At 38.3% G+C, this 56,515-nt stretch overlaps 2 protein-coding genes across 2 annotated transcripts; both read left to right on the top strand.

Annotated features, from left to right (window-relative positions):
* The first annotated feature begins 1,043 nt into the window (after window positions 1–1,043).
* On the top strand, window positions 1,044–17,903 carry LOC125010609. Its single transcript, XM_047589361.1, has 5 exons — window positions 1,044–1,167; window positions 1,228–1,300; window positions 16,310–16,647; window positions 16,780–16,971; window positions 17,878–17,903. Exons 1-5 carry the CDS (start codon window positions 1,044–1,046, stop codon window positions 17,901–17,903), a joined length of 753 nt encoding a protein of 250 aa, XP_047445317.1.
* Window positions 17,904–40,191: 22,288 nt separating this feature from the next.
* LOC125011026 (immunoglobulin lambda-1 light chain-like) lies at window positions 40,192–55,863 on the top strand. Its single transcript, XM_047590017.1, has 6 exons — window positions 40,192–40,234; window positions 40,312–40,624; window positions 52,949–52,992; window positions 55,041–55,385; window positions 55,518–55,592; window positions 55,715–55,863. Exons 1-6 carry the CDS (start codon window positions 40,192–40,194, stop codon window positions 55,861–55,863), a joined length of 969 nt encoding a protein of 322 aa, XP_047445973.1.
* The last annotated feature ends 652 nt before the right edge of the window (window positions 55,864–56,515 follow it).

The raw sequence follows: 56,515 nt of genomic DNA on the forward strand, positions 1-56,515 counted from the left end.
AGGGAAAAAAAAAGAAGTAAAAAAAATATTAAAAAAATACAAAAAAAAAACAAACTTAAAAACCAATAGAATTCTATTTTATTTAGCTGCATGTTTATTGTATTATGAAAGAATAAAGGATATCCAAAAAACAAGGCATCCTAAATATATTGGGTTTTTCCAGTTTTTTGTTGTGTTTTTCCAGTGTGGGGTTTGTTCTATGGGAGCAGGTTTGGGGTTTTTTTTACAACTGATTTATTGATCAACTACTGTTTTCTGTTCGGATTTTTTTTATTTATGTTTTTTGTAGCATCGTTATTTTAGACACAGAAATTTAATGAAGAAGTTTAAAAAATTTTTACTGAAAAAGTACACTGTTCCCGCCATAAAATTAAAGACCGTTGAAGTTTGGTTTTTTGACGACGGGTTTTGAGATCTCCAGAAAATGCAGTCTTGTGGGGTTTTCCCGGTCTAAAGTGGGTAGTATCTACAAAAATGGTCTAAGGAAGGCCCAAAAACAGAGGGCAGGGTGGTCCCCTGGGGGAGAGAGGTCATTGACCCTTTTGGGCCGTCCAAAAAGCGAGTACTGTTTGGGTCAGACTGCTGGAAAATTAATGTGGTTGATGTTTGTTTTTGTATTGTGAGTGTTTAGTTTATCAGAGTCCATGAGTTTCCAAAGGAACAGGCTTTAATCCAGACCGGGGCTGTTTAACTGCTGTTGGGCGTGTCAATTTTGTTGGGGTTTCTGTCAAAAATTCTTATGAGAAGGGAGTGAAGCCCCTGGTGAGCGTGTTTCCCCCGCCGCATCCGGCCCCCAACCCGGGGGGGAAAAGCTCCCCGCTGTGTTTTGGCCCCATCCTTTTTTCCCCCTTTTGGTCCAGTTCTCCTTTGGGAAAAAACGGAAAAAAGGGCGGCTTCGGAGGATCTGATCTGCTCAGGGGATCAGCTGGAGCTCAGAGGTCCCGGAAAAAGAGCCTCCCTCAGATGGTGGATAGAGATGATCTGTACACATATAAATAAATTGCCCCCGTCCGCACGAGGGAGGCCCTGTGGGGCGACCCCAAATGGAAGAAAAAAGTGGAGGGGGAAAAGTGGAGGCCCCAAACCCCTACAAGGTAATGAAGGTTTTTGGGGACTTTTTTGTCCCGCAGTGGTTCGCTTCATGGGAGACGCTGTTTAAAGGGATCAGTGAGCAGAGGACTGGGCATTTGTCACTGAGCTCCAAATTTTACTCCTTTTTTGTTTCAGGGGGGCCAAACTCCGCCGCCTCCTGTCCTCCAGAGAGGAGCCCGCAGACCCGGCATCCCGCAGGGAAAACCCTGTAAGATTTACCTGCTGCCTTTGCATTTTGGGCAGCTCCAATGTCCCAAAGAGGACACTAGAAACCTTTTTCCGGATCAATTGAAAATTGCCTTAATTAATTGTGTGGTGTGTGGTCTGTCAGGTCCTTCCAGTCTCATTTAGGGTGAAGCTGCTCTGTTGTTGTACACAAATGTGATAGGAAGAGTCTGGTGTACTGCTTTTGGACTTCTCTGCTGACGAGCCCCACAAACAAAGGGGGTCCACCCGGGTCCACACTGCTGACGACTGTTTTTTTGGGTCCTCTTTTCCCCTTCCATCAGATTCATACTTATCTCATTCATCCCTTTCATTTAGTTTTCCGTAAAAGTTGTTGAAATGTTTTCTTTGTAAAACTGTATCTGTTCATTCACTTTTGATTGTGTTTCCCGTAAATAGAAAAAACATTTATTTTACCTAGAAATTGCTCTTTTGAATGTTCATTCTCTGTCGTCCCAGTTTTTTTCCACTTTTAAAATGTGACTTGTATAATAATGAAAATGAAACTGAATCATCATCAGTTTCCCGTGTTTTTTTGCTCTTGTGTTTCTTTTTCTAATAAATCAAAAATCCCCCGGTGCTCTTTTGTTTTTACCCGGTTTACACTCAAATTTTTAAAATTTTTATTCTTTTCATGTTCTTAAAAAAGGGAAGTAAAAAATTTTTGTGGTTTATTTGTGTGTTGGAGTGTTTTCTATGAAAACCCCGTGAATGAACCCCCGACTGCATGATAAAAAAAGAAGCTTTAAATTTAAAATTTTTTTTAGGAAAAAGTGGGGTCCGTGTGGTTAATAAAAGGGGAACTCAGCTGAATTTTCAACTGATTGGGACATTTGGGGTCTTTTGGGAACTATAAAATCATGGAATTTAAAGGACTTGGGGGTGAACCAACATGGAAAGCCCGCTTCACAAAAACAGCATGACTTTTTTTTATCGGGGGGTTTGTGTCTTTTGTCTCGTGACGTTTGTGTTCCCGGGTTTGTTTTAATTTATAAAGAACCGGAAGCTCATTGTTTCATATAGAAGTTGAAAATCTTTTTAATTTTGGGTAAATTTTAAAAACTTTGCAGGGAGAGTTCAACTTCTTTAAAGTTTTTATTCCCTCAGAGATAGAAAGAGGATGAAAAGATTTTAAACCAACAATAAAAAAAAATTAGTTTATTTTTTAAATTTAAAAAAAATTTAAAATGAAAAAAAGTGGTTCCAATTTTTAAAAGTGGGAAAATTTAAAAATGTTTTTTGGGCTTCGTTTGGGAAAAACACAGGTGCTTTCCCGGAAAAATTTTTCACCGGCTGGTGGTTTAAAAAATGTCATTTTAAAATGAAAAGCCACCCGCCCAAAAGGTGTGGAGGCTGCAGAGCACAAAACCCCCCAAAAGCCCGTTTTGTGAGGAAGGGGAAATCTTATTGGCTTTTAAAAGCAGTTTGTTTTTGTCCTAATAACCACTGGGGAACGGATTCATATCTGGGTTCTGTACCATCATGCCCCCCTCCTTTCTCTTTTTTACGTAAACCTTTTTTCCCCTGACCTCCCCCCACCCAGAGTTGAAAAAGAGTCCCAAACTATGTTTCCCGGGGAACATGTTCGGGAGGTTCTGATATTTAAAAATGCTTTTTTTCGTTTTAAATAAAAAAAAAAATTTAAAAACCTTTAAAAAAAATGGTTTTTTTTGATTTAGACACCTCTGTGATTAATGGTGATTAGGATTTAAACCACTAACAGGTCCCGTTAGAGGACCCGGGAAATTTTATGTTTTTTCTCTCAAAAAATTTTAATTTCCCTTGAGCTTGACCTGCTGCTAATGCGAATTTCTAAAATTAAAATTTTGGGGTGGTTTATTTTAATTGACAAAAAAGGCCAAAAAAAAACAGCCAGTGGCTTCGTTTCCTTTTCACCCGATAACAACAAAAAACATAACCCCTTTCAGGCCCAGCAACATGTCCATTCTTCCTTTTATAAAATAACGTCCCCAAAAAAACAGGGAATTTAAAATTTGGGATTATCTTCTTATTAAAAAAAAAAGTTTTGGGGGGAGTTTAAGTAGCATTTTAAACCCTTTCTTCCGTTAACTTTTCCAAGGGAGGAACTGAACATCATAAAGTAGATAAAACAGTCAATAGTTAGGGGATAGTTTTAAAAAATTTACTCCTCTATGGACTTAAATAAAGAATTTAAATGCCAGACAAGTTTAAAATAAATACAATAAAAACGTGGAAATGTGAAGTGGTTTTTTTCCCCGAAAACAAGCTTTACGTTTTTGTTTATAATGTCGTTTAAAATTTTTTCATCCAAATATTTATACTTTTAAATTTTCACATAACATTCTATTTTTTTTTTCAGCAAAAGTTTTTCTTGGGGGAATTTTGAAAAAAAAGCATCATCTATAAAAAAAAATAATAATTTTTAAATTTTATGTTTTTAACTTTCAAACTTATGGAAAGTGGTGACAAGTATTTTAAAAATATTTCCCCGAATGCTTTACTTTATTGAAGTATTCCCAAAAAGGTTTCCCAAACTGTTTCCAAGCCCCCTCCACTGACCCAAAATTTTATGGTCAGAGCCAGTTTTTAATGTGGGGTCATTTGTTCATTTTATTTTTAAAAGTGGCAAATTATTCCTGTTACTTGGTATAGGAAGTTTGGTTTGACATGAATTTAATTCCCTTCCTGTAATTCCAAAATTTAACGTCCTGTTGGGGGTGAAGCCCGTTTTAATTCACATACAAATTCTTCAAATGAATTATTTATTTATTTAATTATTTTTAATTCTGAATTCGGAATTTTGCTCAGGCCCGAAGTGAGTTATTTCGTCATTGTCCATTGAAGGCCTTTCATTATGGACGGGGTTTTACTATTTGATAACAGATCAATCTCTGTTTTGGCATTACAGATGTTGGTGTATTGTTGCAGTAAGTCTTTGCGGAATTAGACTTGGTTTCAAGTGAAGTGGCTGTGGGAGTTCGTCCCTATTTTTCCATTTAGGGGATTGACTTTCACTTTGATTGATTTACCCAGTGGAAAGGTTTTGGCTGCACCTGAAGTGACACTGATTCACATAAGACAGCCTGCAAATGAGCTTGCATGGAAGTTTCCAACAGTTCCTTTTATTTCCTGATTCTAGTGTCACTCTATTCTTCAGAAGTTGCAGAGACAAGTTCAAAGACAGTTTCTTGCTTTGAGCAACTGCCTTTATCTTGTGAACTGAGCAAATAGGTGATGGTAGTTTAGCTTGTTTACTTGAAGCAGATGGTTTCAATCTTTGACAAAAGATTATTCTGGGAGGGGCTGCTTGCTTGTGTGTGTATATCTGTCATACGGAGGGGTTCAGAGGAGCTGTCCAGTGCTGAAGTTACCTCTCCCTGTGAGAGCTTGGCAGTAGAGAGGGTTCAGAGGAACTGAGTCAGCTCAAGGACTGCACAAGGACACCTGTCCCTCTGCCTCTACTTTAGTACAAGCTTGGTCTGGACATTGATGGCGATTTGCTTCGTGAGCATGATGTTTAACTGAGAGGACCATATCATTAACAGATAATGGCCTCCTAAGCTACACCTAGGAAGCCTTGTAAAGTCTGTACATGTCAAGAAAGGAACACACACACACAAAAAAAAAAACAACCATTTACACTCACACTCACACAGCTTGTCAATTTTAGAGTCACCAATTAGCCTAAAGTTTACGTTTAAATGCGCGTGAAAAAAACTAAACAAATTATTGCCTTAATCCGACTTTAACTACAAAACTTAAGTGCATGTAAACACGTTACTCTGATTAAAATTCTCCCTATCAATATTCTCCGGCTTGTATACGCCTTAATCAGACTTTTGGATAACGGGTGTGCACATGGGGCCACAACCGACAGCGCTGGTATATGACCCTGGAACAAAAACATCCAAGAAAGACGGACGCAGAAGAAGAATGTAAACAGAGGTGGTAGAAGAACTACCTGAGGGATAGCGCCATCTTATATGTACCATAAGAAACACACACATTATGTACGACATTAAAAAAGCTGAACTATTATCCATCTGTTGTTGTTTGAAATCCCGGCCTGACACATGAACGACTCTGGTATATTATATGATGTAAATGGGTGGTATTAACCCACAGAAAATACACATACCGCCACTAGTGGTAATGGAGGACATGTTCTCGTCAGTTATCCGATTTTCTCTGTTACTTGTAAACTGTGTTTACCACCAATCCACTGCACCGCCAACAACACTACTAACTGGTTTTAAAAACAAACCACGTCCATCTGGTGTCCCACAATAAAGTTCCAACAGAGGGGGAGAGTTAACATTTAGTTCCACTGTCTGTAAAGTCTCTCAATCTTTATTAGGATCATATGATGTTTAACTGAAGACTAAATGTATTCACTCTGACACAATATTTAAATCACTGATGTTATAGAAAGATATTTTTTTCTATAATTAGTGTCGTTGTCTTCTCTATACAGTCAACAATTTAAAGTCTGCACCACAATAACTAACATATCGAGTAGGAACGAAACAGTGAGGCAGTGTTTAAAAATAAAAGATCTACAGTATGTGAATTTTGAAATGCTTGATTTATGTTCTTTCAATACAGACAGTATGGTGTAACGGATCGGTGATGTGTCTGCGTGGGTTTTCTCCGGGTACTCTGATTTCCTCCCACCTCCCAAACACTTGCTCGTTAGGCTGATTGGTGACTCTAAATTGTCCATAGGTGTGGTGTGTATATGTATGATGTGTGAATGCCTATGTGCCAATGTGGTTGGACTGGGGGTTGAAAATAATTAAGATGAACTCAACACATCTGGCACTTTAGATTTTTAGAATCAGGCAGGAAGACAAATATGACTTTTAAACAAATTAATACATTTCAATGCTTTAAATATCATCAACGATGAAATTGTTGGAATTGAAAACAATGCAACTGATATATTTTGAGTATTTTATTCACAAAAGCATGCAAATAATTCTATCTCATAGTAAAATATATAACAGAGAAGAGCTGAAACACCAGAAAACAAGAATGGGTCAGTTTTCACATTATAACGTGTTACATGATGTTAAAAAATAAAATTCACATTAAACATGACTCATTTTCAATGACACCTTTTCTGTTTCTTGTTGTGGCAGTGATGCTCTGAAATGTCCTTGTTATATTGTTTTTATAATATACTTCTCTGTGTGGTTACTTTTTATCTTTAAAGTACATACTGACAGTACATTTCATGCTATCACCTCTAACCACTGATTGTATATTTACAGTCTATGGTATAAGTCAAACACCTGTGTGTCTACTGTATGTAATTCCAAATTTGAGCCTGAAACCAGTTTTAAACCACTTTTTTTCTGCTGATTCAGTCATTAACTGCTGCCCTGAAAAACCTTCACATGGAACATAACCTTCTTCTCTCCATAGAACATGTATTACAGCAGACATATCTGCTGAATATCATGAAAGTACAGATCCAGTATGAAAAGAAGGAGGAATGAATGATTTGTGGAGGATGAGATTTTCATCTTCTTTCTTCCTTTCATTGATCAAACTCATCATTGGAGTTTTTCTTTGAATGGTGAAGCTGCAGATGTGAACAGCTACAGTGGTAATGAACAAGCAGCTGGCTCCATAATGACTCTGTTTGTTCAGAACATGGTGGATGTTCTGCATCCAGAGCTCAGAGCTGGTTTACTGAACCACTGTGAGTCATTTGTGTCTGGATGCCTTTGTACTTCCAGTGACTCACCACAGGGTGCGCTGCTTCTCTTTGCTTCTTCATTTCAGCCTCAGGCAGCAACAAAATGATCAGAGCTGATCAGGTCCTGTATTTATCAAACATGTCAGAGCAGGAAATCTCTTCTAACTGACCAGAATCTCTCAGAGTCACTGAGCTTTGATTCTACTTTTAGGAGTTGAAGTCAAACATTTGATCTTCTGCTTTCACTTGCCAAATTCCTCCTGTATGTCCTGAGAGATATTAAAGCTGCACATTGATGTTACATATTACACAGTAAACCTGCTCTGTGGAGGATTTTTAATGGTTTCATCTCTTAAAATGTTCTTCAACAACAGAGAACAGTCTGTGTTACTAAATTCACCACCAACCTGAATGTGTTTGTGGGAACATGAATGTTTTTAGTCTTTCTGCATCATGTGACCCAGATTTTTTTTCATCTGCTGTCAGATTCAAATCAAGACCATGAAAGGACACAGCAGCTTGATCTGAGCTGTCAATCATCAGCAGCCGTCTCATCTGTGGGCTGCAGGGCTGATGGGAGCTTTGAGGACCTGCTAGAAACCATGTGGCCTCGTCTCATGTTACAGCTCGTCCTTGTTGGGCCTCAGCTGCATCAGAGCTCCACTTCTCCCCAGGTTCACCAGAGGATACACCACCACACAAAATGCTTTTTCCTCCCAGCTGCTGCTCTGTGCTGTCTGTGTTCAGGTGAGTGTTTCCAACAAACTCCACCTTTAACAAACACTGTCTCACTAACCTTCATCTATCTGTCTGTGTCTCTACAGCCCTGGTTGCCATGGCAGCAGATCTGACCCAGGACCAGTTAACATTGACCAGGAGAGCTGGTCAAACAGTCTCCTTTAGATGTGGAACTGACAAGTGTACTGTTAACTATGTAATATGGCACCAGAAGAAAGAAACAGAAACATTCAAACAGATTCTTCATATTACTAATTGGGGCCAGATAGAATCAGGTTTCAATCATCCTCAGAAAGATGATTTCTCAGCTTCGTACAATCAGAACGTTTTGTGAGCTCAAGATTAAGAAAGTTAAAGTTGATCATTCAGACCTCCTACTACTGCTCCTGTGGGTTCCACAGTGAGAAAAGATGTGAGCAGCCTGACAAAAACCAACAGAGGAACAGATGTCAAACAGTGTTTGTGACAGGAAGAGAGCAGTAAACCAGAGCCCAGGTTCACATATTCCACCTCCATCTCAGACAGAGTCACAAACTACTGAGCTGAGGGAGATTCTTCTTTCCTGCTCTCACTATTTATTTGACATCAGATTTATTGATGTTGTTAGCAGATATTTCAACAGAAAAAAAAAACATGAAAAAACAGAACAAACACCAAAATGCATCATATTTATTTTGTAGCCATCAGCATCACATAATCTTCATCAAATACAATCATCACATACTCAGCAAATCACTTTCACTCTCATCTTCTATCATCTTTCTCAAACTCTCTGTATGTCCTGAGGATGTCTATCTTACTGTCCACAGAGTCTCTCTGATCCAGATCTGTCCTCAGCCTCGTTCACCATCAGTCCTCTGCTGTCTTCTGTCCACCCTGGTTATTCTAGACTCTTGGACAGTCTCTAACTCAATGCTGATTACTGACACAAAACTAAACAACCAGCTCTTCCTCCTCTTTCTCATCCTCTCCTTCCACACCCAGTCCAGAGGTCCCTGCTGTGTTTGTCCTTCATAGACTGCAGATGGTTGAACCTGCAATTGTAGAAATACTCTCACACCTCCCAAAAACCAAAGACCCAGAAATAAAGCTTCATTCAATAGTTCATGTTCCTCTTTGTAGCATCCATGCTAACTAAATCACAACATGTCATCACACAGTCAAGAGGACTGGTGGAAGATAAATCATAAATCATTTGATTTGGAATAAAGTCTAAATAATGTTCCTGAACATGAATTAAATCTCCTCCAGAACACTCAGAGTCTAGAGTCACTTCAATCCCATTTGATAGTTTTTAGTTTTCTAAAGCCATATATTTAAAGTGAGCAGCTTACATGTAATCTATTTATGTCTCATATTTCCCATATACAAAGTGTAGTAAAACAAACTTCCTCATGTTTATCTTGGGTTCTTTCTGGTCTCTAGTTTAAAGGAGTCATGTTATTGAAACCAAATTAATAAACTTAATAAGTTTAGTATTCTGGCCTTTTTGCAGAAAAACACCTATTTAGGACAAACCCAAAGTAAATTGAATGCTGTTCATGAATAGTTTGGAGCTCATTCATGGTCTTAGTCTCTTCTGAAAGCTAAACTATGATAATTTATATCACAAAAAGTCAAAATCACTTTAAATGGTTTTGTTGTTGAAGAATCAAAGTTGACACACAATCAAAAATAAGAAGCTGCTGGGTTTGCCTGATTTTTAATTTATTTATTTATTTATTTATTTATTTATTTATTTATTTTTGCTCTCTGATGCCTTCAGAGGAAACCGGAGGACAGATCTTATCTGGGTAATACTAAATTATCAGAGAATAAAGTCTTTCCTATGAAGTATAAAAATTACCAAAACTGAGTTTCTTTTGCCTTTTTTTCTAAGTTTATAACCAGGTGTTTCCAAACTGTACCATTCAGACACATTTTGAATAAAAAAGCCATAACTTGAGCTCCACTGAAAGGTGACACTCAGAGGAATTATATTTTATAACCAGATTCTCTATTAGAGAGCAAGTAGCATATCGTTGTTTAGAGCAGCTCATTGGCTTCATGAAACATCAATCATCCACTAAACTGACTGCAAACTGGTTCAGTCTGTGGATGAAAGAAGGGGGAGGGGCTTATTTCCAGCGCTGACTCTCATTGGCTTCTGAGGCTGTTGACTGGACATAGTAGCTCTGAATTGGTTCATTGAGGATCTCAATCAAAATGTCAGAGTTCAGTGGCCATTTTACCAACAAACACATTTTAGTTTCATTCAATCTCTTTCTTCATCACAGTGAACCCAATCCTCAAACCCTTGAAGGTCATGATGTCATGATCAATAGACTCACAATTTACTGAGGTAGTTGATCTTTTTGTGAATGATCAGTTTTAACAATTGTTAATAAACAGGAACTCAGTAAAACCAAGAAGAACCCTGACATTATCAGAAAAATAAAATGAATGAAATATGTTGTGTTCATCATATCAACAAGAATGTTTTTCTAGCTTTTAGTTTTACTGAAATAAATCGTAAATGCATCTGTTAAAAAACACTCTCCTCTTATCAAACCCTGAACTCAAGTCACTCACACACTTAACTTTAAATGTAATATAAAAAAATACTGCAACAGTTAAAATAAAATATAAACACCTTATATCATACTTTTGCAACACGAAAGTAAAACATGTTTACTTAAACACACAATTAGTCTGCACTAAATAATAATAATAATAATAATAATAATAGTAACTAACCACTTCACTGATGATTGTACAAAATAAAATAATTCAGTTGTTTTGTACTCACTCTCTCCCTGTCCATTCAGTTTAACATGCTGAACGTGGGAACTGAGAGGAAATGATGAGGGAACAGGTGACAGAAAGATGAGGAGAAACCCAACGGATGTCAGCTCCAGGATAAATTGATGCTAGTTAGTGGGAATGAATCATTTGCTTTAGCACAACTTCACAGCATCAACACACTTTAGCAACGTTCAGTAACATTAAGCTACAACATTACAACAGATGATCAGTTTCTCATTGAGGTCAGACATGTTCCTGACTAGTTCCCTCTCCATACACTGAGAAAATAAATAAATAAAAAATCTTCTGGCAACAACAACATACTGTGAAATAACAGAAAATTACTTTATTATAAAAACATGGTTATTTTCCATAATTAAAATACAGTTTATAGTTGCAAATTTCACAAGATTTTGTCTATTTTTACATTCTTTTTGAATTTTAAATAGAAACATTTGTACATTTTATAACAATGAAATTACCTATAAATATGGTGAATAAATGTTGTGATAGGTTGCTGCAGTCTATCCCAGCTGTCATCGGGCGAGGGGCGGGGTCCACCCTGGACAGGTCACCAGCCTATCACAGGGCTAACACAGAGACAATCATTCGCTGAGAGCGTTGCATGTCTTTCTGTCTCCACCGCACTGTGCCGTCCTATTTTTATGTTTTACATTCTAAAGATATTATTCACAAAAGTGTTAATGGGCCTGTGTTTGCATGTGATCCCACACTGATTTATACTCACCAGTTTGTCTGGTTCATCTGAAGCAGCAGTGGCAATAAAGTAGTGGCATCTCCAAGCATTTAATTGCAGGTGTTCTGTAGCTCTCTTGGTAGTGCTGATGCCACATGAGCAGATGCTATATTTCTGGCTGCAGCGCCCTAAGTTCAAATCCTCAAATCCTTAGTTCTGCATGCTAAGCTTTCCCCTTTTCCTGTTTTCCTTTCAAAATAAATTACAGTAATTACAGGAAATTACAGTAATTCAATCAACAAACAAATGTAGTAAAATTACAAATTAAATCATTCTTTTATTATTAATCTCTCAGCCATTTCATTTGATTTCTTCTTATTTTATTTTATTTTTTTATTCATTATTTTTTTTTATTTCTATTTTTTACATTTTTTTTTTGCAGGTTGCTGTACAGCAGCCCTGTCGTTAGCACTGAAGCCTCCCGAAAGAGTGGGAGAGACCCATGTTTGCTATAAAGGAAAATGATGTGGAACATGTTCTATAAAAGTGATGTGGTGAAGAAGCTGCCTCGACCTAAAAGGCCTGGAGGAACCACACAGAGAGAGCAACTCCTCATCTTTCCCTGTAACCTTCAGGGCTGGAATGTAGAGTAGGCCTAGTTGTAGAGAATGAGAGCGGATGTTCTTCCTGTTTTGTGGGCCCAGGCTTTTCAAGCTGGTTCTAAGGGTCTGTGTTCTGACTGGGTTCTAATCTAACTTGTATCTGTCATTTGAATGTTAATTAAAACATTTTGAATTATATTATTATGTATTTGATTTTGTTTAGAGTTACTTTCAAGTGTTTAGGAAAAAATGTGCTTAATTGACCAATCCCCACTTCTAAATGTTACAACATGTGTTGTTATGCTGGTTTCAGAGTGGAAAAAGTAAGTGGATCACTTTAACCCGAGCTGGTTCACTTTACCCCCTTGATTTCTCTGGTCTGTCTCACTTTACCCCGAAGCTGGGGTAAACTGAGACACAAGACCACTTTTTAAAAAACAATTACATTTTCACTGCCCTTCATCCTGAATACGTTCTGACCATTTCCATTGATCGGAAACATCCTGAATTAATGGAAAATGTGTACATTTTACTGATATCATATATCATGACATATCATTTTAGCTCGCTGAGAGGGCAGCAAATGTAAAAAATGTCTCACTTTACCCCACTCTCCCCTACAATTGTTTTATCTGTCAGCTGACAGAGTGTGTGTGTCTGAATTACCTGAATTTACCAGTATTCATGAGCACCTTTTTTAACCTTGTTAATTCTTTCAGAACCGAGGGGTTTTTCAGCGATCTGGTAAAGTACACAGTTGTTGAATTACCGTAACTTACAATGGTTTGCATTATTGATCAAATTGCATATGATGTAACAAAAATATAAATATAACAATGTCAACAACACAACAACAATGGGAAATTAAGTCAGTAATAGTAGTTAGTTAAGCCAATAAATAAATACCTTTTTTTTTGTTTGCACCACGTTCCCCTTTTTGTACCTCGTTTGAGTTTGTGTGTTTGAGTTTGTGATTTTGCATCATTTCTGTACTTGAAGCTATTTTTCTCGAACTGAGACATATTAGGTCATTGCCATCCGTTTGGCCCTTGTCGCCACCGTAGTATAGAAATGTTTCCCTTTAAAACAAAATTCTTCTTTTGTCGTCCACCCAGCTACCTTATGATATAAAAATCTTACTAACAGAATATAAAGAGATTGAAGAAAAAGACTAGTGCAAATATCTAAATGGACATGAGTTTACACAATTAATTAATTGAAATGTGAACAGAAACAGAAACATCATATGAGATGATCTCGTCCATGATTTTAGTCCATGATTATACACTCCTGTCTATAAATTATACTTACAGTTTAATGTCAGGAAGGAAAAAGGACTTCTTCATCAGGTCACTAGATTTCATACTCCAGCACATCAGGCCTGAGGGCAGGAGTGTGAACAGTCTGTTTGGGGGGGGGGTGGGGTCCTTGGTGGTCCTGTGGAGTCTCCTGTGGAGTCTTGGTGATCTTCTCAGCAGTCTTCATCACTCTCTGCAGGCGTTTGCAGTCCTTAGTGCTGCTGTAAAACACGGTGATGCAGCTTGTTAAGATGCTCTGAACGATGCAGCTGTAGAAGTTGCTGAGGATCTAAGGCGTCATGCTGAACTTCCTCAGTGTCCTCAAGAATTAGAGTCACTGTTGAGCCTTCTTGACCAGCTGTGTGGTATTCAGTGTCCAGGTGAGGTCTTCAATGATGTGGACCCCTAGGTACGCAAAGTTCCTGTGTGAACAGCAGCTGATCAGGGCTCCTCTCCTTCCTCATGGAAATTATCATCACCTCAGTCTTGTCCGTGTTGTGGGTTGGTCGTGGGTGTACAATATTGGACAAACACAAGTGCTGATGTACCAAGTCACATACTCAGCGTAGTCCTGTGTGATGACAGAAGAGTCTTCCACTGTGGCTGCAGCTTTAAACACATCCCAGTCTGTCCTAGAGAAACAGTCCTGCAGGGTGCTCCAGAGATTAAACTTATTGGTCTGTAGGCTGTACAGTAACAAAGAGATGTGGTCCAAGTGTCTGAAGTGGGGGGAGTGTGCAGCCTGTATGCAGCCGTATGTTACTGTGGACATGATCTAAGGTGTTATTCTTGCAACATGTCCACATGTTGGTAGTATTTGGGGAATAGAGTCTGTAGCCTGCCCTGACTGAAGTCCCCCTTAGTGATAATAACGTCATCAGGATGAGCTGTCTCTAAGGCGCTGATGACACGTCACTAAAGTAGTGGACTGACCAACCACTGACATTAACATCAGAGTCATGCTGCTAGTGTGGAGAAAAGAAAAGAGAAGAAGAGACAGTCATGTAGATCTGAACAATAGAGAAACAGATCAAGGAGCTGAAATATGATCCCACTTCCTCTTTTGACTCCTTCACCTCAGCTGACTCTCTCAACGGCACACAGGTTTTTGTATTAGTCTTTTTCACTGTGTGGCAGCTACTTCATCTTTGGCTCTGGAACTAAACTGTATGTAACAGGTAAGAACAAACATTTCTTTTCCTTCACTTGTTTTATTGTAGAAGCTGAAACGTGTTTAAAGTCAGTTTGTGCTGTTTCAGGCTTTACATGTTAGTTTTTTCCTCATTATTAGAGAATTCATCCTGCAGCCATTGTTACATAAGAAAAGCTCAATCACTTCTGAAAACATGTTGAAATCTCACTCAACAACTAAAGTTATTCTTTATTTCTGTAAATATTAGTGACGTTACGAACATTTAGGATTTGATCGTCTCAGTAATTCTTTGTAAACAAGATGATATTTGATGTTCAACTATTTCAGATTGTTTTGAAGTGTCTATCGATTGAAATGGATCATTTCTGAAAGTTAGAACCTTGTCAGATCTAATCTCTGTCAGTTAATATTTATATGATGTAAATGTGTCTTTAATTGATGATGTTTTAATAGAAAAAGAATAAAAACATTAAGTGAATGTGATGTTAGAATAAATAGAATTAACTCACACTATGTTTTATTACTATCATCAGCATAAAGTATTTAAACATTTGAACATGACTGACACAAACTTGTATATTGATGAGTTTTATTAGTGATTAAAGTCTGTGCTCTTAAATGTGTAATATTCAATACATGTTGTAATCACTGAAATGACAAACGTACAACTGGAAACAGAATTCAGGGATTTGAAAATTATTTATTTATTTATTTTATTGAAAATGTTACAAAGACATGAAACAAATTAAGAAAAGTTGCTTTAATTTCATGTCACAGCTAATTAGGTTAATTAGAAATAAATGGTGGTGGAGGAGAGAGGCTTCATGACTCTGTGAACGACTTTTGGACCAAATAATATTTCTCAATGTGAAGCTGAAAATAATTTGTGTATTTCATGGTCTACAGTTCATAATATCATAAAATAAAAAGCAGTGTTGAATGTTGGTGATCTTCATTAACTTACACATTTGTGAACGAACCATTAACACTGAACCTTATGTAGAGGTTTTGGAGAAACAAATATGGCTATACAGATGACGTCTTATTCTGAAAGGCCTTTCTAATTAATAAAATAAAATGAAATAAAATAAAATAAAATAGGACAATATTTCACGTTGTAAACTACAATAACTCTAATTGATAAAAGACGACGTATTGAAAGACAGTCGACATGTTTCCTAACTTCTTTGAAACAAATGGAAAATGAGCAAATAATGTCATTTGATAAAATAATATAATCCTTTATTTATTCCACCGTGGGGAAATTTGCAACGTTGCAGCAGTAGATAGTTTGAGGACAGAGCACAGAGAAAATATAAAGAAGTAATAAAATATTAAATGAATACACATAATTATTAACTTAAATGCAATAGAAAAACCTATTTACGTATGTATGTATGTATGTATATTATATATGAAAGAATAAATGATATACAAACACAAGTTGTTCCAAATGTATTAAGGATATTCCAGTTTGTGTTGTGATTGTCCAGTGTGTGTTTGTTCTACTGGGAGCAGGTTTGATTATACAACTGATGATTGATCAACTACTGTATTCTGTTCTGATTTATTTATTTATTTCATGTAGCATCAGTTATTTTAGAAACAGAAATTTACATGAAGACAAATTATAATATATACTGAATATGTACACTGATCAGCCATAACATTATGACCATTGAAGTGGTTAGACGACTGGGTTCAGAGCATCTCCAGAACTGCAGCTCTTGTGGGGTTTTCCTGGTCTAAAGTGATCAGTATCTATCAAAAGTGGTCTAAGGAAGGACAAGAACCAGAGACAGGGTGGTCATGGGCAGCAGAGGATCATTGACCTTTGTGGTCCGATCCAACAGACGAGCTACTGTAGCTCAGACTGCTGGAAACATTAATGCTGGTTGATGTTTGTTGTGTATTTGATGAGTAGTTTATTGATCAGAGTCCATGTAGTTTCCAGGATCAGGCTGAATCCAGACCAGTGCTGTAAGCTGCTGTTGACTGTGTCAATGTGTGTGTGCTGTCAAACTTCAGATGAGCAGGTAGTGAAGCCCGTGGTGAGCGTGTACCCAGCAGCATCCAGACCCAACCAGGAGGGGAAGACTCCCTGCTGTGTCTGGCCTCATCCATGTTTCCTCCTGTGGTCCAGTTCTCCTGGAAAAGACAGAAGAAGGGCGGCTCTCTGGAGGATCTGACCTCTGCTCAGGGAGATCAGCTGGAGCTCAGAGAGTCAGGACGCAGAGCCTCCATCAGACTGGTGAATAGAGATGATCTGTACACATATAAATACATCTGCTCCGTCAAGCACGAGGGAGGCATAGTGGAGGACACACTGGAAGAAAGAGAGGAGGACAGAGTGGAGGCCCAAGCACTACAAGGTAATGAAGGCTTGGTGACTGTGTCCAGCAGTGGTTCAGCTTCATGTGGAGACGCTGTCAAAGAGATCAGAGGAGCAGAGGACTGACATTTGTCACTGCAGCTCCAAACATTTGACTCCTTTTCTGTTTCAGGGGTTCCAGCTCCAGCAGCCTCCTGTCCTCCAGAGAGAGAGCCAGCAGACCTGGCAGCTCTGCAGCAACATCACTGTAAGATCACCTGCTGCCTCTCTGCATGGACAGCTCCAATGTCCAATGAGGACACTAGAACAACTTTACAGGATCAATCTGACCCTTTCACTAATTCATATCTGTGTGTGTGTGTGTGTGTGTGTGTGTGTGTGTGTGTGTGTGTGTGTGTGTGTGTGTGTGTGTGTGTGTCAGTGTCCTTCCAGTCTCAGTGCAGGGTGAAGCTGCTCTGTCTGCTGTACACAGTGCTGATAGTGAAGAGTCTGGTGTACTGCTGTGGACTCTCTCTGCTGACGAGCCTCACAAACAAGGGACCGTCCACCAGCTCCACACATGCTGACTGACTGTTTTCTGCTCCTCTTTTCTCTCCATCACATCTCATCACTTCATCTCATTCATCACTTTCATCAGTTTTCAGTAAATGTTGTTGAAATGTTCTTCTTTGTGATCTGTATCTGTTCATTCACGTGTTGATTGTCGTCCTGTAAATAGAAACGCATATATTCACATAGAAATCTGCTCTTATGACATGTTCATTCTCTAGTCGCCTTGTTCATTTCCACTTTTAACTGTGACTTGTATAATAATGAAAATGAAGCTGAATCATCATCAGTTTCCAGCTGTTTCTTCTGCTCTTGTGTTTCTTCTTTCTAATAAATGCAAACTCCACCAGGCTGCTCTTGTGTTTTACTGGATCACACTCAATAAACACATTTTTATTCTTTAATGTGTCTTAATAAAGCAAGTCAAATACTTTAGCTCGTATATTAGTGACTGTTGGATGTGATGTTTATGAACCCTGTGAATGAAGCACAGACTGCACTGATAAAAAAATGAAGCTTGAATTTAATTTTACATCAGAAATGTGGGTCTGTGTGGTTTATAAGTTGAACTCATGGTGAATTACAACTGATTGGGACATTCAGACTCTTTTGTCAACTATAACTCATGGAAATAATGAGACTTGAGGTGAACCAACATGGACGCCTGCTTCACAACAACAGCATGACTTGTTTATATCGTGGGTTTGTGTCTCTGTCTCAGTGACGTTTGTGTTCGGTTCTGATTAATGATAAAGAACAGGAAGCATCATTGTTTCATATAGAAGTTGAAAATCTTCTCATTGGATCAATTTAAACTCTTTGCAGGCAGAGTTCAACTTCTTTAAAGTTATATTCATCAGAGAGGAGAAATTTATGAGAGGAGGAAAGATTTTAAACACAACAATAAAATAATTAGTTTCATTTAATTGGAAAAACAATTTAACATGAAAAGAGCTGGTTCTAATTTTTAATGATGAACATAAATGAGTTTCTTGTCTCTCAGTTGAAGAACACAGGTGCTTCCTTTAAAGATTCTTTAACCAGAGCTGGTGGTTGAAACTGTCATTAAAGTGAAAAGCCACAGCTAACGGTGTGGAGGCTGCAGAGCACAAACCCACACAGCCCGTCTGCTGCAGGAAGGAAGTCTGATTGGCTGTCAGCAGTTTGTTTTCTGTCCTAATAACCACTGAGAACAGATTCATATCTGCTTCTGTACACACTCACTGCCTCCCCTCCCTTTCTCTTGTTTACTGTAAACCTTTTTTCCTCTGAGCCTCCACCCACACAGAGTTGAAGTGAGTCCAAGCTCATGTCCTGGTAACATATTCAGGGAGGTTCTGGTGATGCTGTTTCATCTTATGCATGGAACATGCAAATTTATACAGGGAAGCCGGAAGGAGGAGCTGCTGAAAGAAACCAGGGGAAACGAGTTGTGATAGATATGTCACAAGGCCTCAGTGGCCACAACATTACCTTTGACATTTTTTCTTTTTTACATCGTACAGCCTGGGACAGTTGCTTCTCAAAAGAAAGTTGACAATGGTTGGAACAGTCCAGAAAAATAGGACAGAGCTTCCACCTGAGGTTCAAACTGTGAAGAAAAGGCCAGTCCATTCTCCACCTTCATGTTCACAGCCAACACTGCCCTGGAATCTTACATACCAAAAAAAGGACAAAATGCGGTGCTCATGAGCACTCTACACAGGGATGGAGTAATAAGTAGTAGGGTGGACCATAAGTCAGAGGTCAAACTTGACTACAATGCTTACATTATGACAAAAACAGCAGTCACGCTTCCATTGTTAATGGTGCTCTAGTAGAGACTGATTGCAATCATTAAACATGAACGTTATCTCAATTGTTCGAAATTGAAATGAAGACAATATATGTTAGTGGTTTATGAAGTAAAATTTAACATTAGAATTGTTTTTAACACCCCAAATATGTCCCGAGTCAATTTGACCTGAGGGATACCAGAGGGTCCTAAAAGTGAAGAGCATACAAGGGTTAATTAAATGTGATTTTATTGATCAGACACCTCTGTGATTAATGAGTGATTAGGATTTATCCACTAACAGGTCCAGTTAGAGGACCATGAACTTTCAGTGTTCAGCTCTCAAACAGTTCAATTTCCAGTGATGCTCTGACCTGCTGCTAATGCGAATGCTGATATAAATTTGGTGTGGTTTATTTTAATTGACAAAGAGCAAACAAACAGCAGTGGCTTCTGTTGCCTCTCACCCTGATAACAACAACAAAAAAAAGAAACATAACCCTTCTCAGAGCCTAGCACACATGTCCCATTCTTCCTTTATATATAAACTGTCCAAATAAACATGAATAAATTGGTATTATCGTCACTTTAAAAATAAACATGTTTTGTTGACGTTTAACGTAGCATTTTAAACATTTACTGCCGTCTACTGACCAAAGGGAGGAACTGCAACACTGCATAAAGTAGATATACAGTCAATAGTGAGACGTGATAGTACAAAATTCACTTCCTCTATGGACTTAAATAAAGACTAACTGCACAGACAAGTATATCATAAATACAATACAGTGTACAATGTATTCCAGAATCATGCTTTACAGTATATTTCATACATGTCTGTTTACATATTTCATCCAAATAATTACTACTATAAATGTCACATACACATTTTATTTTAATTACAGCAAATGTTTTTCATTGGCAATTAACAATAAAAGCATCATCTATAAATAATAACATAATATTTTAATTTGATGTATTTTAGCTTTTAAACTTATGGAAAGTGGTGAAAAGATATTTAATAATATTTCCCAGAATGCTTTACTTTATTCAAGTATTCAAAATGGTTGCCAAGCTGTTTCCAAGCCTCTCCACTGACAAAATTGATGGTCAGAGCTAGTGTCAATTTCGTGTAATTTGTTCATTTTCAAATAAATGTGGCAAATTATTCCTGTTACTTGGCTATAAGGAATTTATCTGGATTGACATTAATTTAATTCCACTTCCTGTAATTCCAATTTAACGTCCTGTTGGAGGTGAAGGCAGTTCAATTCAAATACAAATTCTTCAAATGAATAATTTATTTATTTATTTATTTTTAATTCTGAATTCAGAATTTTGCACAGGCCCGAAGTGAGTTATTGCGTCATTGTCCCATTGAAGGCCTTTCATTATGGACGGGGTTTTACTATTTGATAACAGATCAATCTCTGTTTTGGCATTACAGATGTTGGTGTATTATTGCAGTAAGTCTTTGCTGAAATGACTTGGTTTCAAGTGAAGTGGCTGTGTGAGTTCGTCCCTATTTTTCCATTAAGGGGATTGACTTTCACTTTGATTGATTTACTCGGTGGAAAGGTTTTGGCTACACCTGAAGTGACGCTGATTCACATTAGAAAGCCTGCAAATAAGCTTGCATGGAAGTTTCCAACAGTTCCTTTTATTACCTGATTCTAGTGTCACTCTATTCTTCAGAAGTTGCAGAGACAAGTTCAAAGACAGTTTCTTGCTTAGAGTAACTGCCTTTATCTTGTGAACTGAGCAAAAAGGTGATGGTAGTTTAGCTTGTTTACTTGAAGCAGATGGTTTCAATCTTTGACAAAAGATTAATTTGGGAGGGGCTGCTTCCTTGTGTGTATATGTCTGGCATACGGAGGAGTTTAGAGGAGCTGTCCAGTGCTGAAGTTACCTCTCCCTGTGAGAGCTTGGCCATAGAGAGGGGTTCAGAGGAACTGAGTCAGCTCAATGACAAAACAAGGACTGCACCAAGGACACCTATCCCTCTGCCTCTACTTTAGCACAAGCTTGGTCTGGACATTGATGGCGATTTGCTTCATGAGCACAATGTTTAACTGAGAGCACCATATCATTAACAGATAATGGCCCAGAGTTTACTTTCTCAGAACTGTCCTTTTTTCTGGAACAGCAATATATACAACACATCAAGACCATGATCTACCATCCATAAGGAAAGTAGAGAGGCTGAATAGTGTGGTATCCTTACTGCTCAGAGAGAGAAATCTCCATGTCAAGCTCATATCACTAAGTTCCTGCAAGTCTATAAAGCTTCAACACATGCAGCCATGGCGATATCACCCTTCCAGCTTAAGTATGGCAGAAAGATGGGAACTAAACTCTGCTTTAGACCATGAATTGAGAGGCAGAGTCAAAAAGAAACAGGTACACATGAAAACATGAACCGACACCAAGACACATGTCAAAACTCCTAAGCTACACCCAGGAAGCCTTGTAAAGTCTGTACATGTCAAGAAAGGAACACACACAATAAACAACCATTTGCACTCACACTCACACAGCTAGTAAATTTTAGAGTCACCAATTAGCCTAAAGTTTACGTTTAAATGCGCGTAAAAAAAAACAAAACAAATTATTGCCTTAATCCGACTTTAACTGGACAACTTAAGTGCATGTAAACACGTTACTCTGATTAAAATTGGAGTTCTCCCTATCAATATTCTCCGACTTGTATACGCCTTAATCAGACTTTTGGATAATGGATGTGCACATGGGCCACAACCGCAGCGCTGGTATATGACCCTGGAACAAGAACATCCAAGAAAGACGGACGCAGAAGAAGGTAAACAGAGCTGGTAGGAGAACTACCTGAGGGATAGCGCCATCTTATCTGCACCATAAGAAACACACACATTACATACGACATTAAAAAAGCTGAATTATTATCCATCTGGTTGTGGTTTGAAATCCCGGGCCTGACACATGAACGACTCTGGTTTATTATATGATGTAATAGGTCAACTGGAAAATGGGTGGTATTAACCCCAGAAAATACACATACCGCCACCTAGTGGTAGTGGAGGACATGTTCCCGTCAGTTGTCCAATTTTCTCTGTTACTTGTAAACTGTGTTTACCCCAATCCACTGTACCGCCCAACAACACTACTAACTAGTTTTTAAAAACAAACCACGTCCATCTGGTGTCCACAATAAGGTTCCAACAGAGGGGGAGAGTTAACATTTAGTTCCACTGTCTGTAAAGTCTCTCAATCTTTATAGAGATCATATGATGTTTAACTGAAGACTACATGTATTCACTCTGACACAATATTTAAATCACTGATGTTATAGAAAGATTTTTTTTTCTATTAGTGTCGTTGTCTTCTCTATACAGTAAACAATTTAAAGTCTGCACCACAATAACTAACATATCGAGTAGGAACGAAAACAGTGAGGCACTGTTTAAAAATAAAAGATCTACAGTATGTGAATTTTGAAATGCTTGATTTATGTTCTTTCAATAAAGACAGTACGGTGTAAGGGATCGGTGATGCGTCCACATGGGTTTTCTCCGGTACTCCGATTTCCTCCCACCTCCAAAGACTTGCTCGTTAGGCTGATTGGTGACTCTAAATTGACCTTAGGTGTGCGTGTGTATATGTATAATGTGTGAATGCCTATGTGCCAATGTGGTTGGACTGGGGGTTGAAAATAATTAAGATGAACTCAACACATCTGGCACTTTAGATTTTAGAATCAGGCAGGAAGAGAAATATGACTTTTAAACAAATTAATGCATTTTAATGCTTTAAATATGATCAACAATGAAATTGTTGGAACTGAAAAACAATGAAAATGATATATTTGATTATTTTATTCACAAAAACATACAAATAATTCGATCTCTTAGTAAAATATATTAATAAAGAAGAGCATCATTGAAACACAAGAAAAACAAAATGGGTCAGTTTTCACATGACATGATGTTACATGATGTTACAACATAAAAATCACATTAAAACATGATTCAATTTCAGTGACACCTTTTCTTGTTTCTTGTTGTGGCAGTGATGCTCTGAAATGTCCCTGTTATATTGTTTTCATGATATACTTCTTTGTGCGGTTACTTTTTATCTTTAAAGTACATACTGACAGTACATTTCATGCTATCACCTCTAACCACTGATTGTATATTTACAGTCTATGGTATAAGTCCAACACCTGTGTGTCTACTGTAGTAAATCCAAATTTAATCCTGAAACCAGTTTTAAACCACTTTTTTTCTGCTGATTCAGTCATTAACTGCTGCCCTGAAAAACCTTCACATGGAACATAACCTTCTTCTCTCCATAGAACATGTATTAAGCAGACATATCTGCTGAATATCATGAAAGTAGAGATCCAGTATGAAAAGAAGGAGGAATGAAATGATTTGTGGAGGATGAGATTTTCATTTTCTTTCTTCCTTTCATTGATCAAACTCATCTTTGGAGTTTTTCTTTGAATGATGAAGCTGCAGATGTGAACAGCTACAGTGGTAATGAACAAGCAGCTGGCTCCATAATGACTCTGTTTGTCCAGAACATGGTGGATGTTCTGCATCCAGAGCTCAGAGCTGTTTTACTGAACCACTGTGAGTCATTTGTGTCTGAATGCCTTTGTATTTCCAGTGACTCACCACAGGGTGGCGCTGCTTCTCTTTGCTTCTTCATTTCAGCCTCAGGCACCAACAAAATGATCAGAGCTGATCAGGTCTGTATTTATCAAACATGTCAGAGCAGGAAATCTCTTCTAACTGACCAGAATCTCTCAGAGTCACTGAGCTTTGATTCTGCTTTTAGGAGTTGAAGTCAAACATTTGATTTTCTGCTTTCACTTGTCAAATTCCTCCTGTATGTCCTGAGAGATATTAAAGCTGCACATTGATGTTACATATTACACAGTAAACCTGCTCTGTGGAGGATTTTTAATGGTTTCATCTCTTAAAACGCTCTTCAACAACAGAGAACAGTCTGTGTTACTAAATTCACCACCAACCTGAATGTGTTTGTGGGAACATGAATGTTTTTGAGTCTTTCTGCATCATGTGACCCAGATGTTTTTCATCTGCTTTCAGATTCAAATCAAGACCATGAAAGGATACAGCAGCTTGATCTGAGCTGTCAATCATCAGCAGCCGTCTCATCTGTGGGCTGCAGGGGCTGATGGGAGCTTTGAGGACCTGCTAGAAACCACGTGGCCTTGTCTCATGTCACAGCTCGTCCTTGTTGGGCCTCAGCTGCTTCAGAGCTCCACTTCTCCCCAGGTTCACCAGAGGATACACCACCACACAAAATGCTTTTCCTCCCAGCTGCTGCTCTGTGCTGTCTGTGTTCAGGTGAGTGTTTCCAACAAACTCCACCTTTAACAAACACTGTCTCACTAACTTTTCATCTATCTGTCTGTGTCTCTACAGCCCTGGTTGCCATGGCAAGCAGATCTGACCCAGGACCAGTTAACATTGACCAGGAGAGTTGGTCAAACAGTCTCCTTCAGATGTGGAACTGACCAGTGTAGTGGTAGCTATATAATACTGGTACCAGAAGAAAGAAAAAGAAACATTCAAACGGATTCTTTATATTGATAAAAGCAATGGTCGAATTTATAAAGGTTACGGTCATCCTCAGAGAGATGATTTCTCATCTGTGAATAATCAGAACAGTTGGGAGTTGGAGATCAAGAAAGTTAAAGTCGATCATTCAGCCTCCTACTACTGCTCCTGTGGGTACCCACAGTGAGAAATGATGTGAGAAGCCTGAACAAAAACCAACAGATGAACAGATGTCAAACAGTGTTTGTGACAGGAAGAGAGCAGTAAACCAGAGCCCAGGTTCACATATTTCACCTCCATCTCAGACAGAGTCAAAAACTACTGAGCTGAGGGAGATTCTTTTTTCCTGCTCTCACTATTTATTTAATAATAATATTAATGATATTACATTTTATTTTTTGGCACCTTTCAGGTCACCCAAGGTCACCTAATAGAGAATAAAAAATAGACAAAACAAAATAAAATATATATAACAAAACAATCAGAAGAAAACAAACAACAACAACAACATAAAGAGTGGACAGGGAGGGTAGTGAATGTCATGAAGCAGAGTCCAAACACAGAATAGACCAGTTTGAACAGATTTAACATCATATTTATTGATGTTGTTGATATTTCAACAGTTAGAAATTAAGAAAAAACATGACAACAACACATAGAAGGGACGGCACAGTGGAGTGGTGGTTAGCATTGATGTGTCACAGAAAGAAGGGTTTGAATCCATCGGCCGACTGGGACCTTTCTGTTTGGATTTTCCATGTTCTCCTTGTGTCTGTGTGGGTTCTCTCCAGGTTCTCCAGCTTCCTCCCACCCTCCAAAGACATGAAGGATCATTGATGATTTCTACATTGGTCATAGTTATGAGTGAGAATGGTTGTTTGTCTCTCTGTGTTAAACTTGAGATAGACTGGTTCATCTCTTAAAATGTCAAATAACTAAAATAAGACCAGAAGTTCATCTGTTTTAAATTAAAGCAGATGTTAATGAATCATCTAATTCAGACGTGGGCATTTTACGGCCCGTGGGCCACATACGGCCCTTTAGACATCCCTGTCTGGCCCGCGGTCTGTCAGTCACAAGCAAATTAACAAGTATTTATGGTGTGCAATACGACTGTGTTGCTTTTATTTTGAAAAGCCATGATGGATTATTTACGTCACGGCACTGTTATAACCTGTGATTGTTAGTTATTTGAAAAGGATGATTGAAACAGCTTCGTTCCATCGATTAAACATTTATTGAGATTTATTGCGATACAGAAAATAATTCATGTAGCTACACGGTCCCTCCTTGGTGCACCGAAGCTTTCCAAAGAGGACAAAGTTTCCAACATTACGATGCGTTATATCCAAAACTACAGATCTGTTGTGTTTTATTTTCCTCTTCGACCTACACCAAAATTCATAAATTTAAATAAATACTTACAGAATATTCTTATACTTCTGTTTACCAGTAGCAGCTTATCAACATGTATAATTTACTGCTTTTTACAACGGGAGAAATTTAATATTGAGAATTAAGTTCAAGTTTCCTTTTGGTTCGGCCTCCAACACAGCTCAGATTTTTCATGTGGCCCCCTGTAGAAAATAATTGCCCAGCCCTGATCTAATTCATGAATGAACATAGTTTCATGAGTTTTCAGTGATTGTTCCATGATTTAAAGTCTTTTAAAGATCTTTTCCTCTCATTTGAAATAATCCTACTGTCACCTTTAAGAGTCATTGAACTGATTTGTGGAAAGTGTGAATGTGCTTCAGGAGAGAGTCCTTTCATAGAAGAGTATTAACTTTCACCTCAGCTGAAAATGGACAGAGAGACAGAGTGGGAAAAGAATTCAAGTCACTAGAAATTCACTTCCATTATTGAATGAAGTGAAACACATTGAAGAGTTCAGTCAGAGTTGAGGAGCTGTGTGGATTTGTAGTTTTGTATTTTCATCTCAGCTCTTCAACAACAGAGAACAGTCTGTGTTACTAAATTCACCACCAACCTGAATGTGTTTGTGGGAACATGAAAGTTTTTTAGTCTTTCTGCATCATGTGACCCAGATTTTTTTCATCTGCTGTCAGATTCAAATCAAGACCATGAAAGGACACAGCAGCTTGATCTGAGCTGTCAATCATCAGCAGCCGTCTCATCTGTGGGCTGCAGGGACTGATGGGAGCTTTGAGGACCTGCTAGAAACCACGTGGCCTCGTCTCATGTCACAGCTCGTCCTTGTTGGGCCTGAGCTGCATCAGAGCTCCACTTCTCCCCAGGTTCACCAGAGGATACACCACCACACAAATGCTTTTCCTCCCAGCTGCTGCTCTGTGCTGTCTGTGTTCAGGTGAGTGTTTCCAACAAACTCCACCTTTAACAAACACTGTCTCACTAACCTTCATCTATCTGTCTGTGTCTCTACAGCCCTGGTTGCCATGGCAGCAGATCTGACCCAGGACCAGTTAACATGGACCAGGAGAGTTGGTCAAACAGTCTCCTTCAGATGTGGAACTGACCAGTGTAGTGGTAGCTATATATACTGGTACCAGAAGAAAGAATCAGAAACATTCAGAGTGATTCTTGATATTGATAAAAGTGATGGTGGAATCAATAAATATAATCATCCTCACCAAGATGATTTCTCAGCTGTGTGTAATCAGAACGCTTGTGAGTTGAAAACAGAGAAAGTTAAAGTCGATCATTCAGCCTCCTACTACTGCTCCTGTCTGAAGAGAGATACCCACAGTGAGAAATGATGTGAGCAGTTTGAACAAAAACCAACAGATGAACAGATGTCAAACAGTGTTTGTGACAGGAAGAGAGCAGTAAACCAGAGCCCAGGTTCACATATTTCACCTCCATCTCAGACAGAGTCACAAACTACTGAGCTGAGGGAGATTCTTCTTTCCTGCTCTTACTATTTATTTGACATCAGATTTATTGATGTTGCTATTGATGAAAAAAAAAAAAAAAACACGAAAAAACAGAACAAACACCAAAAACACGAAGTTAATCAAAACAAAAGAGCAAGAGAACACAGAGATATTTTAGGATTTAGTTCATGATAATGAATGATTTCAGACAAATGTTCCAGATGAAGATGAAGCTCCATATCGATCAGCCATAACATTATGGCTTTCATTCATCCTTCTTTAGCTCCAGACACAGGCCCTGAAAGAGAATTTTCCATCATGCATCATATTTATTTTGTAGCCATCAGCATCACATTAATCTTCATCGAATACAATCATCACATACTCAGAAAATCACTTTCACTCTCATCTTCTCTGCTTACATGTAATCTATTTATGTCTCATATTTCCAACATACAAAGTGTAGTAAAATAAACTTCCCTATGTATCTCGGGTTGTTTTTGGTCTCTAGTTTAACCCTTTAAGACTTAAACATCAGCCTGCGCATAAATAAAAGCTTGCAGCAGTTTAATTACCGTAACCAGTGATTGACAAACTTCAAAGTGTGGCTGATGCCACAACATCCAAATGTTCAGCCACACAATTTAGTGCAAACCATTGTGAGATATGGTGATTCAAATGCTGCATGCTTTTAGATTTTAAAGGGTTAAATGAGTCATGTTATGGAAACCAGAATAATAAACTTGATCTGAGGTAAATCAGAAATATTCCTCAGAGTTCATCTATGAACACATGAATCTTTGGGTTGGTTCCTTTTCTATCAGATCATGGTTTCAAACATTTTCATCTTAGTTTCATTTAATCTCTTTCTTCATCACAGTGAACCCAATCCTCAAACCCTTGAAGGTCATGATGTCATTATCAATAGACTCACCATTTACTGAGGTAGTTGAATCTTTTTGTGAATGATCAGTTTAACAATTGTTACTAAACAGGAACTCATTAAAACCAAGAAGAACCCTGATATTATCAGAAAAATAAAATGAATGAAATATGGGCTCTTTTAATGTTGTGTTCATCGTATCAACAAGCATCTGTTAAAAAACACTCTCCTCTTATCAAACCCTGAACTCAAGTCACTCACACACTTAACTTTAAATGTAATACTAAAAATACTGCAACAGTTAAAATAAAATATACCTTATATCATACTTTTGCAACATGAAAGTAAAACATTTTCAAACACACAAACACACAATTATTCTGCACTAAAAAAAAAATAATAATAATAATAATAATAATTAACCACTTCACTGATGATTGTATGAAATAAAATAATTCAGCTTTTTAGTTCTCACTCTCTCTCTGTCCATTCAGTTTAACATGCTGAACGTGGGACCTGAGAGGAAATGATGAGGGAACAGGTGACAGAAAGATCAAGAGAAACCCAACGGATGTGAGCTCCAGGATAAATTGATGCTAGTTAGTGGGAATAAATCATTAGCTTTAGCACAACTTCACAGCATCAACACACTTTAGCAACGTTCAGTAACATTAAGCTACAACATTACAACAGATGATCAGTTTCTCATTGAGGTCAGACGTGTTCCTGACTAGTTCCCTCTCCATACACTGAGAAAAAAAAAAAAAAAAAAAAAAAGGAATCTTCTGGCATCAACAACATACTGTGAAATAACAGAAAATTACTTTATTATAAAAATATGGTTATTTTCCATAATTAAAATATAATTTATAGTTGCAATTTTCACAAGATTTTGTCTATTTTTACATTGGTTTTAAAGTTTAAATAGAAACATATGTACATTTTAAAACAATGAAATTACCTATAAATATGGTGAATAAATGTTGTGATAGGTTGCTGCAGTCTATCCCAGCTGTCATCGGGCGAGGGGCGGGGTCCACCCTGGACAGGTCACCAGCCTATCACAGGGCTAACACAGAGACAATCATTCGCCCAGAGCGTTGCATGTCTTTCTGTCTCCACCGCACTGTGCCGTCCTATTTTTATGTTTTACATTCTAAAGATATTATTCACAAAAGTGTTAATGGGCCTGTGTTTGCATGTGATCCCACACTGATTTATACTCACCAGTTTGTCTGCTTCTTCTGAAGCAGCAGTGGCAATAAAGTAGTGGCATCTCCAAGCATTTAATTGCAGGTGTTCTGTAGCTCTCTTGGTAGTGCTGATGCCACATAAGCAGATGCTATATTTCTGGCTGCAGCAGAGTTGCCTAGTTGTAGAGAATGAGAGCGGATGTTCTTCCTGTTTTGTGGGTCCCAGGCTTTTCAAGCTGGTTCTAAGGGTCCTGTGTTCTGACTGGGTTCTAATCTAACTTGTATCTGTCATTTGAATGTTAATTAAAACATTTTGAATTAATTTTATTTTTTTGGAATTTTTTGGAAATTGTTAGTTAAAATCCCCCTTAAAATTTAAATTTTTTATTGGTTTGTAAAAATGTGGCCCTTTAAAAATTTTTTTTTTTTTGGATGTTTTTTCCCAATTAAAGAAAAGGGAATTTTTAAAAAAAAATTTTTTTATGTTTTTGTTTAGGAAAAATTGGAATTTTTAAACAATTTTTATTTTACCCCAACAGAAAATTTAAAAAAGTTTTTTAAAAAAATTGAACTGACTGAAAACAAACCTGTTTATATTATGAGTTTTTTAAATTGAAATTTTAAAGGGGGGTTTTCCGGTCGTGCCTTTTAAATTGTAATTTTAATTTTCAATTAAAAATTTTTTTTAAAAAAATTAAAAAAAACAAAACAAACAACTGGAAACAGAATTTTGGGGGAAAAAATTTTTTTTTTTTTGGTTTTTTGTTTGGTTTTTTTGGTTGGGTTTTTCGTTTGGCTTTTTTTTTGTGGGTTTTGTTTTTTGGTTTGTGGTTTATTTGAAAGTTTTTTTTGTTGTGGGAAAAAAAGGTATTTTTTTTTTTTTGGCGCTTTGTTGGATTCTGTTGTTAAAGTTGTAAAATTTTTATTATTTATTTTTTTGGGTCAGGGAAAAAAGGTTTTTGGTTTTTTCCCCCCCCCTTTTTTGGGGTTTTTGGGGGGTTTTGGGGGGGGTTTTTTTGGGGTTTGGGGATTTGGTTTTTTTGGTTTATATTTTGAGGGGGGTTTTTTGTTTGGGGTGGGGTTTTTTGTTGTGGGGGGGGGTTTTTGGGTTGTTTGGATCATGTAAATTTTTTTTGGAATTTCTGTTGTTTTTGTTTTTGTTTTTTGCCCTGGGTTAATGATGTCCCCCTGGTTGAAAGTTTTAAAGCGTGTGGGGTTTTTTTGGGAAAATTTTTTTTTTTTTTTGGGGGTTTGGGGGGTTTTTGGCCACTTTTGGGATTGTTCCCCTTTTTTTTTTATGTGGTGGTTTTCCCCCCCTTGTTGGGTTGGGGTGTTTTGGTTTTCATAGGTTTTGGGGAAACGAAACGGGGGTGTTGGTTTTTTGGGGGTTTGGGGCTGTTGGTTTTTTGTGTTTTGGTTTTTGGGGAAAAGGTTTTTTATAAATTTGGATTAATTTTGGCGTTTGGCCCTGATTTTTTTTTGGGGGTTTTGGTTTTGGGGGGGGGGGGTTTTTCTGTGGTGGGGGCCCCCTTTTTTTGGTTTAAGTGTTTGGGTTTTTGTTTTTCTTTTAGGTGGGCTTTTCTTTTTTAAATGTTTGGTGCCTTTTCTTTTCCCTTTTGTTTTTTTGGGGGCTGTTTTTTTTTGTTTGTTTTAATTTATTTTTTTCTTTTTGGTTTTTTGCGTTGTTTTGGTTTTTTTAAAAAAAGTGTTTTTTGTTATTTTTTTTTAAATTAGGGAAAAAAAAGGGTTTATTTATTTTGGTGATGTAGATGTTATTTTCGTTGTTTGGTTTTTTTTGGGCTTTTTGTTGTTGCCTTTTTGGAAAATTTTTTGTGAAATTGCAAAAGTGTTTTTTTGGGGTTTTGTGTGTTTGTTTTTGTTTTCCCTTTTTTTTTTTTGTTTTTCTTTGTGTGCCCTTGTTTTGGGTTTTATTAGTATTTTTGTGTCTTTTGGTTTTTTTTTGTTCCTTTTTGGAAAAAAAGGGGAAAAATTTTTTAAATTTTTATTTTATCGAAAATATTACAAAGACATAAATATATTAAGTAGAAGTGCTTTAATTTCATGTCCAGCTAATTAGGTTAATTAAAATAAAGGGTGGGGGGGGAGAGAGGCTTCAGACTCTGTGAACGACTTTTGGACCAATAATTTTTTTTCTGTGAAGCTGAAAAATAATTAGGTATTTCTGGTCTACATTTCATAAAATCATAAAAAAAAAAGCAGTATTGAGTTGGTGATCTTCATTAATTAAAATTTTGGGAAAACAAACCCATTAAGCTGAACCTTATTAGAGGTTTTGGAGAAACAAATGTGGCTATACATAACGTCTTTTTCTGAAAGGCCCTTTTTAAATTTAATGAAAAAAAATAAAATAAAAAAAAATAAAATAAAAAAAAATAAAAATGGGAAAATATTTCACGTTGTAAACTACGATAACTGATAAAAACGACTATTAAAACACGTCGACTGTTTCCTAACTTCTTTAAAACAAATGAAAAGAGCAAAAAAAGTATTTGAAAAGAAAAAAATAAGAAAATCCTTTATTTTTTCCCCGGAGGAAATTTGCAGCGTTGCGCAGTAGACAGTTTGAGGACAAGCAAGAGGAAAAATAAAGAAAAAAAAAAAATTGTTAATTAAATACAAATTTAATAAAAATTTTAATCCAATAGAAATCCATTTACTTGCAGCATGTTATTGTTATGGAAAGAATAAAGGAATAAAAACAAAAGTTACCCCAAAAGTATTGGGATATTCCAGTTTGTGTTGTAAATGTTTCGGTGTGTTTGTTTACGGGGGCAGGTTTTTTTAACAACGATGATTGATAACTACTGTATTCTGTTAAATTAATTTATTTATTTTATGTAACATCAGTTATTTTAGAAAAAAAAATTTTACTGAAGCAAGTTATCATATGTACTGATATGTACACTGATCACCATAACATTATGACTGTTGAAGGGGTTGACGACGGGTTCGAGCATCTCCAGAACTGCGTTTTGGGGGTTTTCCTGGTCTAAAGGTCAGTATCTATAAAAAGGGGTCTAAGGAAGGACAAGAAAAGAGACAGGGTGGTCATGGGCAGCAGGGGATTTTGACCCTTGTGGTCCGATCCAACAGACGGCTACTTAGCTCAGACTGCTAAAACATTAATGCTGGTTGATTTTTTGTTTGTATTGATGAGTGTTTAGTGATCAAGTCCGTGTGTTTCAGAATCGGGTGAACCCAGACCAGTGTGTAAGTGCTTTTGATGTGCAATTGTGTGGCTGTCAAATTCAGATGAGGGGTTTGTGAAGCCCGTGGTGAGGGTGTCCCCACAGCATCCAGACCCAACCAGGAGGGGAAAGCTCCTCTGTGTCGGCCTCATCCATGTTTCCTCCGGGGCCCAGTTTCCGGGAAAAAGACAGAAGAAGGGCGGCTCTCTGGAGAAGCTGCCTCTGCTGGGGAGATCAGCTGGAGCTCAGAGGGTCGGGGACACAGAGCCCCCATCAGATGGTGGATAGAAATGATTGTACACTATAAATACATCTGCCCCGTCAAGCCGAGGGGGGCATAGGGAGGACACATGGAAAAAAAGGTGGAGGACAGAGTGGAGGCCCAAGCACTCAATTTAATGAGGCTTGGTGACTGTGTCCAGCAGTGGTTCGCTTCATGGGAGACCTGTCAAAGAGATCAAGGAGCAGAGGCGACATTTGTCACTGCAGCCCAAACATTTGACCCTTTTCGTTTCAGGGGTTCCGCTCCAGCACCCTCCGTCCTCCAGAGAGAGACCCACAGACCTGGCAGCTCTGCGCAACTCACTGTAAAGTCACCTGCTGCCTCTCTGCAGGGCAGCTCCAATGTCCAATGAGGACACAGAACAACTTTACAGGATCAATTGAACTTGCACTAATTCATTTCTGTTGTGTGGTTTTTTGTGTGTCTTCAGTGTCCTTTTATCTCGTCAGGGTGAAGTCTCGTTGCGTACACAGTGCTGATAGTGAAGAGCTGGTGTACTGCTTGGACTCTCTCTGCTGCGAGCCTCACAAACAAGGGCCGTTCACAGCTCCAACATGTGATGACGTTTTCTGCCCTCTTTTTTTTCTCCATCACATCTCATCATTCGTTCATTCATCACTTTCATCATTTTCAGTAAATGTTGTTTTAAAAAGTTCTTCTTTGTAATCTGTATCTGTTCATTACGTGTTGATTGTGTCCTGTAAATAGAAAAAACATTTATTCAATAGAAAATCGCTCTTTGGGTGTTCTTCTCTAGTTGTCTAGTTTTTTTCCACTTTTAACTGTGACTTTATAATAATGAAAATGAAGCTGAATCATCATCATTTCCCCTGTTTTTTGCTCTTGTGTTTCTTTTTTTAATAAATCAAACTCCACCAGGCTGCTCTTTTGTTTCATGGGTCACCTCAATAAACACATTTTTTTTCTTTTCATGGTCCTTTTAAAAAACAAATCAAAAACTTTAGCTCGTATATTTGGCTGTTGGATGTGATGTCTATGAACCCTGGTAAGCCAGACTGCAATGATAAAAAAAGAAGCTTGAATTTAATTTCCATGGAAAAGTGGGTCATGTGGTTAAAAAGGTGAACTCATGGGAATTACAATGTTGGGACATTCAGACTCTTTTTTCAAAAGAACTCTGGAAATAAAAGACTTGAGGGAACCAACATGGACGCCTGCTTCCAAAACAGCATGCTTTTTATATCGTGGGTTTGTGTCTCTGTTTCCCGTGGTTTGTTTTGGGGGGTTTTGATTAATGTAAAGAAAGGAAGCATCTTGTTTCATATAGAAGTTGAAAATTTTCTCTTGGATCAATTTAAACTCTTTGCGGCAAGTTCAAATTCTTTAAAGTTATATTCATCAGAGAGAGAAATTCATGAGAGGATGAAAATTTTAATCACAACAATTTAAATAAATTTTTATTTTTGGAAAAACATTTAACAGAAAAAAACTGGGTTTTAAATTTTTTTAAACATGAACATAAAAAGAGTTTTTGTCTCTAAATTGAAGAACACAGGTGCTTCCTTTAAAGATTCTTTAACCAAGTGGGGGTTGAAACTGTATTAAGTGAAAGCCCCCAGCTCGGGGGTGGAGCTCAGAGCACAAACCCACACAGCCCCTTGCTGCAGGAAGGAAGTCGATTGGCTGTCAGATTTTTTTCTGTCCTAAAACCACTGAGAACAGATTATATTGCTTTGTAACACCACTGCCTCCCCCCCCTTTTTTTCTTGTTTACTGTAAACCCCTTTTTTTCCCCTGAGCCTCCACCCCCACAGAGTTGAAGTATCAAAGCTCAGTCCTGGGGAACAGTTCAGGGGGGTTCCAAGGCCCCAGTGGCCCCAACATTACCCGTGACTTTTATTTTTACATCGTCAGCCCGGGACAGGAGTTTTCAAAAAAATCGTAATGGGTTGGGGAAACCGAAAAAAGGGCAGAGCTTCCACCCCGAGGGTTCAAACTGTCATGAAAAAGGGAGTCCATTTCCACCTTCATGTTCACAGGGCCAAACCTGCCCTGGAATCTTACATAACAAAAAAGGACAAAAAAAGTGGTGCTCATGAGCAATCACCAGGATGGAGTAATAATAGTAGGGTGGACCGTAAGTCAGAAGACATACTTGACTACAACTTACCCTTTTGACAAAAGGCATCCCCTTCCAAAGTTAAATTTTTGCTCTAGTAGAGACTGATTTTCAATCATTAAACATGAAGTTATCTCAAATTTTTTGAAATTGAATAAAAACAATATATGTTAATGGGTTTTTGAGTAAAATTTAACATTAGAATTGTTTTAAAACCCGAAAAATTCCCCTCAATTTTACCCGAGGGTACCAGAGGGTCCTAAAAAATGAAGGCAACAAGGGTTTAATTAAAAGTGATTTTTTTTTTATCAACCTCGTGATTAATGAGTGATTAGGATTTTTCCTAACGGTCCCGTTAGAGGAACATAAACTTTAGTGTTCAGCTTCCAAAATTCAATTTTCCGTGATGCTCTGAACCCGGGGTTTTGGGGTAATGTATCTAATAAATTTGTGTGGTTTATTTTAATTTTACAAAGAGCAAACAAACAGCAGTGACTTTTTTCCTCCCCCTGATAACAACAAAAAACATAACCCTTCTCAGAGCCTAGTACATGTCCCATTCTTCTTTATATATAAACTGTCCAAATAAACGAATAAATTGGTTTTTTATGTCATTTTTAAAAGTAAACAGTTTTTTTGACGTTTAACGTAGCATTTTAAACATTTTCTGCCTTTTCTGACCAAAGGGAGGGAAAGCAACCGCATAAAATAATTCAGTAATAGTGGACGTGATAGTATAAAATTTTTCCTCCTCTATAGACTTAAAAAAGACTAACTGCACAGACAGTATACTAAATACAATACAACGGGAAATGTGAAGTGGTGTTTTCCCGAATCTCTTAGATTTCCATACATGTCTGTTTTCATATTTCTCCAAAAAAAATTATACTATAAATGTCCGTACACTTTTTTTAATTACAGCAAAAGTTTTTCATTTTTAATTAAGAATAAAAGCATCATCTATAAATAATAACATAAATTTTAATTTGAAGTATTTAGCTTTCAAAAATTTAGGAAAGTGGTGAAAAGATATTTAATACTATTTCCAGAAAGTTTACTTTATTTAAGTATTAAAAGGGTTTCCAAACTGTTTCCAAGCCTCTCCACTGACAAAATTGATGGCAGAGTAGTTTTAATTTTTGTCATTTGTTCATTTTTTAAATAAATGTGGCAAATTATTTCCCGTTACTTGGCTTAAGGAATTTACTGGATTTACATTTAATTTAATTCCATTCCCGTAAAATTCAAATTTTATGTTGTTTGGGGGTGAAGCCAGTTCTTAAAAAACAAATTTTTTCGAAAGAATTATTTATTTATTTATTTTTTTTTAAATTTTGAATTTTGGAATTTTTCACAGGCCCCAAGTGGTTATTGCGTCATTGTCCCATTGAAGGCCCTTTCATTTTGGCAGGGTTTTTTAAAAATTTTTTTAACAGATCAATTCCCGTTTTGGCATTACAGATGTTGGTGTATTGTTGCAGTAAGTCTTTGCTGAATTAGACTTGGTTTCAAGTGAAGTGGGTGGGGGTTATCCCCATTTTTCCATTAAAGGGGATTGCTTTCATTTTTTGATTTTACCCGGGGAAAGGTTTTGGGTGCACCCGATGACACTGATTCCATGAGACAGCCTGCAAATGAGCTGCATGGAAGTTTCTAACAGTTCCTTTTATTTCCCGATTCTAGTGTCACTCTATTCCGAAGTTGCAGGACAATTCAAGACAGTTTTTTGCTTTGAGCAATGCCTTTACTTTTGAACTTTGCAAAAATGTGATGGTAGTTTGCTTTTTTACTTGAAGCAGTGGTTTGAATTTTGACAAAAATTAAATTTTGGGGGGGGCTGCTTGCTTTGTGTATATGTCTGGCATACGGAGGAGTTTAGAGGAGCTGTCCATGCTGAAGTTACCTCTCCCTGAGAGTTGGGAGTAGAGAGGGGTTTAGAGGAACTGAGTCAGCTAAAGACAAAAAAGGACTGACCCAAAGGGAAACCCGTCCCTGCCCCTATTTGCACAAACTTGGCCCTTGACATTGATTTGCTTCTGAGCACAAGTTTAAAATGAGAGGACCATATCTTAAAGTAAAGGCCGGGCCCCCAGTTTACTTTCCCCCAGAAAATGTCCTTTTTTCTGGAACAGCAACTATACAACCATCAAACCATGATTACCATCCCTAAGGAAAGTGGAGGGTGAATAGTGTGGTATCCTTACTGTCAGAGGAGAATTCTCCATGTCAAGCTATATACGGTTCCCGCAAGTCTATAAGCTTCAAACATGCACCCTGGGGGAAATACCCTTTAAACTCAAGTATGGCAGAAAATGGGAACTAAACTCTTTGAGACATAAAATTTAGAGGCAGAGTCAAAAAGAAACAGTACACATGAAAAAAAGCACCGCGCCAAGACACATTCAAAAACCCTAAAAAACACCCGGAAGCCTTGTAAAAATTGTAATGTCAAGAAAGGAAACAACAATAAAACAACCATTTGCACTCACAATCCCCACAGCTATAAATTTTAGAGTCACCAATTAGCCAAAAAATTTATTTAAAAAGGGGGGAAAAAAAAAAAAAACAAATCTTGCCTTAATCCGACTTTAACTAGACAATTAAGGCGTAAACACGTTATCTGATTAAAAGTTTCTCCCTTTAAAGTTCTCCGGCTTTTATAGCTTTTCAGGCTTTGGGGTAACGGGGGGCACATGGGGCCCAACTGCAGCGCTGGTATATGACCCCGGAACAAAAAATCCAAGAAAAAGGGCAAGAAGAAGAAAATAAACAGGGGGGGTAGGAGAACTATGAGGGGTAGGCCTTTATCGCACCCTAAGAAAAGCACACTTTACTACGAATTAAAAAAGCTGAAAATATTATCCCTCTGATTGTTGTTTGAAACCCGGCCTGACACATAACGACCTGGGGTTTTTTATAGATGTAATAGGCAACTGGGGAAAAAGGGTGGTATTTTTCCCTCAGAAAAACACTACGGATCTAAATGGTATGGGGGACATGTTCCCGTCATTATCCGATTTTTTTCCCGTTACTTGTAAAATGTGTTTACCCCCAATCCACTGACCGCCCAAACACTACTAACTAGTTTAAAACAAACCCCCGTCCACTGGTGTCCACAATAAGGTTCCCAACGAGGGGGAGAGTTAACATTTTTTTCCGTCTGTAAAGTCTCTCATCTTTATAGGAACAAGAGTTTAACTGAGATGAATTCACTCTGACACAATATTTAAATCACTGTGTTATAAAAAGATTTTTTTTTTATTTGTGTCGTTTTCTTCTCTAACAGGGAAAATATTTAAAATCTGCACCAAATAACTAACATACCAGTGGAACGAAAACGTGAGGCAGTGTTAAAAAAAAAAAGATTACAGTATGGAATTTGAAATGCTTGATTTTTTTGTTCTTTCAATAAAGACAGCGGTGAAGGGATCGGTGTGCGTCCCATGGGGTTTTCTCCGGGTACCCCATTTCCTCCCACCCCCAAAAACTTGTCGTTGGGTGATTGGGTGACTCTAAATTTACCTTTGGTGTTGGTGTGTATATGATAAATGTGAATGCCTATGGCCAATGTGGTTGAACTGGGGGGTTTAAAAAATTAAGATGAAAAACACATTGGACTTTAGTTTTTTTAGAATCAGGCAGGAAAGAAAAAATGACTTTTTTAAAAAAATTAACATTTTAATGTTTTTAAAATTTATCAACAATGAAAAATTTTTGGAACTGAAAAAAAATGAAACGTTTATTTGATTATTTTTTTCACAAAAACTACAAATAATTCGATCTCTTAGTAAAATTATTAATAAAGAAGAGCATAATTGAAACACGAGAAAAAAAAAAATGGGTCAGTTTTCCAGACATGAGTTTCAGAGTTTTACAACATAAAAATCACATTAAAACATGATTCAATTTCAGTGACACCTTTTCTTGTTTCTTGTTGTGGCAGTGATGTATTGTTTTTATGATATACTTCTCTGTGCGGTTACTTTTTATCTTTAAAGTACATACTGACAGTACATTTCATGCTATCACCTCTAACCACTGATTTTATATTTACAGTCTATGGTATAAGTCCAGCACCTGTGTGTCTACTGTAGTAAATCCAAGTTTAATCCTGAAACCAGTTTTAAACCACTTTTTTTCTGCTGATTCAGTCATTAACTGCTGCCCTGAAAAACCTTCACATGGAACATAACCTTCTTCTCTCCATAGAACATGTATTAAAGCAGACATATCTGCTGAATATCATGAAAGTAGAGATCCAGTATGAAAAGAAGGAGGAATGAAATGATTTGTGGAGGATGAGATTTTCATTTTCTTTCTTCCTTTCATTGATCAAACTCATCTTTGGAGTTTTTCTTTGAATGATGAAGCTGCAGATGTGAACAGCTACAGTGGTAATGAACAAGCAGCTGGCTCCATAATGACTCTGTTTGTCCAGAACATGGTGGATGTTCTGCATCCAGAGCTCAGAGCTGTTTTACTGAACCACTGTGAGTCATTTGTGTCTGAATGCCTTTGTATTTCCAGTGACTCACCACAGGGTGGCGCTGCTTCTCTTTGCTTCTTCATTTCAGCCTCAGGCACCAACAAAATGATCAGAGCCGATCAGGTCTGTATTTATCAAACATGTCAGAGCAGGAAATCTTTTCTAATTGACCAGAATCTCTCAGAGTCACTGAGCTTTGATTCTACTTTTAGGAGTTGAAGTCAAACATTTGATCTTCTGCTTTCACTTGTCAAATTCCTCCTGTATGTCCTGAGAGATATTAAAGCTGCACATTGATGTTACATATTACACAGTAAACCTGCTCTGTGGAGGATTTTTCATGGTTTCATCTCTTAAAATGCTCTTCAACAACAGAGAACAGTCTGTGTTACTAAATTCACCACCAACCTGAATGTGTTTGTGGGAACATGAATGTTTTTTAGTCTTTCTGCATCATGTGACCCAGATGTTTTTCATCTGCTGTCAGATTCAAATCAAGACCATGAAAGGACAAAGCAGCTCGATCTGAGCTGTCAATCATCAGCAGCCGTCTCATCTGTGGGCTGCAGGGGCTGATGGGAGCTTTGAGGACCTGCTAGAAACCACGTGGCCTCGTCTCATGTCACAGCTCGTCCTTGTTGGGCCTCAGCTGCATCAGAGCTCCACTTCTCCCCAGGTTCACCAGAGGATACACCACCACACAAAATGCTTTTCCTCCCAGCTGCTGCTCTGTGCTGTCTGTGTTCAGGTGAGTGTTTCCAACAAACTCCACCTTTAACAAACACTGTCTCACTAACTTTCATCTATCTGTCTGTGTCTCTACAGCCCTGGTTGCCATGGCAGCAGATCTGACCCAGGACCAGTTAACATTGACCAGGAGAGTTGGTCAAACAGTCTCCTTCAGATGTGGAACTGACCAGTGTAGTGGTAGCTATATATACTGGTACCAGAAGAAAGAAAAAGAAACATTCAAACGGATTCTTTATATTGATAAAAGCAATGGTCGAATTTATAAAGGTTACGGTCATCCTCAGAGAGATGATTTCTCATCTGTGAATAATCAGAACAGTTGGGAGTTGGAGATCAAGAAAGTTAAAGTCGATCATTCAGCCTCCTACTACTGCTCCTGTGAGAAGAGAGATACCCACAGTGAGAAATGATGTGAGCAGCCTGAACAAAAACCAACAGATGAACAGATGTCAAACAGTGTTTGTGACAGGAAGAGAGCAGTAAACCAGAGCCCAGGTTCACATATTTCACCTCCATCTCAGACAGAGTCAAAAACTACTGAGCTGAGGGAGATTCTTCTTTCCTGCTCTCACTATTTATTTAATAATAATATTAATGATATTACATTTTATTTTTTGGCACCTTTCAGGTCACCCAAGGTCACCTAATAGAGAATAAAAAATAGACAAAACAAAATAAAATATATATAAACAAAAACAATCAGAAGAAAACAAACAACAACAACAACAACAAGAGTGGACAGGGAGGGTAGTGATTGTCATGAAGCAGAGTCCAAACACAGAATAGACCAGTTTGAACAGATTTAACATCATATCTATTGATGTTGTTGATATTTCAACAGTTAGAAATTAAGAAAAAACATGACAACAACACATAGAAGGGATGGCCCAGTGGAGTGGTGGTTAGCATTGATGTGTCACAGAAAGAAGGGTTTGAATCCATCGGCCGACTGGGACCTTTCTGTTTGGATTTTCCATGTTCTCCTTGTGTGTGTGGGGTTCTCTCCAGGTTCTCCAGCTTCCTCCCACCCTCCAAAGACATGAAGGTTCATTGATGATTCTACATTGGTCATAGTTATGAGTGAGAATGGTTGTTTGTCTCTCTGTGTTAAACTTGAGATAGACTGGTTTCATCTCTTAAAATGTCAAATAAATCAAATAAGACCAGAAGTTCATCTTGTTTTAAATTAAAGCAGACGTTAAAAAAATCATCTAATTCAGACGTGGGCATTTTACGGCCCGTGGGCCACATACGGCCCTTTGGAAAATCCCTGTCTGGCCCGCGGTCTGTCAGTCACAAGCAAATGAACAAGTATTTATGGTGTGCAATACAAATGTGTTGCTTTTATTTTGAAAAGCCATGATGGATTATTTACGTCACGGCACTGTTATAATCTGTGATTGTTAGTTATTTGAAAAGGATGATTGAAACAGCTTCGTTCCATCGATTAAACATTTATTGAGATTTATTGCGATACAGAAAATAATTCATGTAGCTACACGGTCCCTCCTTGGTGCACCGAAGCTTTCCAACGACGACAAAGTTTCCAACATTACGATGCGTTATATCCAAACCTACAGATCCGTTGTGTTTTATTTTCCTCTTCGACCTACACCAAAATTCATAAATTTAAATAAATACTTACAGAATATTCTTATACTTCTGTTTACCAGTAGCAGCTTATCAACATGTATAATTTACTGCTTTTTACAACGGGAGAGAAATTTAATATTGAGAATTAAGTTCAAGTTTCCGTTTGGTTCGGCCTCCAACGCAGCTCAGATTTTTCATGTGGCCCCTGTAGAAAATAATTGCCCAGCCCTGATCTAATTCATGAATGAACATAGTTTCATGAGTTTTCAGTGATTGTTTCATGATTTAAAGTCTTTTAAAGATCTTTTCCTCTCATTTGAAATAATCCTACTGTCACCTTTAAGAGTCATTGAACTGATTTTGTGGAAAGTGTGAATGTGCTTCAGAGAAACAGTCCTTTAATAGAAGAGTATTAACTTTCACCTCAGCTGAAAATGGACAGAGAGACAGAGTGGGAAAAGAATTCAAGTCACTAGAAATTCACTTCCATTATTGAATGAAGTGAAACACATTGAAGAGTTCAGTCAGAGTTGAGGAGCTGTGTGGATTTGTAGTTTTGTATTTTCATCTCATCTCTTCAACAACAGAGAACAGTCTGTGTTACTAAATTCACCACCAACCTGAATGTGTTTGTGGGAACATGAATGTTTTTTAGTCTTTATGCATCATGTGACCCAGATTTCTTTCATCTGCTGTCAGATTCAAATCAAGACCATGAAAGGACACAGCAGCTTGATCTGAGCTGTCAATCATCAGCAGCCGTCTCATCTGTGGGCTGCAGGGGCTGATGGGAGCTTTGAGGACCTGCTAGAAACCACGTGGCCTCGTCTCATGTCACAGCTCGTCCTTGTTTGGCCTCAGCTGCATCAGAGCTCCACTTCTCCCCAGGTTCACCAGAGGATACACCACCACACAAAAATGCTTTTCCTCCCAGCTGCTGCTCTGTGCTGTCTGTGTTCAGGTGGTGTTTCCAACAAACTCCACCTTTAACAAACACTGTCTCACTAACCTTCATCTATCTGTGTGTGTCTCTACAGCCCTGGTTGCCATGGCAGCAGATCTGACCCAGGACCAGTTAACATTGATCAGGAGAGTTGGTCAAACAGTCTCCTTCAGATGTGAAGGAACTAACCAGTGTAGAAGTAGCTGGCCATGGGTATTCTGGTACCAGAAGAAAGAAACAGAAACATTCAAGCTGATTCTTCGTATTCGTAAAAGTGTATGGTCAGATTGCTAAAGGTTATAATCATCCTCAGGAAGATGATTTCTCATCTGTGAAAAAACAGAACAGTTGGGAGTTGGAGATAAAGAAAGTTAAAGTCGATCATTCAGCCTCCTACTACTGCTCCTGTTGGTATGATACCCACAGTGAGAAATGATGTGAGCAGCCTGAACAAAAACCAACAGATGAACAGATGTCAAACAGTGTTTGTGACAGGAAGAGAGCAGTAAACAGAGCCCAGGTTCACATATTTCACCTCCATCTCAGACAGAGTCACAAACTACTGAGCTGAGGGAGATTCTTCTTTCCTGCTCTCACTATTTATATAATAATAATAATAATAATAATAATAATAATAATAATAATAATAATTACTCCAGTTTCCTCCCACCTCCAAAGACATGCTCATTGGGCTGATTAGTGACTCTAAATGGATCCTAGGTGTGAGTGTGAGTGTGAATGGTTGTTTGTCTCTGTGTTTGCCCTGTGACAGGCTGGAGACCTGTCCAGGGTGTAGCCCAACTCTCAACCTTTGACAGCTGGGATAGACATCCATCAACCCCCACGACCCTAGTGAGGATTAAGTGGTAGAAGATGAGATGAGAATTATAATAATATTAATAATAATACATTTCATTTTTTGGACCCTTTCAGGTCACCCAAGGTCACCTAACAGAGAATGAAAAATAGACAAAACAAAATAAAATATATATAACCAAACAATCAGAAACAAACAACAACAACAAGAGTGGACAGGGAGGGTAGTGAAGGTCACAGTGGAGTGGTGGTTAGCACTGATGTCTCACAGCAAGAAGGGTTTGAATCCGTCGTCCGACTGGGACCTTTCTGTTTGGATTTTCCATGTTCTCCTTGTGTCTGTGTGGGTTCTCTCCAGGTTCTCCTAGTTACTAAACCTAATTTATATACCGAATTTCCCTTTGGGGATGAATAAAGTAACCTACCTACCTGAGGTTTTAAGGTCAAAGGAAGTTTTTTCCAGCACAGTAATAAAAGTCCACAAGTGTTATCATCTCCATCTCCAACTGTGGTGTAAATATATTCTAGTAAGAATGTGGAGAATATGATGCGTCTCATGGAAGCAGCATTTATGTTGGGGATTGAACTCTGCCTCCTACAGACAGTGCTGATCGAGGTTATGCACTAAAAAATGTCGAGCTCTATTTGACATAGAGGGCGCTATTTATGGTGCACTGTGGTTATTGGCTATCAAATAAGTAAAATATCAATATCGAAATATTAATAATTACTATAAAAATATGAATAGGATTTAATTAACCTTAAATCCACAGCCGATTTACCAAAAATCAGTCTCATGAAGGTGGGTATGCTAATGTAACCCCTCCCTGCACCTGTCACTCTAAGACAGGGTTAATATCAAACAGGAAATGAGGACCAACTCTAACTCTAGACTCGATGAGGAGACTACTGGTATCTACTCAACTAAATTTTGATTTAGATCTGTAATGTCTACCCCAAATAACACACAACAGACTGAAAGTTTAAAGGAGGTATATTATACAAAGATATTTCAACCACAATTAGTAACAAAAACCTCTGAGATCTCAGGTACTGAAAAGCAAACTGTCCCAAAAGTTCAAATGAATAAAAACTAGGAAAAAAAAATGGAAAAATGGGCCCAAATAAATAAAAATAAAACGAGTGCACTCAAAGTCCTACCGCCCTCTTTAACAGTGAACGTCCAATGGTAAGTATCACGGTGAAGATGAAGATGTGGATGGAGATATGGATGACCCCACGTCCAAGGGAAAGTAGCCACTGGGATGGAGATGGGGATGGATGACAGGGTAGGAACCAAGGACTGAGGACCCAGGCGAAGGACTCAAAAAAAACCAGCCTACACAACCATGCAGGAAAATTATCTCATTTAGTCCATAATAAAAAGGTCAACTCGAATGTAAATAAATAAATGTACTACTCAGTGTAAATTTCACTTTTCTTCTACTACCATTTTCCATGAATTTTTAATATCTATCTTAACTCATAGTAACCAAAACATGAATTCACATAAACATTTCAAAATAACTCTGTTTCCCTCCCTCTCTTTTTTTAACATAACTCATATTATTCACATGAATTACATTAACTTTACTATTCACAACAGTACAAAACACCATTTTAACTCAACACACTCACTAGCTTAGCTGCATGAATTTATTTCTGCCGAGGCCTAACACTGATTCAGCATTACATTAGCCTGCACCAAGCCTACTATCAAGTTTCACTCACAGTAATAAAAATAACAACACAAGATTCATAAAGCACAAAACATAGTCTTCTGACACTAATACATTATTCCAACCTGTTTCGAGTTTATCCCGACTGGTTTTAGAGAGAGTTCAAGGCTAACTTAAGTTATTTTCAGTGTTTAGCACTCTGATAGCAAATTAGCATGCTAATGTAAACATCGATCGTTACTCACCGGGAAATCAATTGTTTACACAGTTTACGTCGTCCTACTCGAACTCGCAGCTCGCTGATAGTCTCTTCTCGTTTAGTTTCATGACTTCTGAGTTTTTTATCATTTCAATTCTAACTTTTCCTCTTTTTTCTCTTCTCACATCTACACACGCACCATGCATCGGTCAGTGGACTTGCAAAGATTTGCGCTAAAGTACGATGCACACACCTGTCAGCTTTTGGCTCACTGAAAACAGCGCTCAACAACTGCCACGTCTGTTAAAGGGGCAGTAACACATATACAGTTTTTTTTTTTATAGGAGAAGATGTTTTTTACTGCTCCACTCTTGTGAAAAATAGTCATGCATTTAATTTTGAGGGAAACATTTAGAACATAAATAGATCATATAAAAATACATTTCCAAAGCAACTACAATTAACTGGGGTTTAACTAACCCTGGTTACATGAGCAGCTAACATGTAATCTATTTATGTCTTTATTAATCTATAATTAATAAACTTAATAAGTTTAGTATTCTGGCCTTTTTGTAGAAAACCCCTATTTAGGACAAACCCAAAGTAAATTGAATGCTGTTCATGAATAGTTTGGAGCTCATTCATGGTCTTGGTCTCTTCTGAAAGCTGAACTCTGAAATTTCTATCACAAAAGTCAGAATCACTCTAAATGGTTTTGTTGTTGAAGAATCAAAGTTGGGACACAGTTAAAAATAAGAAGTTGTTGGGTTCACCTGAATTTATTTATTCATTTATTTTTTGCTGTCTGTTGCCTTCAGAGGAAACTGAGGACAGATCTCATCTGGATAACATTAAATTATCATAGAATAAAGTCTTTGTTATAAAATATAAAAATGATCAAAACTGAGTTTCTTTTGCCTTATTTTCTAAGTTTATAACCAGGTGTTTCCAAACTGTACCATTCAGACACATATTTGAATAAAAAATCCATAACTTGAGCTCCACTGAAAGGTGACATTCAGAGGAATTATATCTTGTAACCAGATTCTCTATTAGAGAGCAAGTGGCATATTGTTGTTCAGAGCAGCTCATTGGCTTCATGAAACATCAATCATCCACTAAACTGACTGCAATTGGTTCAGTCTGTGGCTAAAAGAAGGGGGAGGGGCTTCTTTTCAGCACTGACTCTCATTGGCTTCTGAAGGCTGTTGACTGGACATAGTAGCTCTGAATTGGTTCATTGAGGTGTCAATCAAAATGTCAGAGTTCAGCGGCCATTTTACCAACAAACACATAATGCCAGTATACAGACCACTGGTTAAAGTCACCCAACCAGTTAGGAAGCAGGTACGAGTGTGGCCAGAGGGGTCCTTAGAGTCACTTCAAGACTGTTTCGTCTCCACAGACTGGGACATGTTCAAACAAGCTGCCACCTACAACTCCACCACTGACCTCCAGGATTACACAGAGACAGTAATTGCCTTCATCAGCAAGTGTATGGACGATGTCACCACCACTAAGTTCATCACTGTCTGGGCCAATCAGAAGCTGTGGTTGACAGGGGAGGTCTACAGGCTACTGAGGGTCCGGAACACCGCCTTCAGATCCGGGGATGAGGAGAGCCTGAGGACAGCAAGGGCCAACCTCTCCCGTGGCATCAGAGAGGCCAAGAGGCAGCACTCCAGGAGGATCAGCCACAACTTCAGCAACAGCAGAGACACCAGGAGTCTATGGCGAGGAATACAGACCATTACGCACTATAAGCCCTCTCCACAGACCTGTGACAGCTCCACCTCCCTGCTGAATGAGCTGAACAACTTCTTCGCTCATTTTGAGGCAGACAACAACCCCCCTGCACACAAGACTTCACCCCCTCCAGGTGACCAGGTGCTGATGCTGAGTCCAGACAGTGTGAGGAGATCTTTCAGCAGGATCAACACGTGAAAAGCTCTAGGCCCAGACAACATATCTGGTCGTGTGCTGAGAGACTGTGCAGCTGAACTCACAGATGTCTTCACGGACATCTTCAACATCTCACTGAGTCAGGCTGTTGTCCCCACCTGCTTCAAAGCCGCCACCATCATCCCGGTCCTGAAGAAGTCGTCTCCCTCCTGCTTCAACGACTACCGCCCGGTAGCACTCACTCCCATCCTGATGAAGTGCTTTGAGCGGCTGGTCATGCATCACATCAAGTCTTCTCTCCCCCTCTCCACTGACCCCCTCCAGTTTGCATGTCGGTCCAACCGATCAACTGACGACGCCATCTCCACACAGCCCTCACACACCTGGACTCTTACGTTAGAATGCTGTTCAAAGACTTTAGCTCAGCATTCAACACAGTCATCCCCCAACAGTTGATCTACAAACTGGACCGGCTGGGACTCAACACCTCGCTGTACAACTGGCTGCTGGACTTCCTGACCAGGAGACCACAGACAGTACGGGTCGGCAGCAACACATCCAGCACCATCACTCTGAACACGGAGACCCACCAGGTATGTGTTTTGAGCCCCCTCCTCTTCACCCTGCTGACCCACGACTGCACAGCAATGCACAACTCCAACCTCCTCATCAAGTTTGAGGATAATACGATTGTGGTGGGTCTCATCAGCAATGGGGGTGAGACGGACTACAGGAGAGAGGTGAGCGACATGGTCACGTGGTGACCACACAATATCTCTCTCTGAATGCGGACAAGACAAATGAGATTGTTGTGGACTTCGGGAGAGCACACACCCAGCATGCTCCTCTGTCCATCAACGGTGCTGCTGTGGAGAGGGTGAGCAGCACCAAATTCCTGGGTGTGCATGTCACAGAGGACCTCTCCTGGGACACCAACACAGGATCACTGGCCAAGAAGGCTCAACAGCGCCTCTACTTCCTCTGCAAACTGGGGAAAGTCAGAGCCCCAGCCCCCATCATGTGCACCTTCTACAGAGGCTCCATTGAGAGCATCCTGACCAGCTGCATCACTGTTTGGTACAGAGCCTGCACCGCATCCTGTAGAAAGACCCTCCAGCGCACAGTGAGAGCAGCTGAAAGGATAGTCGGTGCCTCTCTCCCATCCCTGCAGGACATTTACAACATTTACGCATCTCGCGCGAAGCCCTTTGCATTGTGGGTGATGCCACCCACCTTTCACACAGCTTCCTGAGCCTGCTGCCATCAGGGAGGAGACTGCGGAGTCTGCGGGCCAGGACCAGCAGACTGAGGGACAGCTTCATCCACCAGGCTGTCAGGAAACTGAACTCTCTACCCGCTCTGCCCCCCCTCCACCTGCTGCTCACCAACTCACACTAACCAATGACTCTTCACACACCCCACCCCACCCCATAACACACACCGCTACTGGACACTACTCACTGGACATATGTCTTATGGATCAAAAGACTGCGTACATATGCACAGTATATACAAAGATTCATTCATTCCACCCATACTTCTGCACTATTCAACTCAGGGCAGCATCAGTCACTTTATGTACATTGTATATTGTCATGCACTATGTCATGTTGTCTAGTTTGTATATAAAGGGTATATTTTTATTTTATTTTATTTATTTATTTTTTTTGTCTCTTTATATTTTTATATATTCTCAACATTTGCACATTTCTTGTTTACACTGTTTGTTTAGCTGCTGCATCGTAGGCCTTTGAGGAAGGTAATTTTAGTCCTGTATTGTGTTGCACATGTCAGAATTGACAATAAAGTTGACGTGACTTGACTTGACAATTTGCAGTGTCTCCACATGTAGAAGAACCACTGCTGGAAACAGTATATGTATTTTCATCTCAGCTCTTCAACAACAGAGAACAGTCTGTGTTACTAAAGTCACCACCAACCTGAATGTGTTTGTGGGAACATGAATGTTTTTTAGTCTTTCTGCATCATGTGACCCAGATGTTTTTCATCTGCTGTCAGATTCAAATCAAGACCATGAAAGGACACAGCAGCTTGATCTGAGCTGTCAATCATCAGCAGCCGTCTCATCTGTGGGCTGCAGGGGCTGATGGGAGCTTTGAGGACCTGCTAGAAACCACGTGGCCTCGTCTCATGTCACAGCTCGTCCTTGTTGGGCCTCAGCTGCATCAGAGCTCCACTTCTCCCCAGGTTCACAGAGGATACACCACCACACAAAATGCTTTTCCTCCCAGCTGCTGCTCTGTGCTGTCTGTGTTCAGGTGAGTGTTTCCAACAAACTCCACCTTTAACAAACACTGTCTCACTAACCTTCATCTATCTGTCTGTGTCTCTACAGCCCTGGTTGCCATGGCAGCAGATCTGACCCAGGACCAGTTAACATTGACCAAGAGAGTTGATCAAACAGTCTCCTTCAGATGTGGAGGAACTGGCCAGTGTGATAGTTTTGTATACTGGTACCAGAAGAAAGAATCAGAAACATTTAGAGTAATTCTTGGTATTGATAAAACTGATGGTGAAATTTATACAGTATCCAATCATCCTCAGAAAGATGATTTCTCATCTGTGAATAAACAGAACAGTTGGGAGTTGGAGATAAAGAAAGTCAAAGTCGATCATTCAGCCTCCTACTACTGCTCCTGTCTGAAGGTTGATACCCACAGTGAGAAATGATGTGAGCAGCCTGAACAAAAACCAACAGATGAACAGATGTCAAACAGTGTTTGTGACAGGAAGAGAGCAGTAAACCAGAGCCCAGGTTCACATATTTCACCTCCATCTCAGACAGAGTCACAAACTACTGAGCTACTGAGGGTGACCTGTGGTGTCTTCAGCAGGATGTTCTTAGTTGGAACCTTTAAGGGGAGGGGGCTCTATGGATCATCCCACAGATAGTTTAGGATGAATACATCATATTTATTTTGTAGCCATCAGAATCATATTTATCTTCATCAAATAGAATCTTCACATACTCCGTAAATCACTTGTTACTTAAATCACACAGAAAAACACCTATTTAGGACAAACCCAAAGTAAATTGAATGATGTTCATGAATAGTTTGGAGCTCATTCATGGTCTTGGTCTCTTCTGAAAGCTGAACTCTGAAATTTCTATCACAAAATTCAGAATCACTCCAAGTGGATTTGTTGTTGAAGAATCAAAGTTGGCACACAGTTAAAAATGAAAAGTTGGGTTCGCCAGATTTCTATTTTATTTTATTTTATTTTATTTTATTTTATTTTATTTTATTTTATTTATTTATTCATTTATTTGCTATCTGATGCCTTCAGAGGAAACTGAGGACAGATCTCATCTGGATAACACAAAATTATCAGAGAATAAAGTCTTTCCTATAAGATATAATAATGACCAAAACTGAGTTTCTTTTGCCTTTTTTTCTAAGTTTATAACCAGGTGTTTCCAAACTGTACCATTCAGACATATTTTGAATAAAATAGCCATAACTTGAGCTCCACTGAACGGTGACACTCAGAGGAATTATATTTTACAGCCAGATTCTCTATTAGAGAGCAAGTAGCATATTGTTTTTTTAGAGCAGCTCATTGGCTTAAAGGGAAACATCAATCATCCACTAAACTGGCTGAAAACGGTTCGTCTGTGGATGAAAGAAGGGGGAGGGGCTTCTTTCCAGCGCTGACTCTCATTGGCTTCTGAAGCTGTTGACTGGACATAGTAGCTCTGAATTGGTTCATTGAGATGTCAATCAAAATGTCAAAAGTTCAGCGGCCATTTTACCAACAAACACATTTTAGTTTCATTTAATCTCTTTCTTCAACACAGTAAAACCCAACCCTCAAACCCTTGAAGGTCATGATGTCATTATCAATAAAATCCACCATTTACTGAGGTAGTTGAATCTTTTTGTAAATGATCAGTTAAACAATTGTTACTAAACGGGAAAACTCAGTAAAACCAAGAATAACTTGATATTATCAAAGAAATGAACAAAACCAAACCTCATGTTTCCAAACAAATCTACTCAAAACTAAATCTGACTGATTTGTAGCTTTGACTGTTTAATGAACCAGAGTTTGTTGTTATGTCAGAGATGTAAAAATAAATACGGAGCAATTTTACTTCAGACAGAGAAACAAATTATTAGGAACCTGAACAACTTGCAGGAGAAATCAAACAGACAGAAAGTCAGAGAGTTGTTAGTTTTACAGATATTTGGTCATAAATCAAAATATGAGACAATTAAATGTTGATCTGATGATGGATTTTAGTCAAACAATCACAGTGGTAGACACCTGTCCAATGTAGCTAGAATACATGGAGTTAAATATAGATTGGTGTTTTACTACTATGGGTGGGAGCCCTGGGCTTTTTTAAAATGTTGTGCTTCATCATATTACAAGAACTTATTTAGTTTTTATCTTTACTGGAAAAATACAAATAAATAAATTTGGGTTGGTTGTTCTGTAAATGCATTCTGTTTTAAAACTCTCTCTATTCAAACTCAAACTCAAGTGACTCAAACACTGAACTTTAAATGCAATATTTAAAATACTGAAAACAGTTAAAATAAAAGTTATACACCTTATAGGGTGCTTTTAAAAATATGAAAACTAAATATTTAACTTAAATCCAAAATTCACTCTACACTAAACAAAAATAAAATGAAATGTCATGATCATGTCTGTCCTATGGTTTGAGTTTCCTATTTTATTTGTGAGTTTCCTGTTTGGTGTTTCCTCTCCCTGTGTTTTCCTTGATTTTTATTGTTTCTCCTGCTGTGATTGTTATCATTAGTTTCATTTGGGTGTCTCTTTTTCCCCTCTGGTCCTGTGTGTTTTTATAGTGCTTTAATCATCAAACAGCAAAATAAAATGATGCAGCTGTTTAGTTTCACTCTCTCTCTGTCCATTCAGTTTAACATGCTGAACGTGGGAATGAGAGGAATGATGAGGGTAACAGGTGACAGAAAGATGAGGAAAAACCCCAACAGATGTCAGCTCCAGGATAAATTGATGCTAGTTAGTGGGAAAAAATCATTAGCTTTAGCACAACTTCACAGCATCAACACACTTTAGCAAGGGTTCAAGTAACATTAAGCTACAACATTACAACAGATCATCAGTTTCTCATTGAGGTCAGACATTTTCCTGACTAGTTTCCTCTCCATAGAAAGCATGGTCAGTACATTCAGACCTTCCTGACTCACTGAGTTTCAGACAAGTTGGTTTTGATGGGTTTCAAGAGTTCCTGATCAATGAAACTGTGTGTGTGTGTGTGTGTGTGTGTGTGTGTGTGTGTGTGTGTGTGTGTGTGGATGTCAATCCATCATCCATCCTTGAGTACAGATCCAGTCCATGAGGACAAAAGTAGTGGACTGACCAACCACTGACATTAACATCAGAGCCATGCTGCTAGTGTGGAGAAAAGAAAAGAGAAGAAGAGACAGTCATGTAGATCTGAACAATAGGAAACACATCAAGGAGCTGAAATATGATCCCACTTCCTCTTTTGACTCCTTCACCTCAGCTGACTCTCTCAGCGGCACACAGGTTTTTGTATTAGTCTTTTTCACTGTGTGGCAACAGCTACTTCATCTTTGGCTCTGGAACTAAACTGTATGTAACAGGTAAGAACAAACATTTCTTTTCCTTCACTTGTTTTATTGTAGAAGATGAAACGTGTTTAAAGTCAGTTTGTGCTGCTTCAGGCTTTACATTTTAGTTTTTTTTTCCCCATTATTAGAGAATTTATCCTGCAGCCATTGTTACTAAGAAAAGCTCAATCACTTCTGAAACATGTAGAAATCTCACTCAACAACTAAAGTTATTCTTTTTTTTCTGTAAATATTAGGACGTTACAAACATTTAGGATTTGATCGTCTCAGTAATTCTCTCTAAACAAGATGATATTTGATGTTCAACTTATTCAGATTGTTTTGAAGTGTCCTATCGATTGAAAATGGATCATTTCTGAAAGTTAGAACCTTGTCAGATCTAATCTCTGTCAGTTAATATTTATATGATGTAAATGTGTCTTTAATTGATGATGTTTTAATAGAAAAAGGATAAAAAATGTTAAGTGAATGTGATGTTAGAATAAATAGAATTAACTTAAACTATGTTTTATTACTATCATCAGCATAAAGTATTTAAACATTTGAACATGACTGACACAAACTTGTATATTGATGAGTTTTATTAGTGATTAAAGTCTGAGCTCTTAAATGTGTAATATTCAATACATGTTTGTAATCACTGAAATGACAAAGGTACAAATTTAAAACAGAATTCGGGATTTGTTACTTAATAAATTCATTTTATTGAAATGTTTTCAAAGACATGAAACGTATTAAAGGGGAAGTTGATTTAAATTTTATGTCACAGCTAATTAGGTTATTAGAAATAAATGGTGGTGGAGGAGAGAGGCTTTATGACTCTGTGAACGACTTTTGGACCAAATAATATTTCAATGTGAAGCTGAAAATAATTTGTGTATTTCATGGTCTACAGTTCATAATATCATAAAAAAAAAAAGCGTGTTGAATGTTGGTGATCTTCATTAACTTACACATTTGTGAACGAACCATTAACGCTGACCTTATGTTGAAGTTTTGGAGAAACAAATGTGGCTATACAGGGTGACGTCTTTTTCTGAAAGGGCCTTTCTAATTAATGATTAAAATAAAAATTAAAATAAAATAAAATAAAATAAAATAAAGAAAAAAATAAAATAAAAAATTTAAAAAACGAAAATATTTCACGTTGTAAACTACAATAACTCTTCTTGATAAAAGAAGACGTACTGAAACACAGTCGACATGTTTCCTAACTTCTTTGAATCACATGGAAAATGAGCAAATAATGTCATTTGATTAAGATAAATAAGATAATCCTTTATTTATTCCACCGTGGGGACATTTTCAGCGTTGCAGCAGTAGACAGTTTGATTACAGAGCACAGAGGAAATATAAAGAAGTAATAAAATATTAAAGAAATACAAATAATTATTAACTTAAATGCAATAGAAATCTTATTTACATATGTATGTATGTATATTATATATGAAAGAATAAAGGATATACAAACACAAGTTATTCCAAATGTATTAAGGATATTCCAGTTTGTGTTGTGATTGTCCAGTGTGTGTTTGTTCTACTGGGAACAGGTTTGATTATACAACTGATGATTGATCAACTACTGTATTCTGTTCTGATTTATTTATTTATTTCATGTAGCATCAGTTATTTTAGAAATTGAAATGTACATGAAGATATATTATAATATATACTGAATATGTACACTGATCAGCCATAGCATTATGACCGTTGAAGTGGTTAGACGACTGGGTTCAGAGCATCTCCAGAACTGCAGCTCTTGTGGGATTTTCCTGGTCTAAAGTGATCAGTATCTATCAAAGTTTGGGCTAAGGAAGGACAAAAACCAGAGACAGGGGTGGTCATGGGGAGCAGAGGATCATTGACCCTTGTGGTCGATCCAACAGACGAGCTACTGTAGCTCAGACTGCTGGAAACATTAATGCTGGTTGATGTTTGTTGTGTATTGATGAGTAGTTTATTGATCAGAGTCCATGTAGTTTCCAGGATCAGGCTGAATCCAGACCAGTGCTGTAAGCTGCTGTTGACTGTGTCAATGTGTGTGTGCTGTCAAACTTCAGATGAGCAGGTAGTGAAGCCCGTGGTGAGCGTGTACCCAGCAGCATCCAGACCCAACCAGGAGGGGAAGAGCTCCCTGCTGTGTCTGGCCTCATCCATGTTTCCTCCTGTGGTCCAGTTCTCCTGGAAAAGACAGAAGAAGGGCGGCTCTCTGGAGGATCTGACCTCTGCTCAGGGAGATCAGCTGGAGCTCAGAGAGTCAGGACACAGAGCCTCCATCAGACTGGTGGATAGAAATGATCTGTACATGTATAAGTACATCTGCTCCGTCAAGCACGAGGGAGGCGTAGTGGAGGACACATTGGAAGAAAGAGTGGAGGACAGAGTGGAGGCCCAAGCACTACAAGGTAATGAAGGCTTGGTGACTGTGTGCAGCAGTGGTTCAGCTTCATGTGGAGACGCTGTCAAAGAGATCAGAGGAGCAGAGGACTGACATTTGTCACTGCAGCTCCAAACATTTGACTCCTTTTCTGTTTCAGGGGTTCCAGCTCCAGCAGCCTCCTGTCCTCCAGAGAGAGAGCCAGCAGACCTGGCAGCTCTGCAGCAACATCACTGTAAGATCACCTGCTGCCTCTCTGCATGGACAGCTCCAATGTCCAATGAGGACACTAGAACAACTTTACAGGATCAATCTGACACTTGCACTAATTCATATCTGTGTGTGTGTGTCTGTCAGTGTCCTTCCAGTCTCAGTGCAGGGTGAAGCTGCTCTGTCTGCAGTACACAGTGCTGATAGTGAAGAGTCTGGTGTACTGCTGTGGACTCTCTCTGCTGACGAGCCTCACAAACAAGGGACCGTCCACCAGCTCCACACATGCTGACTGACTGTTTTCTGCTCCTCTTTTCTCTCCATCACATCTCATCACTTCATCTCATTCATCACTTTCATCAGTTTTCAGTAAATGTTGTTGAAATGTTCTTCTTTGTAATCTGTATCTGTTCATCCACGTGTTGATCGTCGTCCTGTAAATAGAAACACATATATTCACATAGAAATCTGCTCTTATGACATGTTCATTCTCTAGTCGTCTAGTTTATTTCCACTTTTAACTGTGACTTGTATAATAATGAAAATGAAGCTGAATCATCATCAGTTTCCAGCTGTTTCTTCTGCTCTTGTGTTTCTTCTTTCTAATAAATGCAAACTCCACCAGGCTGCTCTTTTGTTTCACTGGATCACACTCAATAAACACATTTTTATTCTTTTCATGTGTCTTAATAAAGCAAGTCAAATACTTTAGCTCGTATATTAGTGACTGTTGGATGTGATGTCTATGAACCCTGTGAATGAAGCACAGACTGCACTGATAAAAGATGAAGCTTGAATTTAATTTCCATGAGAAATGTGGGTCAGTGTGGTTAATAAGGTGAACTCATGGTGAATTACAACTGATTGGGACATTCAGACTCTTTTGTCAACTATAACTCATGGAAATAATGAGACTTGAGGTGAACCAACATGGACGCCTGCTTCACA

This window comes from Mugil cephalus, chromosome 7 (genome assembly GCF_022458985.1).
Source record: "Mugil cephalus isolate CIBA_MC_2020 chromosome 7, CIBA_Mcephalus_1.1, whole genome shotgun sequence".
NCBI classification, from domain to species: Eukaryota; Metazoa; Chordata; class Actinopteri; order Mugiliformes; family Mugilidae; genus Mugil; species Mugil cephalus.

Excerpts from the sequence above, each read along its gene's own strand:
- LOC125010609 (XM_047589361.1), top strand. The coding sequence starts at position 1,044 with ATGGAAGAAAAAAGTGGAGGGGGAAAAGTGGAGGCCCCAAACCCCTAC. Across the intron at positions 1,168-1,227 it reads GACGCTGTTTAAAGGGATCA|GGGGGCCAAACTCCGCCGCC; the intron begins GTGAGCAGAGGA and ends TTTTTGTTTCAG. Across the intron at positions 1,301-16,309 it reads CATCCCGCAGGGAAAACCCT|AGGTAGTGAAGCCCGTGGTG; the intron begins GTAAGATTTACC and ends CTTCAGATGAGC.
- LOC125011026 (XM_047590017.1), top strand. The coding sequence starts at position 40,192 with ATGCTTTTCCTCCCAGCTGCTGCTCTGTGCTGTCTGTGTTCAG. Across the intron at positions 40,235-40,311 it reads TCTGTGCTGTCTGTGTTCAG|CCCTGGTTGCCATGGCAGCA; the intron begins GTGAGTGTTTCC and ends GTGTCTCTACAG. Across the intron at positions 52,993-55,040 it reads AACTAAACTGTATGTAACAG|ATGAGCAGGTAGTGAAGCCC; the intron begins GTAAGAACAAAC and ends GTCAAACTTCAG.